This window comes from Dipteris shenzhenensis, chromosome 4 (genome assembly GCF_047967505.1).
Source record: "Dipteris shenzhenensis isolate YYH24624 ecotype China chromosome 4, Dip_SZ_1.0, whole genome shotgun sequence".
NCBI lineage: Eukaryota > Viridiplantae > Streptophyta > Polypodiopsida > Gleicheniales > Dipteridaceae > Dipteris > Dipteris shenzhenensis.
In genome coordinates, this window is record NC_141599.1 from 47,394,641 (window position 1) to 47,466,729 (window position 72,089).

The 72,089-nt window shown below is 41.6% G+C and overlaps 2 protein-coding genes across 2 annotated transcripts; both read left to right on the forward strand.

Annotated features, from left to right (window-relative positions):
- The first annotated feature begins 12,340 nt into the window (after nt 1-12,340).
- Nucleotides 12,341-26,320, forward strand: LOC147902968 (uncharacterized). Its single transcript, XM_087373634.1, has 6 exons — nt 12,341-12,530; nt 25,225-25,331; nt 25,466-25,554; nt 25,664-25,746; nt 25,881-25,989; nt 26,102-26,320. The coding sequence occupies exons 1-6, from the start codon at nt 12,486-12,488 to the stop codon at nt 26,113-26,115; spliced, it is 447 nt and encodes a 148-aa protein (XP_087229760.1). The 5' UTR covers nt 12,341-12,485; the 3' UTR covers nt 26,116-26,320.
- LOC147902969 (uncharacterized) lies at nt 26,128-26,935 on the forward strand (the record flags this gene model as incomplete). Its single annotated transcript, XM_087373976.1, has 3 exons — nt 26,128-26,166; nt 26,330-26,431; nt 26,521-26,935. Coding segments are annotated over 3 exons (303 nt in total), but the record flags the coding sequence as incomplete, so codon positions are not given.
- Between the last annotated feature and the right edge of the window lie 45,154 nt (nt 26,936-72,089).

The following is a 72,089-nucleotide window of genomic DNA, read 5'->3' on the forward strand; positions in this document are numbered from 1 at the left end:
ATCCTATGTGGCATAAAGTTCATCAGTAATACTTTTAGCTTGGAATTGAGCCACAAAGACTATTTTACTAATATATTTGGAAAAATCCCTTGATTTTGGATGAATCCAATCATTTTTTTCTACCCTCCTCTCTCTTCTATTTTGCTCCTTTGCTACCCTATTCGCTCCTCTCATCCTTTCCCTTTTTTGTCCCTCTTCCTCACTCCCATTCTTACATGGTGTCAAGATTCGTGACACCCATTCTCAAACCTTAGTTTCACGCTACATACTTTTTTGGCTATATTATCCTACCCACACCATTAAAGAAAATGATAAGTCTTAATTCTTTTTTTCTTTACGTCCTTTTGAAAATAATTAATCATATAAAAATTTAGTAATCTAAAATTTAAATGTCCACATATGTAATGAGGTGAATATTTATTTTTTTATTGTTAATTAAAATAAACTCTATATTAGTAACCTATCATGTTCACATGGTCCAAGCTTGAATCCATTTTATACAAAATATGTAGTACTCATGTAGTAAAAGCAATTAATGAAATGTTCATTAAAAAGCATAGGCTATTCAACATTCAATGTGTTTTAATAAGACTACATTGCAATGCAATCATAAAGATTCCCTTGCAAGGTAATATTTTCTTATGCTTACTCCATATCTTAGAAGGTGTTATTATTAAGGATAAGTTTTCTTACATAACCAATCCTTGTAACCTCAGCAACAGTACTATTCTTTTCATTTAGATCAAATCCCCTTATTATATCTTCACTTTCATGTACTTTATAGACATTTTATCATGATTAATTTCAAACATTTCATCCCCCATCCATATTGGAAAAATGGTTTCACTTGTTCTTACAAGAATAAAGTTACCTTCTTGCACATCAATCTCAAGGTTGAAAGCTTCCTTTTGCTTATTTCATGTTAGACCACTATGATAGTTAATGTTCTCTATGTATACATGTGTGTGTGTGTGTGTGCGCACGTGTGCATGCATGCGTGTGTGCGTGCGTGCATGCGTGTATGCATGCGTGCATGTGTGTGTGTGTGTGTGTGTGTGTGTGTGTGTGTGTGTGTGTCTGTGTTTGCTTTCTTAGAAAATGGATCACATTCTCCCACATAATTTTTAAGATAAGGAAAGGAGGTCAGTTCACTAAAAAGGTGCCAAGATGGTGGTTTATTGGTGCCTTAAGGGATTTGTATAGGTGAGCTTTTAAGAAAAGTAGGTGAGCTTTCAAGAAAAGGAAAAGACAGGGGTAAGGGGTACAACAAAAAGACGATGGGATGGGGGTATGTGGCTCTTAGATGCATATTTCAAAAGGGGATATGCAGTTGCAAGATGGGGATCATGGTGTTTTGGCCACTGGAACTCAAGTTTGAGCATTAAAACCCATGTTCAAATTCAAAGGTTGATCACTTTCAAGAGTTGTTCTCCATATGTTTGAAAATCAATTAGTATTAGTCTCTCCGCCCCACGAAGGAATCAATTCACATAAGGTACTAAAAAATTATGCGATTAGCCTATGTTAGTCCAAACATTTAAAGCCCCCCCCGCCTACCCTAGATTAATCTCCTTCTCAATCTATCTTAGTGATTACACTCGTAGAATCTCAACATTTATCATACCATGTGGGGAGATCTTGATCAATTCAAGATCTCTGATAGATAAGGAAAGCATGGATCTCACTTTCTACTAGAAAACTAGCTGCAGCAATATGAATCTTTGCTCTCATGACTCCCCTCCTAATTCATCACAATCTTGTTCCAAATTACAATATGAATTCTTCATATAACAAATTGGAGATCACATCTTAGAGCTCCAATCATGGCCTTAGCTTTTCTCGCCATGCCCCCTCCACCCATTTGAGGTGTGGGGGTTAAAGGTCACTGTGCCTTAACCCCAGTTATGTACAATACTCAAACACATATATAAATGAATGAAAAAGAAGATTAGGGTGGTTCTGCACCCACCAAAACTTGTGTGGCTCTCTGTCTCTCTCTCTCCTTCTTCCATTCTTGCTTCCGTTGAGAGCACTCTCAACTGGTATCAGAGCCCGGGTGATCTAGCTGAGCGTGCGTGAATGCTTGAAGCTCAGCAGCTCTGTGGGAGGAAGGAGAAGCTCTGTGGGAAGCTTTGTGGGTGACTTTACTTGCATCTGAGTGTGCAGAGACCTTGGAAGAACCTTTGGAAAAGTCACTCTGGCTTTGCGAAGTGGTTTTGAGAGCCTGTTAAGAGCTTTCAAAGAAAAAGTCGTTTTTTGAGCTTTTCCCTGTTCCGTTCGATGACAGAGACTCCGTATTGACTTGTGGAGGCAACTATTGCTTGCTTTTGGTGTCCACATTACTTCAGGAGCTTGGAAACACCTTCATTCTTGAATCTGGGATCATTTCAGTGGATTTCTGACTCACTGTATCAGTTCCTGCGTTTTTTGCCCGGGTGTTGGAACTCAAGTTTGGAGCAACCATTTGTAGATCTGTCAGTTCTGGTGGACTCAGGAGGTCCTAAAACTTCTATGTTGCTCATCATTCGCACTCCGGTGGAGTTTACAGATAGCTCTGTTTCCAAAAACTTTTTTCAGTCCGTGTGTTGGACCCAGTGATTGAGACCACGGTTTCCAAAACCGTCTGTCCCATTGCGTTCCGGACGCCCAAAAACCCCTACCTATCAGTTCTTGCGTGAATCGGTGGAGGATTTTTAGAGTTATAAATCTCTGTGTATTCGATTTCGTCTCTCTGTTATGCATTTTTCATGCTAAGGTTTTGAAACCTTAGATTTATGCCACATGGCAGTGGATAAGTGTTAACTCCCATTTCTCATTCATCGGTTGGGATTTTGGAGTTCTGGCAGAAGAGAGATATTTGCAGATTTTCTTACTGAGTCCGATTATGCAATGGCGCCCATGTTTTGAAGCATCTCAGGTTCTATTTTCAGTAGCGCTCATTACCGTGGGACTATGATTTCTTGAGCATACCTTATGTAGATCACTCTGGTTGCAGTTTGAGCAGTGTGCGCTCATTCGTGGTATGCATTGGGTTGCAGTGGATGATTTATAGGCCATTTGGATGCATTGCGGTCCTTATTGGATGTGCTGATAGGCCCAAATTACCTTGTGGGATGCTATTTTTTATGGACGCTTTGCACATGGATGCTATTTTAAGCTGAGGGACAGCTTTGACACATTGCAGGTAATGCACTGATAGTGCTATGCTCTCTAGGATGAGACATTATTGATGCATATGCCAGTGGACAGTGTTTATGCTTGAGTCATTTGGCACTTATTGGCATTTTCTTTTGGGCCAGATTTGCTCATATGGATGCATAGTATATGCACATGAGTCAGATGCATCTTTTGATGCTTTGAGCTTTGAATTTTGGTGATATTTCACTCTATTGTGGCATACACATTTGGGTGCACCTGGTATTTGGTGTGATTCTCTCTTGCAGGCACTAGCATTTGGGATTTTGCTTTATTTGCATCATGGCATCCTCTTCCATGCCTGAAAAGGAGTTTTTCAGCATTAAAAAGTTTGATGGGACAAACTTTTCTTTGTGGAAAGAACAGATAAGGGATGTGCTTATTCAAAAGAAGCAGATTAAACCCTTGGCAGGGATTGAAGCTAAGCCTGCAAATATGTCTGAGGATGATTGGAATGAGTTGGATGCATTAGCAAAGTCTACTATTAGACTTCATCTTGCAGAGTCAGTTTATTTCACAGTAGTAAATGAGCAGACTACGGAAGATTTGTGGAAGAAACTGTGTGCCACTTATGAGAAGGAAACTGCCTCTAATAAAGTTTACCTCATGAAGAGGTTGTTTGAGCTGCAGATGAAGGAAGGGGTCTCCATTGCTTCTCACTTGAATGAATTCAATATTATTTTCAGCCAACTTCAGGCTCAGAAAATGAATTTTGATGCGGAGACTAAGGCAATATTTCTCTTATGTTCATTGCCATCCTCATGGGATACCTTCCGTACAGCTGTCAGTAACTCTGCACCTGGTGGAGTACTGAAATTTGATGATGTTGTGGGTAGCTTGTTGGCCGAGGAGATTAGACGGAAGTCTATGGATGGCAACAAGCAGGATGCAGCCTTAAATGTGCAAAGGGGCAGATCACAGTTCAGGGGGAAGTCCCAAGAAAGAGGGAAGTCTCGTAGCAAATCCAGGGCACGGAACATTGAGTGTTACCATTGTGGCAAGAAGGGCCATATGAAAAAGGATTGCTACAAGTTGAAAAGAGAGCAAAAGGATAAGAAAAAGAATGCAAATTGGGGTGCAAATCAAAAGGAAGAGAGTCCAAGGGAGGACAAAGGAAAAGTGAAGATCGAGGAGATCAATGCAGTCACACGTGATAGTGACAATGATGTTCTCTTCATGTCTAGTTTATCTGCAGAGTTGCTTACCACTTCAGATGATGCATATTCCCAGGATTGGATTTTGGATTCTGGTGCTTCATTCCATGTTACTCCCCATAGGGAATGGTTCTCCACTTATGACAGTGGAAAGACAGGTTGTGTGCATCTTGGAAATGACTATGCATGTGACATAGTGGGAGCAGGTGACATAAAGTTTTCTTTTGCAAATGGGTCTGCATTTGTTTTGAAACATGTGAGACATGTGCCTAAGCTGACCAAGAGTCTTATTTCAGTGGGTCAGCTAGATGATGCTGGTTTTCACACCACTTTTGGCTTTCAGAGTTGGAAAATTCAAAAGGGCTCTATGCTTTTGGCCAGGGGTGCCAAGTGTGGGACTTTATATCCCTTACATGTATCAGGGGTATTTGATCATGTTGTTGCAATAACCGAGCAGCCAAGCACTTCTTTGTGGCATTGCAGGTTGGGGCACATGAGCCAGAATGGAATGAAACTCTTATGCCGTTTGGGTTATGTACCGCATTTGAGTTTCTTTGATTTTGAATTTTGTGAGCATTGTCTCTATGGGAAGCAGACTAAATCAGCCCATAAAAGAAGGGGAAAGAAAGAGTTTGAAATGCTTGATTTGGTGCATTCAGACGTATGTGGTCCCATGCCTACACGGTCATTAGGCGGGGCTGAATACTATGTGACATACATTGATGATGCAACTAGGAAAGTGTGGGCTTATGCTATAGCTCGGAAGAGTGATGTATTCCAGGTATTTCAAAAATGGCTGGCCTTGGTTGAGAATCAGTCAGGTAGAATGCTTAAATGCCTACGGACTGACAATGGTGGAGAGTATCTCTCTCATGACTTTCAGCATTTCTGTGATACACGTGGGATTAAGAGGGAGCTCACATCCCCTCGTACTCCAGAGCAAAATCCAGTTGCAGAGAAGATGAACCGTACCATTCAAGAAAGGTTGCAATGCATGCTTTCCAATGCAAGTCTTTCTGGTGGTTTTTGGGCTGAGGCAATGAAGACTGCAGTGCATGTGATCAATAGATCACCTAGTAAGAGTTTGGATGGTGGTATTCCTGAAGAGGCATGGAGTGGCAAGAAGCCCTCTTACTCTCATTTGCGTATATTTGGGTGTGAGGCATATGCACATGTGCCAAAAGAGCTTCGAAAGAAGCTAGATCCTAAGTCTAGGAAATGCATCTTTCTAGGTTATGGTGAAAGTGGAGAGATGGGCTATCGTCTCTGGGATCCAGAAGCAAAGAAGATCATACGCAGCCATGATGTGGTCTTCAATGAGAAGAAGATGCATAAGGCACCCATGAGGGATGTGGAAATGAGGAGAATCACTTTCCAGGATGTGAATCCACGTGCATATGTTGATAGACAGCAAGCTGTCCATGCACCAAATGTGCAAGAAATGGTACAACCAAGTACTCCCACAGGTATACAATCAAGGGTAGATGATGGATCATCTATTGGTGGAAATGATGAGCCAAATGTGGCTGATATGCAAGTGGGACAGCAAGCTGAAATGCCATTGAGAAGATCATCTAGAGTGTCTAGACCGCCTGATAGGTTTGTTCCAGGGGTAGACTATGCGATGCTTACTGATTGCGGGGAGCCTTCTTGCTACAGAGAGGCTATGATGCGTGAGGATCAACACAAGTGGGAGTATGCTATGCAATCAGAGATGAGTTCACTTATGAAGAATAAGACTTGGGACTTGGTTTCTTTGCCACATGGAAAGAAAGCATTGCCATGTAAATGGGTCTACAAAATGAAGGTCACAGGTGATGATGTGCCTAGGTACAAGGCCCGTTTGGTTGCTAAAGGGTTCAAGCAAGAGAAGGGTGTGGACTTTGATGAGATATTCTCTCCGGTTGTGAAGATGACCACACTTAGATGCATGCTTGGACTAGTGGCAGTAAAGGATATGGAGCTTATGCAAATGGATGTCAAGACAGCTTTCTTGCATGGGGATTTGCATGAGGACATTTACATGGTGCAGCCGGAAGGCTTTGAAGAAAAGGGCAAAGAGCATTTAGTTTGCAAGCTGAAAAAGAGTCTCTATGGTCTTAAGCAAGCACCTAGAGAATGGTATCAGAAGTTTGATGCTTTCATTCGGTCCCAGGGTTTCAGACGGAGTGAAATTGATCACTGCCTCTACACTAAAAGGGCTAAGGATAATAGCCTAATAATCCTGGCACTATATGTGGATGATATGCTATTGGCTAGCAAGAATACTTATGAGCTAGATGCATTAAAGGCCAAGTTGCATGAGGCCTTTGATATGAAGGATTTGGGACTTGCAGGTCATATTCTTGGTATGCGCATCACTCGTGATCAGAGTAGGAAACTCCTTTGGCTTTCACAAAAAGAGTATGTTACAAAAGTATTGCAGCGTTTCAATATGGAGGGGGGGAAGGCAGTGAGTACTCCATTGCCTCCATATGTGAAACTGAGTCATACAGATAGTCCCAAATCAGATGAGGAGAGGGCCATGATGGCCAAGGTTCCTTATGCATCAGCAGTTGGGAGTCTTATGTATGCTATGATAGCTACTAGACCAGACATTGCATTTGCAGTGGGAGTTGTTAGCTGGTATATGGCTAATCCAGGAAAGAGGCATTGGGAGGCAGTTAAGTGCATCATGAGGTACATGAAGGGTACCAAGGAGATGTGCATTTGCTTTGGTAAAGGAGACATGCGTGTACTTGGGTACACAGATTCAGACTATGTAGGGCATGTGGATAGTAGGAGATCCACTTCTGGTTATGTGTTCACCTTTGCAGGTGGTGCAGTGTCGTGGATGTCTCGTGCACAGAAGTGCGTGGCTTTGTCTACCACAGAGGCTGAGTATGTTGCAGCCACATAGGGTTGCAAGGAGGCTATATGGCTTGATCGGCTAGTGGGAGATTTGGGGATTCATACAGGTGTACCGACATTGCATAGTGATTCCATGAGTGCTATTCAGCTAGCACGGAATCCGGTCTTTCATGCAAAGACCAAACACATTGAGGTCAGGTACCATTTCATCAGGGAGGTACTTGAGGACAAGCGCATAGAGCTTGTCAAGGTTCATACAGATGATAACCCTGCAGATATGCTGACGAAGAGTCTACCTAGTCAGCGGTTTGAGTATTGTCGTGTATTGATGGGCATTGGATAGTATGCTCACTGGTTGTTCTCCCTTAAAGGCACATTGTCCTTTAAGTGGGAGGTTGTGGGGGTTAAAGGTCACTGTGCCTTAACCCCAGTTATGTACAATACTCAAACACATATATAAATGAATGAAAAAGAAGATTAGGGTGGTTCTGTACCCACCAAAACTTGTGTGGCTCTCTGTCTCTCTCTCTCCTTCTTCCATTCTTGCTTCCGTTGAGAGCACTCTCATGAGGTTGCATCCCTAATCCATAGCCATCAAAATCATGGCTACATACATTGCTAATCCCACAAGAATCACATTGCTAAGTCTTTTGGAGTGTAGGATGGCACCTCTATAAAAAGGAAGCACAAGAAAGTCACTGACCACATAAAATTTTATAATCTCTAAATTTGAGAGCCCTTGTTTGCACAAACATACAAAAAAACAGTGCCAGAGAAGCACAAAATACCCCACTTGTTCTACACAAATGCAGCAAAGGACACCCACAACAATTACGTCTTTGAAACATTGCAAACAACACCTGAGACATTCAATGCCGTCGACCACAAGAAAGGACATGCAGCAAAAAAATAGGGTTCCCGGAAGACACAAGAAAAACAGCGGATTTGCATTAAAAAACTCAAACTCCAGGTAGGGATGATCGTCGAAATATGCTCTAGAAACTTGGACATTGCAGATGGCATAGTCAATGGGGCAGAGGCAATATACAAAAAGTCACAGAACGACAACAACACCGAGACGTTGTGGGTGGAATTCACAAACACCAAACCAAGACAAATTGCACCAGCGCAACAACGAAGCAAATGCAATGAACATGTGCAAACACATTGGACACCTATATCTAAAATAACACGGGAGTTTCAAATAGGGAACAACAAACTAAACAACGCCACAAGGAAATAGCTCCCAATCCAGCCAGCTGCTGCAAGAACAATCCATCGATCGCAAGATTCACACTAGAATCCGTTGCAGTCGACCCTACAGGCATGCAAACACACGGCTTGCTATACACAACTTTGTCACAAGTCAGAGACCCACAACGGCTTTACTTGCTAGAAAGCATACAAGCAAATCACATAAAAATAGACAGAGTTGTTCTTCTCGAGATCAAGCGCTTGCAAACACAGCGCATGTGGCCATTTGAACCGTAGGCTATACAGGCCTAGTCACTGACACAATACAAAGTCTGAACACGAGGTCTTTTCGATCCCACGGGCAAGACATAATACAGTGCCAAGCAATCATAGGAGCAAAAATACTATGCCTCCAAGAGACACACGTAGAACAAGGGGACAACCTCAGTCTGCAGGGTTTAGTACACATCGACAACAGAAGGGACAGGCCTAGCAATGTACCACAAGCCAGGCATTAGCATCGTACACACAACAAGCATATACCGAGATGGCTGCAATTGCCTACTCACGGTTTTCCAAACACACATAGGTGCATTACAGACCCAACAACAATATACGAAAGTACTATTGACAACTTATGGAAAAGCACAATAGCACCATACAACTCACACGAAATGTACTTCACGTACTGGTCCATCGATCACTCGCTCATCTACGCCTCCATGTCATGAACACGCATTAAAGCAAACTAGGGTGCGGTAGGCTACCTAAGAGTCCATTCCCACGTATGGCCAAACTAGCAAAAATCTGGAAAATGCCAGCGCTGCTTCGTTCCCACAAAATGTCCCATAAATATAGGGGCCAAAACGCAGCGCTGCAATGCTCTGTTGGAGATGAAAATTTTCAATCTCCAAGTGAGCATTACGGGGCTTGCCATATTCTTGGCATGTCTGAGAAAGTGTAGGTCGCTCTTATTGGTGGAGAGGAACCCATGACGTCCCCAAGACATAAACCTCTGCTAGAGAGCTGTATGTTGTGTTGATTCCCATGATATGCCTACCCTGCTATGTTTGTGGCATTTCCACTAGCTTGAGCATACGTGGGAATGTGCTCTAAGGGACCGCCTAAGGGGAATAAATGAAGAGAGTAATCTATACGATGTTGATTAACAATGAAGAAAGGATGACATGCGGGTGTGTGAAAAATACCTGACTATGAACTAAGATGACAATAGCAGACCAAATGGCGTATGTGTTTAAGCATTCCTTGCTTGAGAACACCTCGGCACACAAATAGAAAAAGAAGAATTTAGAATATGTAAAAGCAACAGCAAACAATGGAAAACATATATATATATAGATATGTATATATTTTATATAACCACACATAGTGTGGGCAGGGAGGCGGCGCGCTTCCTTCCCCAAATAGTTATAATCCGAGGGAACGGGCCCTTCCCCGTGCACTGAGGTTGTAATCGCCAAGAATATTAGTGTTGACAGTGAGTATCGCAAATATGTAAGAGAATGATATATTACCTAAATCTCAATGAGTGTATCTGTAGTCCAACTCGAGCATCAGCCAAATTCTTGTCACGATTTCTTCCGTCATTTGTCGTGGAAATCATGTCTCTACCTCCGAAGCAGTTTCTCGATGTGAGTGATGTTGGAGAGAGAGGGCGGCAGAGCCAACATTAGCTAGGCGATCCAAAGAGTTGAAGTTTGTGAAATATATAGATTTAGAGGCCTTCAAATGCGCTCATGCCTTCCATCAAGAGCTTTTCATCCAAAAGCATACTTTTCATCAAGTGTCGTAGGCCTTAGATCAAAATTAAATCCAAGGCTTATATTATGACACGTGGCCCAAGGAGAGGCCAAGAAACCCAAAATTCGCCATAGGCTACCTACCGTAAAGAATCAATATGTGATAATGAGAATCCTCTTACCATTATGCATCTTTGCTAAGGCCTCATTGAACTCTTGTCTCTCCATAGCTTCCAGGCAGTACTTCAGCCAATAATATGCAATCCGAGAAACACACTTGCGTGAACTAAGTCGAGACTGAATCGAAGCTGAGTAGTTACAAATACAAATTAGATCTCTTTAATGCAAGAAGAGCTTTGTCCAATATACTAGTTCACTAATTGAGCTCTTATCGAGACTACTATAATAAGGCACTAACCAACATTGCAACATTGATGAGGCATAACAAAATAGGTGTGTAGGCGCTGTGTTGCATATAAGCGAGCAATTCTAAAGTCCCTATCACCAAATAGAAGGTTGCTGCTACACTGACCTGATTGCCGGCAAAAGAGCTATTCCAAGCCATTAATGTGCTCTTGGAGTTCTTGCAATAAGGACACGATCTCCGTTCACGTAGCCAAGGAGCCACACAATGGACATGAAAACCAGATGCTATCGATATCGACCTATCAATCAAAGCTTGATCAACGCCAGGGTACACATCGATGGTGTTTGGAAAATATTCTCTTGTAACAATCCAAAATACAAGATTTGTTGCCATTACGAGATATTGCTTTCCAATCGAAAACAAAAATTTAGAATCTTACTTTGTTGGGGACATCGAGATATACCTCAGCGACCTTTAGCTCGCCCTTTGATATAATCAAGACATTTGAGAAGCCACCCGCTTCCATTTCCTTCAACTCTCCGATAAGACCTTCACAAAGAGTCCTCCCACCTCTCTCAATCATTCAAAATTCACCTAGACACACCCTACTACCTAGCTGCAGAGTCGAACATCCTGAAAAGGAAAATCAAAGTCTTCACAGCTCTCCCGATGCTCAACGTGCTTTGTGGTTATGCTATTTCAACTGTCTTAGCCTCAAAGCACAATTCCACAGGCAACTTCAAGGGTAGCCAAGCTGGCACGCTCAATCCGTTCCTAGCACCCTACTACGTGCATTGACCATTGATATTAGCTTAACCATGATAACCATCCTCCATCATCATGTCCTTAGCAACTCCTCAAGGCTCACATTCGTTGCTATTGTTGGTAGCGACAAAAATGTGTAGGTTGAGCTTCCACTGCCAAAAGTGTGCCCATCTCACTGTGAACAGGAATCCCTCGCGAGATTTTGATTGATCGCGTCGGTATACATGATTTTGTTCTATCTCGCCCACTACCCCACTGTCCACAAAGCGCGATCACAAGATATCCCATAAAGCACAATTGGATCTAGATTTTGACTTAAAATCAAGAAAAATGCCTTAAGGCTAAAGAAATCCGTAGGAATCGTTAAAGTAGATGTCCGTCATCTCAAGAAGAATTTTGAATAGTGATTTTGTCGTGTATGGCAACCAACAGAACACAACATCCACAATGAAAAGCTGGTAGACGAGTCTCCAGTAGGGGCCATAAGCATGTGCGGGTTGGGCGCACACATAGCCGACTGTGTTGTTCATAGTCAAGCAATTGGACAATGAATCGTCGAACAAGATGCCCCAGGAGATGTCCAAACTGTAATTCCCACTCCCAAAAGCTATCGTGCCGTTGAAGTAAGTGTTGGGCTCTAGCATAGTGGAGAATTTGCAGACTCCTGGAGATTCTGTATACCTAGGTCCACTTCCTGCTAGAGTCAATTGTCTCAATCCTGGAGGAAGACTCGCCAAGTAGCAAGACAAGTCTCTCGCAATGAATCGCAAATCTGATCTCTCACAATGGAACGCTTCGTCTCTCAAGGCTCTCTCTCTCTCTCTCTCTCTCTCTCTCTCTCTCTCTTTCCTCGCACCTCTTGTCATAGTTGTGAACTACAAATAGATGAAGTTGTAAAAAAGCTAAGAGGGTGGAAAAGCATGCCTCCAATAAAAAGGATTCACACCATTAGATTTCACTAGAATCAACGTCTATAATTATGACAAGTGGCTTGATAAGGGAAGAGAAAGGGAAAACTTCCCTTTAGGCTGCCTACCGTAAATAAATCACTCCCACAAAATAAAAAGGCAGGCCACCTCAAGTACGTTCACCTTGTTGAAAATGATTAACAACTCTTTTTTATTTTTCAGCCGTAGCTCGTCATCCTAAAAATTTGTGACTGGCGTTTGATAGTATCGCCAGCTCGGCGTGTGATCATCCATGGCGGGCTTCATCTTAATCCCTCAAGGCAAGAGTCTAATTGAGGTGAGTCATTTGGTAATTGTTCTCTTCGGATGGTCTCTGCTCTTCAAATGCATTCTCCCTCTTAACCTGCACCATCACTAGTAACCTTACTTGCTTTAGCCACCTGTTTTCAGTTTTCAGCTCCGCATGATCTTGATTACGCCAGCTTCTCTGACAGCATGTTTCTAATTGAGTGTTAACATGAGAATGCAATACGTGTTTGCCAGTTCCCCTGTTTCCAGCAGAGTTCGTAATCAATAGTATAACCAATATAAACTTATATTTAAGTTTCTGGAATAATATTCTCCTTTTGCATAATTCAAATTATTCACTGATCACTTCCTCTTCGGCTCCTGAACTGCATCCTGAACTAGTCTTCCGATGAATGGTATCTTGCCCTTGTATTGAGTGGTCCACTTCAGGGGACATGAGCATGCGCCCATGCACACGCGCACAAACACATATGTATATATATACAGGTGTATGTAGAAAGAAGAAAGGGGGGGGGAGGGTTGGGGTTGTTAAGTTAGCTCTTCATTATTAGATGCGTATGAGCTCAATAAGTAGTTTTATAGTGCCAGTTTCGGTTAACACATGAACCACCTAGACTTGTCGATTGGCGTAGCCTATTTGGTGATCTGGTCGCTAAACTTGGCTTCCCTAATGGGTTGCCCTCTTGATCGCTCTACGTTGTAGATTGTCGGCTGAGAGAGAGAGAGAGATAGGGCTCGGAAAGAAAACAAGAAAAGGACCTAAGTTGGTGCAGTATTGTGGACAAGGATAAAAGGTTTCTAAAGTAGTTCCTCATCGCCTTGAGCACTCGTTGACTTTGAGCAGAAGGAAATGTCACATAAATAATCTGTATGATGACAAGGCATGCTAAACACTGCTACATAGGATACAATAGGGGATACCTCCATTTGTGAGCCCCCAATCATGGGATCTTCGAAACCAGTACATGGTCATCATGGACGTCTTCAAAGGGACAAGGCAAGCGAAGTGTTAGGCTAGGCTACTCCATCAAACAATGCATCCTCAGGATGGAAGGCATAGGGCCCTTGAGCAGCGGGGCAGCCAGCAGCCACGACAGCAAGCACAGCTATGGTGGCCAGGCAACCAGCACCAGGAATGGCCACCAGCAATCCATCTTATGCGTGCGCAGCTGGCCAACCTGCTTGTTTACAGCACGTCTCCATATGCACACATGTTTGAATGTTGTTTAAAGCTTCCCTCCATATAATCAAAAGTAGTTAAATTGGATAAGCATGTTTTAATGTGCATATAGCATGTGTGAGCGTATATTCCATATGCATGCATCTTTGGATGTTAATTTACAGGTTTCATGTGTATATTAAGAAATTAATTAATTTGATAAGCATGGTTTAAATCCCCTCATGTATGTAAATGGCATGTAAGTTCTTCAACTTGAACAAATTTCATACATCAACTAAAGTGCTGTTACATGTTATAAGATGACCCCCTTGTTCTATCTATCCGTACGAAGGTATATGTATATATATATATATATCTTTGCCAACTAATTCCTCCAAGTCACTATTTCCACATGAAGAAATGACATTGTCACATTTGGAGGTTGAGTGTATCATGCTGGAAGGCCCCTTGAGGGTCTTCTATACCTTGTAAGTCTGAAAATCCAGCTTAAATGAGATTAGTGTTAGTATTTGATGTGACATTGGCTTTGTGCTGGGAAATGTGGCTGCGCTAGTGTCGTAGTAGATAACCTAGATCCTCCTCACCTTCACTCTCTTGACTCTCTCCCCATGATGCTCCAAAAAACTTAAGATGCACCTCCTCCTCCCTCTGACCCACATCCTCCTTCTCCCTTGCATCAGCCTTTCCATTCCTCATGAGTTTTCAATCTGGCCTTCCCCTATGTCCACACGAGCTCCCATTCACACAACTTGATCTCTCTTATTTATATGTGTCTCTGCCACCTACCGCTATCCCTCCTGCTGCTGCTCTCCCCCCCCCGCCTTTCCCCTCCCTTCTACGACCCCCTAGACTTCTTCTGAGGCCCTTTCAGGGGTATTGAGCTCTTTACTTACTAGGATGGTCACTTTTTGAGGAGTTCTAGTGCCTTGCTTCCTCAAATATTCTCGAGGCTCCTATTGGTTTCCCTCACACATCAAAAATCATGCTCATCACTCTCCAGTCAGATAAGGGTGTGTTATATGTTTTAGTTGGTGTCCAATAGCACTCCCTCATGTGCTTCTCCCTTGTAATGTTGCGTCTCTTCACAAAACACATTCACTTGCTTGGTAGTTCATGTATTACATATCTTTATTTTTTGAAATTTCAAGTTTTTTAAAATTAGGATGTTTGTCAAAAGGATGCATATGCTTTCCTACTATTCAGTTAGGTACAAGTTGGCTAGGGTCTGGCATTTGAGTGTGGACCCTCATTGCAGGGGTTACGGGCATTAGTGTCCCACAAGTTGAGACGTATGTCTGTATGAGAAACACAAAGACCACACCCCATCTGAGTGCCTAAACACAGGACTATTAACTTCATCATCTGTAAGCCTAGGGAGGTTAATAAACAGTTTTTGAGCTGATCTTCGCCTTTGTATATGTTGAACTTGAACAGCTTGTCTCCAAGCTTAATATTTGGCTTGAAGGACACTTCTTCTTTTATACCTCGAAGGAGACGGGCTGCAATTTCGTTTTCTTCCTTTTGAAAGAGAGGCAGTTATTGACTTACCCTTACAGAATCTGAAATGTCTGGACGGTATCTTCCTTCGGATGGAGGCCCGAGTTCAACCTTGGTTAACTTCATGAACATGATTCTACTGGGCTATACTAGTCAGGATGTTACTCAACTCCTTGAGACTAGGAGACAGATGGGGACCATGACTAGCCATGATGGCCGGTTGACTCAATGAGAAGGAGGACTAATCTCAATAAGGGAGCAGAGAGATTTTATGATCACTATCCTAAGCTTTGATACCAATGAAACCTCTCAGTGCTTGCTTAAGGCAGAAGGGGAGAGATCATTATGTGATTTACTTACCACATCTGAAACCTAAGGAAGGTTGCCAATGTCCTGCATCAACAGATCAATGAAATGAGCCACACAATGGACGGATAATCTGTTATGACAGGTCCTCCCATATTTTTGCATGATTATCAGTTACAATTTGGACCAGATTTTGAGGTCCCACCTCCTCTGTTGAAGCCTGAATATGTTAATGAACAAAAGCCCTTGTGATAAAATACTAATGTTAAAAAAAATTGCAGCATATAGAAGCTAGAGCTGAAATTTCAGCATATACATTGTAGACTCTAGAGCCAAAATAAATTACTACATATAAACTACAGTGTTATATTCTAGATGTGTCTGAAAGGCCTAGTAAGAATACGTCTATGTTTCTCAAAATCATGGTGCTAGCACAACATGGAACTAAGATATTGATCATGTGTCGCTTATGCACTCAGCCCATCCATCCGACACAATGGCACATCCATATGTCCTCTAGGTATCTTGCAAGCCTCCAAGCTCGTCCATAATCATGTCCACTTGCCTAGACAATCGTGAAGTATGGAGTGATTTTGAAGACGTTGGCCATAGAGGACAACCATTATTGCTGCTGGTAAAACAGGGAAGGTGCTTACTAACTATGACTGTTCTAACTAACTGAGTGCGGAAGAGTGGAATGCTAGAGAGAGAGAGAGAGAGAGAGAGAGAGAATAAAGAAAGAAAGTCTATTAATGTCCACTCGAGACCAAAAAGGGCTATGGGACAGCAAGAAACCCTCCAGTACATCTGCTTTAGGGAGGGCACATGGCAGCTCCCAAGGAGTGCAAACACAACCCCCATTATTTAGAGTACCTACATAATAGTTTGAGTAAACAGCCATACATCAATTTAAGACTGAGAATCTTTTGGTTTTGATTTAAACTCTCTAATTAGGGCTACCCCTTCACGGTAAACTGCCCATTTTCCATCCTTTATGGCAGCCCTGACTTTAGCTAATGCAGCTGCCTTACTCTTGAGTTGAGCTTGTGTAAGCTCGTCTGATATCCATACTTTGGGACCCTTCAACTTGTAAGATTGTCGAAGAAGCTTGATCCGCATATCTTTTGACTTCAGTGTAAGGATTGCATGACCTTTATAGTGCATAATAGAAGCTGGCCTGGAGTCGTCATCATCCTACTCATCATCATCTACCCATTCAATGTTGGGCAAGCTTGCTCTAATCTTTGTCAATATTTCACTATATGTGTCCTCCTCTTTGTACTAATCTTCTGGGAGTCCCCCTATTCGAATATTCAGTGCATTATCACATCTAGCGTCGTGCTCTTTAATCTCTACTTGCTTTGGTGTCCACTTCCACAGTCACTTCCTTCTTAGCAGTTTGTACTTCAATGTGAACAAGATCTTTGATTGTAGGGTCTAGCTGCGGGGTGGGGGGGAAGCCTTACAAGATTGTACAGCCTCATCAATTACTGCCTGCTTACCAGGCCCTTCCAGAATGCGAAGTTGAGCCTTTACTTCTGCCAGTTCCAATCGTAGCTCTCTCATTGCCTGCTGCAGATAAAAAATCTGATCTTGTTGCCCATGGATGGGTCATTTTGAGCCTTCTTGTTGGTAATTCCGTGCATATGGAGAGGGTGTCATGGTTGCAACTGTAGAGGACCGAGTCCTGATGGAGGTTGAAGGAGTTGAACCCCCTAGCTTAACCTAACCTCGGGTTGGGTTGGGGGTAGCCCAACTCAGGGTTAAGGTTAGTGTGTTTGGGCTGCTAGCCGAGATAATTGTTGGCTGAGGCAAAGGGCTTATCGGTGGAGGGCTGCTGACGGGCTATTCGGAGAGGTACGGATGGAGGTACGGAGAGAGAGAGAGGGCCTTTGCAGCATATCTAACTGCTTATTCCATAATCTATAGTCCATGGAGCTTCCTTCCCTTAGAAGAAACATGCAATGCTGACATTATTGGGTCTATCTATTTGATAGGACCTTTTCTCCTCCCTCTAGTTGGTGGATCTTTGCGGTCGTCGTGCCTTGGTTGAACCACCACTCTTAGGTCGTGTGGCCCGAATGATAGCATATGTTGGAGTATCTTCCTGACGTACTTTCGGTGTTGGTATGTCATCAACTTTGCATTGGTACACCAAAGTTCTTTTTTGGGAGCGCCTCTTATTTCCATCTCTTTGAGAAGCTTTTCCAGCTTTCCCCTTTCTATCATTGCTATTTTCTTTTTGGCAACTAGCTTTTCTTCTTCTTCTTCATCTTCATTGTCCATGAAGACTACATTATTCTTCTTTTGGTGGGCTCATTGATGACCCCCTTGATCGCAATTGCCTTGTGCATAATTCATCGTATGTCCTTGTAACTTGTTAGATTTGTGATTTCCATGTTTCTCAACTCTACATCGTCAATGAGGCCACTCAACAACCACAAACGAATGCTGTTTTGTCTCTTGGGGGTAGTCGGTTGATTGGTTACCATCCTTATTTAGGCGGCAAAGGCATACACCGTGTCTTTGGATTTCTACTTGGTTCTTGAGGTTCAGCATCAAATCTTCCTTGCTGAACTTGTGTTGAAACCTTTCAAGGAAGGCTTTATGACTTGACATTTGGCTTTCTACAATGATTGTCAAGTATATGGGCACATGCTATGCAACCAAATATGAGGAGATGCCCACTGTGTGGCTTGTATCCATTTAATGACTCATAAGGTGTCATACCTTGAATCAGTTTGGAAAGAACATCAAGTACTTCTCCATTGTATGGAATTGCAATATTACCGTCGTTTGCAAGAAGCTTTGTAAATGGAAACGAGGATTTTCACCCTCTCATCCCATGAAATGCAATATTCACATTGGTCTTTCTTGTGGACTCTTGGTTGAATCTTCAACCTTGCAGGGCTTGCTCTGATCTCTCCCTTGCCTCTTGGAATTCAGTGAGAAATCGCTTCTTGGTCCTTAAAGCCATGAGACATCTGGTTTCTCTTTGGAGAGGAGCCTTGACACTCTTGGCCTTCTTTCGCTCCTCCCTCTTTGCTATTCTTGGCGTCATAAGTAGTGTTGCACTACTCAGGTTGCCCACTTTCTTCTTTGGCTTGGATTTCGTTGTTGTTAGCGACAAGCTTCAGCGCATTTGGTTATTCACTCTTGCCGTTTCTCTTCTCTGCTGATCAGTGGGCCCTTGCATCTCCTTGTGCATTTCTCATTCATTTTGTACTGATTTGCATTACTTGCTTTCTTAGCTTCTGTGATCTTCTTCGGCACACTTGGTACCAAGGCGTCCACTTTGTGTACTTGGCCCATAGTATATGTTATCCCTTGGCAAATGCAACAATGTCAAATCCATGAATTCATTGGGTTGCAAGTAACTTCCCTTCCATAGTTTGATATGGGCTAAGAACTTATCTTCCTAGGTGTAGAGTGTAGTGACGATAGCTTTTTTGATTGGAGAGCCACTTGGGTTACATTGCTTCGTAGATGTGCCATGTACTTATGAAACTTTCACACTAGCTTTGTTGCTTCTTGGCATCTTGGCAGTGATTCAGGATTGCACCTCTTCTGGAAGTCGTTGGTGCCTCTACCTTACTTCCTCCCATCTTGCTCTATCATGAGTACTTGGGGTTTATTTTTCATGCTTGCAGACTCCATCCCACCATCTTTCTTCATTCGCATTTTCAACGCAAATATTCCCTAGTAGATTCGCCAAAGTGTTAGTTATGGTTATGGATTGTTGCTAACATGTTGCTTTGTTCTGCTCTGATGTGCATACAGATTGCCTACGCTTTGGGCTCCGAAAGGCAAGTAGCCATTCCTATATGGCCTCATGGAAAGATGGATTTAGTGTGCTCACTGCCCCTCATGTAGAGTGTTCATTTGTTGTAAGGCAATCAATGAAGGAAAGCAAGCTCATATACAATTGCACAATGCACCAATGGCCAAACGGCTCCTTTGTCTTCTTCCATATTTACTCATGAACATACACTGATCCTACAACCGCATACTCGGCTCACTCTCTTTTGTAATCTATTATGTCACATTTACTCATGCCACCCGCTAAGTACGTTGCCAATACCTCAACAACTCGTAGCAATAGCTCTAATGGCTTTAAAGTAATCACACCTCCACAATTGACCACTCATCATCATAGTACTCTCTCTCTCTCTCTCTCTCTCTCTCTCTTTGTATTCCATGCTATGTATTTTGCCTCTGATGTAGCCCAACTGCCACTAAAATTCCTCTTTAGACTCAATGGATTCTCACTGAGACAGATGGTAGGATTCCTCTGAAATTTTTAGTTGCTCTCACGATTGTTGCGCCATTTTAGTTTCTTCTGAGGCTCTATTGTGGTTTAGTCCACATGCTTCAGACTTAATTCATGACTTGATACGGCCTTCATTCGCTTCACCTTCGACATCCCTTCATCGTTGGATCCTCTTGGGGTTTCAACATACACCCAATGGAGACTCTTGGGTGCTGCTTGAGAGAAATGTGTGGGATCCAAGAGATTGGTTTTGGCTAAGCTAGGGCGGAGAGAATATGAGGCAGTTCCCTTCTCCCACCACTTGCATTGGCAGGGCCTTGCAGCTTGCTTCCTCCCTTGGAGCCCATCACAAGAGAGGCATTGGTTGGCAGATGCCGCACAAGGTTCTTAGCAGGTTTGATCATGCTTTTGGACTAGCCTCATTGAGGAAAATCTCTATTGTTTTGGCTAGTGGCTCATGCATGGTTGGAGCAGATGAGTTGGTACTCATTACTACTATGTACCAGATTGCACAATACCCATGAACTCTCATAGCTGGCCCGAAATGTGTTTCACGCAGCCCCAAACATATGAAATGTTTCAAAACCAAAAATCATGTTTCGAAACCAAAACTCGCGTTTCGGAGCACCTTAAAAAACCCCAAATTGTGAAAACCGCCCCAAAACGTTTGGAATCCAAATTGCGCATTCTGGTGCCCCTAAAAAACTTCCAAATCGGAGTACTTAGCATCATTTCATCTTTGAAGATTGAATGGAGGCCTGCAAGCATCTTCTATATTGACGGATGAAGGACTCTGTTGGCTCTATAGTCCATCACACTAGTTGTTGGTACCTGCTTTCAAGGTACCCTAGGTAACGGGCTGGGCCTCAATGAAGTACGTAGCAGGGTAGCTAGTTTTCTTCAGCACCTTACAGATAGTTGGCATTATAGTGTTAATGTTTTTAATAGATGATCCTTTTCTCTAGGGAAAAAATTGATGTGGAAGCTCGAAAGAGAATGTCGTGCCTCTAGCCACTTGTGGATCAATGCTCGAGAGACGGGTGGAGTTGATGTGTCTCACTATCATTTTGAGCACCTCTGACTTTTTTTAAATTGAGTCCTTTTCACTCTCGCAATGTATGAATCCAGCTCTAGTATTTAGGTCGGAAGAAGCTGTCGTAAGGAGCCCTCTCCTATATTACAGAATATGGGAATGAAACACACCGAGTTGCTAGGAAGAGAATGAGAGCAAAAAAGAAAAGAGAAAGAAAGATAGAAAGAAAGAAAGAATGAAATTTTATTAGAGTCTTCGGAAGACTGATGTGTCTATGAGACTGAAAGAAAACGTGATACAAACCACAGTAATGGTGGAGCTACTAAACGAGCATCATCACCCGTGCTGAGTCCTAAGTCTTGATCATACATAGTCAAATACATCTGGGTGTTTCAATGAAAAGGAAAAAAGACTGGAGTGGAGCTGAATCCTCCGTATGTCATGTCGCCCTGGCTGGTGCGTAGCCGGTGATGGGACGCTGGTGTCTGTCAAGGGGTGTTGTGCGTCTTGGTCTCCTGGAGGAGGCTCGACTCAAGACTAGAGCCACCGTGACTCCCATGGGACGTGTCCCGGGTCTAAACAGTGTGATGAGAGGTCCCCCAGAGTGATCTGTGTGTCCCCTCGATGCCTCGTGTGTTGTGCTGCGGTCATCGAGTCGGGGTCTCTGTCATGTCTGCGGCTAGAGACTGGACGATCAATATCACTCGATGGGAAGAACTATGTGATCCTGCTCTAAGAGGTGTCTGGTGGTGTGGCCAAGCCTCGTCGCCTAAGTAAGTACTCTCTGTGTCGGACCCCCTCGTGAATGAAGGCCGCGAGGCATCTCTGATTTGGTAGGCGAGGAATCTAGAAAGGGCCCCGAAGCCGTCTCTGAAGAGACAGTGGTAGCGAACTTGGATCTCGTAGTACACTGGGCACCTGAAAATAAAATGCTCCTCCGACTCAACCTCCTGATAGTCGCACAATGTGCATATGCGATGCTTCCTAGGGATCCCCTCTGCTCTTCCACTCTCTATGCGGAGGTGGTGCGATGATATCTGAAACTGTCCAATGGACATGCGTAGTGAATGAGGCAGTGTAGCTCAATGTACCCCGGTGGTGTGATGAATCCCTCCTCCGAAATACGAAGACAGTGATCTCTGTAGAAGCTCAACTTCATTGGAAGCTCCCTCGACTCCAACCAGGTCCTAAAGGTGTGTAGCTGTAGGAGATCCTCTCGAATGACCTGGTTGGTGTGTGGCCCGATCGGGATGGTGGGTGGGAGTACCGGGGGGGCATCCAAACTGTACTGAAAAGGAGGTATCCTATCGATGTGCAACCCTAGTCTCACAAACCATCTGTGAGTCCGTGCATACGAACCTCGCTCGTCTCCCTCTATTGCCAACCTCATGGAGGAATCGAGAGCTAACCAGGGCAACCTCTGTCTCTCTGATGTGCAGTCCCCGTATGATATAACCCGGTGTAGATATGTGATGGTCTGAAAGAGCTGGAGTGGAGAAGCACCAAACTCGGCCTGAATGATATGATGTGGTACAGATGGTTCCCCTTAGATCATCCGTGAGAGCATAAGGATCTGCAGGCACTCCACCCGTGTCCACTCTATATCTGACGTGTCAGGTCTCCAACAAGGGCTGCCATACATACCGGTTGGTCGAACCAAGGAGTCAAAGAGAAGAGCCTTGGTCGAAGGGTCCTGGAAGTGGGAGTGGAAGCACTGTCTCTCTAGCCGAGCGAGTGAGGGGTATCCCCTGCTTTGTCTGGCCTACATCGCTGGTCTCATCGTGAAGATCGGGCCGGAGAAGATGACCCCCAAGTAAGTGTATGAGGATACGATCTCAACTGGTGACCCACTGAAAGTGAACTGCTCCTGGTGCATGACTGCTCGAGAGGTGTTAAAGATCATGACCTTGGTCTTGCCAAGGTTGACCTCCAAATCATGGGATAAACAAAAAGCCTGCAGTGCATCTAGGTGTCGCTGGAGCCCCTCGGGTGTGGACGACAAGAGTGCCACATCATCTGCATAAAGAAGAATCCTGATGATGATCCCGGCAAGTGAGCAACCGGTCCCTGCGAAAGCCCCCATGAAAGTCTCAAGCTCGTCGATGTAGAGGCCAAACAGGGTTGGTGATAAGGGACAACCCTGTTTGACCCCTATGGTGCTCAAGATCTCATCTGTCCAACCTGCGCCTGTCCGCTTGAGACTCTCTCATAAAGTGCCATGACTGCCCAGATGATCTCCTGGTCAAATCCCAGTGCTTGTAAGCATGTGATGAGTCGAGCTCGAGGTACTGTGTCAAAGGCTTTGCGAAAATCCACAAAGTAGCAATATACCCTCTCCTTCCGTGATTTGGCCTCCTCTATGACACTCCTGAGTGTGAGTATGTGCTCCATAGTCTCATGGTCTCGCCTGAAAAACCCTCTACTTTGAGTCCTCTCATCTTTGCGGACAAGCTGACCGACGCATCCAATACTGCTGCATAGATCTTGGACATCACATGTCCAATCATGATAGTCCTGTAGTTACTCGGGTTCATAGGATCCCCTGCCTTGTGGATGGGGGTGATGGTGTTAGAGTGTCCAAGTGTAGGGGAAGCCAAGGCAAACAACATCATTGAATAGCTTTGCTAGGATCGGGGCTAACGTGTCGATCCCATATGCGATAAACTCAATGCATAGCCCCTCGTGGTCCTTAGCTCGGCCATTGTGCAGTTTCAATGTCGCGTCCTTGACTCCCCCTCTGGTGAACAACGTGCAAGTGGTGGGGCGAGGTGTGTATGAGATCTGGTGTAGGCTGGTGTGGGACATCATAAAGATGGCGTGCATATGTGTGCCAAACTCTCGTGTCGGTGAGGGGTGATGGAGACCTATGCTCAAGGAATCTCTGCCAAAATTCCTTAGAGCTGTTGCTGTACAAGATGTTCAGCAGCTCCACCTCATTTCGACGAAGAAATGCCTGCTTCTTCCGACGTACGAGACGTCAGTACTTGCGTACCGTGTCTGGTGTGTTCGGGAGATGACACTTGGTTTCAAGTCAGAGTTGTCGGCGAGAAGCCCATCGTACCAGTTGTTATAGGGTACAGAACCAAGAGGTGGTGGTCTAATGGACCGTGTGGTGTGGGGAAAGACTTGGAGGGCAGCCTCGTGGAGTGTGTGGCTAATCAAGGCAGCACGGTCCTCTATGAGTGGTATGTGATCGATGTAGGCTAGGAGTCTATTTAGGCGTCCAGAGTAGGTAGGGGAGAGGCTGTGATCAAAGTGTATGTTGTGGTAGGTGTCATGCGTCATATGTGGTGTGTAGTGTGGCTAAGTGTGAGGTGGCGATAGTGAAGAATAGGTATGTGTGATCAGCTCCTAGAGGGAGTGGTGCTACGGTGAAGTCGGTGATACGTGAGGAAGGTAGGGGATCCCATGATGTAATCTACCATGCTAGTGCCCCCCCCCCCATGTGGGAAGCAAGTAAAACCACCTGAGGAGGGCCATAGGTCAAGCCCGTTGTAGATGATGAGATCATGCATCCTGCCTAGGTCAAGGAGCGCGTGTCCATATGGTGTAACAGGCCCGTGTCAGTCCGATGAGATCCTGGTCATACCTACTCTGTCTAGGTCCATGTCTGGTAGCATGATAGAGTCGTCTCAGAAGTCCAGGAGTGGTGCTTGATGTGTGCTCGTCCTGGCGTTGAAGTCCCCAACAAGGAGAACTTCCCCGCGAGCTGAAAGGTCTAGGATATCCGGATGTAAGGGTGCATATGGCGATGTCTCACCCTCCTCTCGTGCAACTTTGGCGAAGTGGGATGTGTCTGGCGGGAAGTAGCATACTGCTATGAAAAGGTCACGAGTGGCCTTGCGTCGGATCCGGATCCACGGATCCGGATCCACATGAATCGGGAATGTGCGTCCTTCCTCTCAACGGAGATGGCTCCAGTGAGAGAAGACCTGTACAATACTGCGACGCCGCTTGATCCTCGAACTCCTCCTGTATCCCTCGTCTCATCCCTGAAGGTTGACTCGTAGGGAATGAAGTGCATAGGGGAAGCAAATGGAAAGAAAAGAATAAAAACATGAGGATTCGTGGAAGTGACGAATTGTGTTTTCATAGTAGATCAAAAAGATTGTGTTGCTTGTTGTGCTTAGCTCATATATTGGGAAAATCTCTTAGGGAATGCATGTAAGGGTTCGAACTTTCCAAGGAATAGAAGCTTTTCCAACTTCAACTTTGTCACTATGCGATGTGAATATCCAATATTCTGGATGCATGGTCTAAGATAACTATGGCCATGTGATAAGAGTGGTTTAAAGTGTGAAATGTTTCTACATTCAACTGATGCGCTTGTCTTGAAATAGGAATTTACGATAGCTCTTGTGCAAAGTGTTGACTCCTGAGAAAGACGTTTGAGCAGATTGCCATACTAATATTCTTTCTTCATTCACTGGTTCAAGACGTCACCAACCTCTTGCAGGCTGCCACAATCTGTCTCTTTGCAACAGAAATGGAAGATTTTAGCCATCTCAGATTTTTGGAATGGGTTCAAATGGCCAGCATTAAGGTAACGGCTTTTTGGCAGTTTGTTCTCTTAAAAACATAGTTCATGCGTAGTTTTTGCTGCAACATAAAACACTTAGCTCAGATATAGCTATCTGAAATTTTATGGTACTGAATTGGAATACTTATTTATTAAAGTTTTCCTAGCAGAGCTTCAACGTATTTCCCGAATAGTACAGTATCTGGAAAGCGCAGTGAGATTGGTATTGTATTTGCTGCATCATCAGGTCAATCTAATTCCTTTTTAGTTTTTTGTCTCTGAGTGTGCTGTGTAATGTCACATTTTCATTAGGATAAAACAACAGTTCGCTCAATTATTATTTCTTTGTGTCCCAGGCCAGGCTGATCCTGTTGCTTCAATTCAATTTGATGATGAGGCTAATGTCACAGCAGTGCCATTTGACGAGAATAAGTTGAAAGTGAGAACAAATGCAGCAATTACAGTGATGGCCATGGAAATTGCTTTTTACCTATCAGCAGTTTTAATACTTATAACTGCTCATTGCTTCTGATGGTTTTTGCCCAGCAGTTCTTATTTGATTATTAATTGCAGGTGACAGTCAGCGTGTCTTCAAAGGGTACAGAGAAAGCATTGAATACTGTGCTAAAGAGCTTGAGCCAGTCAGCACCACCCGTAAATGGCTTCCGCAAAGCAAAGGGAGGTCAGTCATAACGAAATGTTACAAATTGACTGGTGTTCTAGATAAAGACTATTTTCATTCACCATGAATCTTGGATAAAGAACTGCTTTACACAACTTAAGATTTTTTACAGATTCAGCTAATTAGTTTTTGCCCACATCTGTTTATTCTGGTGGAGAACTTGCAGGAAAGTCACGTGTAAGTAGCCTTATTAACTTGTGATTTACTCATATCTAGCAAAGCTTGCATATGTGAATTTCCTCTTCTATTGGCATATTATTCCTGGCTCTTGCTCATGAATTTGAGGTGTGCATCTTCTCTTTAGTGTCCGGACAGTTGATATTTCATTTCTGTATTGCAGATTCCCAGGGATCTGCTTTACCAAATGCTTGGGCCAAGCAAGATTGATAGATTTGTAATTGAAGAAACAATTTCTTCAACCATTCTTGATTACGTACAGAAGGTTTGTGTACTTGGATCCTTTTGTCTGGCCATCATTTGTACAGTCAGGAACATTTCAAAGCTGACTGGGATTTTGTGTTGGACTCACAGGAAGATATCAAAGTTAAGAAAGAATTCAAAACAATTCAGTCGAATGATGAGCTGGCAGCAGCATTCAAGGCTGGGCAGGAATTTGGCTTTGATGCAATCCTGGAATTGGAGGAGATGACAGAACCTGCCTTAACCCCTGTTTTAGACAGTGTAGATCAATAATTTGCAAAATGGTTGACCTTTGTAAAAAAAAATTTCAAGCCTGCCCAAATTTTTCATGTTATTGAGGGTAAAGTGCAGGGAGCACGAAGTCAAATTGTGTATTTATCTTCATTCATTGTTACCAGCCTCAATTTGAGTAACAATGACCTTTAATCTAGCCAAGTGACTCTTTTGTAGCTAGGATGTGGGTGGAAGAAAACAATCGCATATGATTTGGTCTTTTTTGTACTTGCTTTAAATATAAACAAACAGTTCCTATCGCTTGAAAATCACTGGACCTTTTTAAAATAGAGGGCTTATCGTCCAACCGAGCATGCTAAAGCCGATATCATAAAGGACAACCCTTGTCCTAGCCAGCCACAGAGAAGCCAAACACAAATGCCCATAAGTTGTTTTCTAGTCAAGTCATATTGTGGTACTCCCAAGGCCACCCTAGAGAAGGTCGTTACCGAGCTGTATCTCACTAACCCATTAGATGGTGATCATGTGTTGGAAGAGATGCAAAAGTTGTTAGATGCAAGAGTCATGTATGAGATAGAGCACTTGTGGTATTCATGATAGTGGTGGTCTCAAAGAAGAACAAGAAGCTCAAGATATGTGTAAACTTGAAGAACCTTAATACTACAACTATACAAATATACTGCAACTATACAAATTATTTCCACTTGGCCCTATGCAAACAAAGTTAGTAAGGGAAAGAGGGGTAAAGACATACAATAAAGTGTAGCTTGCCCCACAAGGCGAAGTAAGAAGACCATTTGCAATAGAATGGTAGGTTTATGCATATTTATTATTGAGTACACCCATTTGGATCAGATAATGTACCTCAACATTTCCAAGGGTAAGAGCAATTCTTTAAATCAAGTGTTTCTTTGGGAAGTTTGATTTCATGGCTCTCGTTTGCTTAACAAACACAATTTGTTTTATTTGATTTCTTTTTTCACGTAGAATCATGTCTTAAAAGTCAAAAGAGTATGCTACTTGAAGGGTTTTAAATCTCTATGTATGATCATGGGTCTCTCACTACTAGTGGTTTTGACTAATAGATAATATATTGATGGATGGTAGGTAAAATGGTTAAGTTGGATCATACATGCTATAATATTGTAGCAGTAGTGATGAGCTCATTGTCAAGACATCAAGGAAGTGAATACACCATCTTATGAGTGTTAGGATCATACTAATAGGAGGGTTTGGTGATGATACAAGTCTCAAAAGCTTGAGTGGCATACAAGTAGGCATGGATGCACTACGTGCACTCCCAAGTGCATAGGGTTCATAGATTTTAAGGGTGGTGACTCATCCTAAGGAGTTAAAGGGTCAAAAATAATTGCAAGGGATAGAAATCTATGGGTGGAATTTTTGTCCAAGTGGTGATTGGCTATTCAACTATATTGAATTATTTTATGCGGGTGCAAAAGCCTCATATTTGAACTTTAGAACAACAAAATCTAAATTTGTATGATTTTATAATTTTGGTATTGCAAAGGTATATTTTTCTATCACCTTAGTAGACGTGTGAATTCTTTGAATTTTCGTCCAAGTGGTGATCAGTTCTTCAATTGTATCGAATTATTTTATGAGGGTGCAAAAGCCCCAATGGCACATCTTGTTTAGCCATTGTATATGTATATGTGTGTCTATCTTACAAGAAAATCTGTGATACTGTAAAGTGTACGTGTTGCAAGGAAATTTTGAGACCTCAGAAAGAAAACATTGATCCTAATTTCATTTTTATCAAACAAATGAAGGGTTTAGTTTCCATTGTTGTTGCAAAGAACATGATGGAGGAAAAGAAGTTTAAGAAGGTAAAACGTGAAGTTCTTGAAGACTTTGTATCGGAAAGTAAAGATGATGTCACAAAAATTCAAGAGGCTCTTGATGTGAGCAGAGTGAGAAGAAAGGGATATGCTTCAATATTTAGAGTTGTGTCATCAACATTAAAAGATCAACGGATAAAACGTGTGTTGTTACTAGTTCACCAGCACAAGTGTGGAAGGAACGAGGTCATCTCAACTAGGAAATTAATAATTGCATTGGATAATACTTTCAAATCGCAAGTGTATATGAAAGTGAAAAGGGAAGAACTACATATAATGCTTGGAATAATATTTTTGTAGATCTTGAACAATTGCAGAGACTAATGGTTGAGTTCTACAATATCACATTTGAAGAATGTAAAGCAGTTTTGAAGTTTGTTGTGAAGCTCGATGAGTGTGAAATTGTCAAGGAAAAACAAAAGAGAGTTTCTATCACTTTGATGAATCGAGCACTTGATCAATCAATCACAAAGTCTAGCTCAAAGTACTTCAGTGTCCAGTCGGAAAAGCACATATGGTGGTTGGGCTCATTTGAGGTATGTAAACTATCACCTTCCAAATTAGTCTTCTCTCAAAATGTTATAAATTTATCTCATATATCTTGCAAACCTGTGGTTTTAAATTACAAAAGAAGACTGAGGACCATGCAATACTTTATCGGGTATTTCATCAAGTAGATATACCGTCAATTATAAAGAGTCAAGTCCAAGGACACCACCTTTATGTTCTAGGGAATGGTGATTTTCAAATTCAATGGCATATGGCAGGTGACCTGAAGACACTGAAGTGTATGTTCAATATAAGCAAAGGGGGTAACTCAAAGTCTTCTTGCTTGTATTGCAATGAACTAGCGCATGTCTTAGATTCTAAATGGTGGAAAAGAGCTCCCAACAGAGATAAAGTAGATAAAATTTTCAAAGCAGTTCTTGAGATCCCATTATGCAATGTTCGCATTTGTACATTGCAATGCATTATGTAGGATCATTGAGAAACTAGTTTTCCTATATATTGGATTTGCATGGAAACTTCACCCCGAGAGCAGAAGAAAAGAGGCACTACAATGATTAAAAGCAGTGCTATTAGAAATCGGTTTCCATGGAGGAGATGTACATATTACAAAGAATGTTTAAAAATCTACAAATGGAAAAGATGTTTCTATCAAGCCATCTATTGGTGGAGTAAAGGCTAGAAGATTTTTGTCTCATCTAGAGAAAAGAAAAATAAATGACAGTAAAACAACATACGTATCAAGGATAAAGTATAACTTGTGGAGAAAAGTACACAATGCTGTCAAAGATCATCAGGCAGACGGATTGGCAAGAGATGTCAAGGCAGAAGTGTGGAAATGCTTAGATAAGCTTTTTGTTTTTTGTGACCAAGCTACCTTTAGCAAAAATGATCAACATGCATTTGAAAAAGTGGTAAAGAGTTTTGGAAAGGCAATGAAAGAGGCTTGGACAACATGTAACATCACTCATTACATAGTAAGTGTTGGGGTAAGTATGATCAAGGGGTTGCTCTATGGTGCATATGTGCATCTAGGGGAGTCACATGTGTGTTTTTGTGTGTTGTAAAGGCACATCAAGTGCTATGATGTGTCTAGTGTGTGACCTAAGTGATGATGTAAGACAAAGGGAATCCCACTGATGTAGGGATTGATTCCCACTGATGTAGGGACTGATTGCCACTATGTAGGGAAGGTATTACCTTCTCCCCCTTTCTATAAAAGAGAGTCTTCTCTCTCACAATCAAAAAAGAGATCTACCATATTGCTTTCATTGTGCTCTCACACCTCTTGCAAGATGCATTTATTCTATCCTATGGGATCCTACAAATGGTATCAGAGCTTTAGGTTCTAGATCTAGCCTAGCCTAGCATTAGATGCTATCTCTAGCATAAACTACAAGTTTCTTCATCTTCTCCATTTTCCTCCTTCTTCCCAAAATCTTTGAGAGCTTTGTTCTCTGCCTACAAAAAATCATTGCCCAAACCCTCTGAGCTGCAAACTCCTCTTGTATCGGCAAACTTCCAGCTGCAAGCTTTTGGTGAAATTTCGATTGTATGTGAAATGCTAACACTCACACTCCCTGACGCCTTTTCTTGCAATGCGACTTGCTAGAGTAGCCATTCCAAAATTCCTCTGAGCCAAGCTTGCACAACAATATGAGCTAGCTCCTGTCTAGATTTGAAGGGAAATGGTCCATTAGGGAGGCAGAAACAACAAAAATACCGGTCGACTTTCAAGCTACTGGCTATGGCGACATGACACGGCATTTTGCCTCTCCTCCTCAGTGGCTCTTCTTTGGTATACTAGCTTTGTTTCTATCTAGAAAGCCCTCTTTTCTTTGCTCTGAAGAGTGAGATACAAGCCCTCCAAGTTCACGCCTCTGTTTTGGACAGTTTTGACAAGGTTGTGAGTTTGATGCTACATTAGATGCTACTTTAGCATTTCTGATGTTTTAAAGTGTTGAATAGCTTCAGTACAACTATGTCTATAGCTTTGCTTTAAGTTGCTACACCTGGATTTGCTTGGAATACTTTCATTTAGCCACCTCTATGAAGCATGCAAGTGAAAGCATCATTTTGTAGTATGGAATTTGGTTACAAGTCTTTGCTACACTAAATGCTTGTATTTTGAAGCTCTTCAACTCTTTCTAGCCTTGTAAGAGAGTAGACACTGCCCATTTTGGGTTAGACCCTCTCATGGCTACCATCTTGAATATGGATAAGTTCAATGGTAGAGGCTTTCACACATGGCAGATGAAGATTAAGTTTGCATTGATGAGGGAAAACCTCTGGGGGCTTGTCAAACCTGCTTCAACTACTTCTTCAACAGCCTCTAATGGTGGAGAATCCTTAGCTCTGACACATCCGGCAAGAGATCCTGCTAGAGAGGAGAAAGCCTATGGCATCATTGCTCTTGGCTTAGGAGATGACTATATTCATCACATTTCTGATTTAGAATCTCCTTCTAAAGCTTGGCAGAAGCTTGACATTATTTTTGGTGCCAGCTCTCACATCTCAAAATTGTCACTTAAGATTGCTTTCTTTGAATTGAAGATGGCTAGTGGCACTCCTTTGGCTGCCCATGTCAATTATATGCGGAGTCTCATGACTCAAGTTGCTTCTATCAACTCTCCAATCACTATAGATGATGCAATGGCAGTATTGCTCAAAAGTATGCCTGAAGATTATGATCATGTTGTTACCACTCTAAAAAATCTCTTCCTAATCCTACTCTTGAAGGTCTTATTACTGCTCTTCAAGAAGAAGAAAGGCACATGGAACTCCGGAGAGGCAATGACACAGTCTACCAGAGAGGCAATGACACAGCCTATGCCATAAAAATTTAAAAGGGCAAGTTTTCACCTTGCAAACATTGTGGGAAGACTAATCACCTTTCAAAAGATTGCTTCAAGATCAATCCATGCAAACATTGTGGCAAAAACAATCACCATGAAAAGTATTGTAGAGCCAAAAAGGAAGAAGCTACAAAGTCAGAAACTGCAAATCTACTTTCATTTGATGAGTCTCCACATGATGAAGACTATGCTTTTTAGGCACTTTGTCCTTTTTTTTTTTATCATCACTTGGTCAAAATTTTGAGGTTCTCTGCTTGGAGTAGTACTCCAAAAAGAATATGTTATGTAAATCACCTCTGGTCACCATATGATGTAGACCATGTGATATGTGTTTTGACTATCCCATTTCTGTAAAACTCACACCCTTGGGAACCCTTGCTAGCATGAGATCCTAGCCATAGATTAATCCTTGACCACCATGAGATGGCATGAGAAACTATGAGACTAGATGAATCCTTGACATTACAAGAGGCAATCCCTTGAGGGGGGTTTGTTGGGGTAAGTATGATCAAGGGCTTGCTCTATGGTGCATATGTGCATCTAGGGGAGTCACATGTGTGTTTTTATGTGTTGTAAAGGCACATCAAGTGCTATGATGTGTCTAGTGTGTGACCTAAGTGATGATGTAAGACAAAGGGAATCCCATTGATGTAGGGATTGATTCCCACTGATGTAGGGACTGATTGCCACTATGTAGGGAAGGTATTACCTTCTCCCCCTTTCTATAAAAGAGAGTCTTCTCTCTCACAATCAAAAAAGAGATCTACCATATTGCTTTCATTGTACTCTCACACCTCTTGCAAGATGCATCTATTCTATCCTACGGGATCCTATAGTAAGAACAATATCCAGTTTTTGTGCATGTTTTTTATTAAAAAATACAATATTAGTTTTATATATTCTAATGCCCACTTGCCTATGTATCAAAACAACATATAATCTACAATCACCTTCCTTTGTTTGTAAAAAAATACGGATGCCCTGCAATTTGGTCCACACAAGGAATGGAGAAATGACACTACATGGCACAGATCGCATTCTTTAGACATACACAACATTTTGGAGGAAAACAGAAAGCCAATAGTTTAAAAGAAGTCTTCTAGTGGTTCTATTGAGGAATACTACAAAGGCTTCAAGCCAAGAAGAAAGTTAATACATTGCAGGCTAAGCTAGCTTTCAGATTGGCTGAAAAGGAAAGAAGGAAGAAGATTTTGGAGAACTCAAATGCAACACAAAGACATGCTCAATGGAGACACTCAAAGATATTTGTAAACCACAAATGGGTAGATAGAAGCTAAGTGCTAAACCTTGTTCATCAATAGGTGTCATTAAATGTAATAATTTTTTTTTTGCAAATAATGAACAAGACTTGGATCTTTCATTCATAAAAAGTCATTGTATGCAACCATTGAAATATTTGAAATGTACTACATATATTTCTATTTCAAAATGTACATTGTTTTTTTCACAACTACACATAAACATAACTAAGACATTCTAAAATGACAATGTTCTCACAATTCAACTCTACTTCTATCTTGTAAAATATACAATGCCATACAAGCTATCCTTCCAATGGTTTGCCAACTTTTCTTGGAATCCTTCTTGTGACTTTGATTGGAGACCCTTTTTTCTTATGCTGAGGAGTAACTGAACTCTTCTCATCTTTTGCAAGAGTTCTTGTGGTTGCAGTTTGCTCTTCATCTATTTTGTCGAGAAGGGCCACCAAAGAAGGCTCTCGATTCATTATGAGCTTATGCTTTCCATAAGCTTCCAAGGAGAGGGGATCCTTTACACCACAAGCTAGTGCCCAGGAAGTATATGTCAAAAATTAACCAGCTCTTGAGCCTTGCTTTCCAGCATAACACCCAAAAATAATTAAAGTAGACCACTTCTCTATCAAAATGATCTTATCTGTTTGCCACGATATAGGATGACAACCCAAAACTTTTGACAAACACTTGAAAAAATAAGTAAGAGCAACTCCATCATTGCTAAGTAATTTGCTAAAAATCAATATCTTTGCAGTAGATAGGTCTTTAATATAATAAGAAAGGCTTGATAGTTTACCAAGCCCAAGAATTCTACTTCCAGTTTCCCTCAGGAGGAATGTGTCATCTTCAACGAACAATTGCCATATGCGAAACACACTTAGATTTAAAACAGACCATCAAATTGCATATCTAAACTCCAAATTAAAAAAATATAGGTGCCTTACCTTAATATTCTCATCTTTCTCTAGTATATCATTGTTAAACAAGGAGATACCCATCTCCTCCTTCCCCTCAGAGCTCTAAGTGATATCTAAGCCTGCTGTGAGGTTCATTCGTGCTTGGGTTTCTTGGAAGATTGTCTCATCTATTAGATATCAATGCTCCACTCTCGTGTAACTATGCAAGAACCAGATAACTCTACTTGTAAGCCCTCCATATGAGGAGAAGGCATTTGAGTAGCTCAGTTATCCGGTAGGTCCTAGTTTGGACACCAAATGGGGGCCATGTGTGGCCTGATGGCTGGATGGCGTCAGATAGAGTTGGCACACTGCCAACTAGGCTACATGCAAGTGTGGGAAGGCATTCCATGACTGACCGCATTGAGGGTAGACGGAGCATTTCTCGGGACAGCCCACTCTCGGGTTGCGAGGCTCGTCGTTTGGAGCCCCAGATGATCCCAGATGACTCTGGGCCGAATGGCAACCATAGGTTAGTTGCTCTATTTTGCACCACGGTTCTATAGTGTGGTCGGTGGAACACAGTATTAGATAAAGTGAGACGAAAGTTGCATTTTGGGAATTTCAAAATTGGGTGGATTTCATTAAAATTGGGAAAGGCTTCATTAAATTTGGGAAAATTTCCATTGATTGTGGGAATTTTACCAATATTGAATAAGCTAATATTTGGAATTCCAATGATTATGAAAAACTTCATTGGTTGTGAAACAGTTCATTGCGTATAAAAACTGGAACAAAGCATTTGTGGCAGAGTTTGAAAATCATGTATTTGGTGGTGTTAATAAACATCGTCTGGGGACAACATGTATATTTACTTGAGGTGTTAATAAACACCAGTTGGTGGTGTTAACAAACACCATGCATAGTGAGTTCCACTAGAAACAAAGCAGTTGGTGGTGAAGGTCAGCTTCTGAAAATTGTCATATTAATAATATGCAAATACCCATTGACAAGATAACAACAATTTAGAAACATCACATGAGAACACACCTTACAATGGAAGTTTGGGAGATTAAGAGGGAGAAATTCGACACCATTTTCTATGCTCTGATACCAAGCAAGCTCTCCTCTGCTTTGATACATACGCTCTGTGGAATCTTGATCTTCTTGGGTCTATTTATGGATTTTGATGTCCATGACTAGACAATTGCATCAATACACTCCCATACCTGTGGATCCAACCTATTATCTGCCCAATACTTGTTCCAGCAATCAACATAGGCATCTGCATCACTGAGCCCCTTTCTCTTAACTGATGGTGCCCAATACTGAATTAATAATTTCTTGAAATTAGGAGAAGCAGCATCCATCTTGGCACTTGATATGGCAACCCCAAGCCATATGGGGTATATAGGATCTGATGGCCTCACCAAGACGAAGTCACCTTGCTTAACATCCACCATTGGTCTAAACTCTTCCCTCGGCTTACCTTTTAGAGGCCCACAATAGTGATCATTCCATTCCTCATAGCCTTGGAAATCATTAATGCAAGCATCTATATCATCCTCCTCATTAGGAGATTGTGTTCTTGGCCAAAACTCTCTGTACACTCCTATCTCTGAGATGTTTTCCTGTTCGAGCTCACTGATCATGGTTTTCCAATAGTCTATCACTGGCCTAATGTAGGACTCATAGGATGCATTCTTTCCACTTGCACATTTCTCCCAAAACTTAATGTAATCCTTTATCCCTGATATTACTTGCAAGTGATCTCTCACAAATGCAGCCATTGGCAGTATATCCGGACAACCTGTTGGCAACAATGATCGACCCTCACTATCTTTCTTCCATAGCTCAATTCCCCCTTCAATGGGCATCCAATTCGGGGATTTTGGATGCACCTTGTACTGCATCATTGGTATGTCATCTTGCATGTAAAATCGAAATTGTAATGGCTTTGCATGTCCAACTAGCATTTCTTGCCCATCACATAGGTAGCCATCTACATAATCCTTGAAGTTAGGAACCCGTGTAATGGAGGCTCTCTTTGTTTAGGCACCTTGTTAATGAAAGTGTACCTTCTTTTCTTTGATGTTGGATCATCCCTTTTCAACATTTGATCATTGACCAACTCATCTATACCAGCAACGTGGTCCATGGGCACATATTGTTGCAATGGGCTTCCTTCAAGTAAGGTAATCTGCTTGATGGGCCACTTTACTAGGCTGAGAGAGCCGACATCTTGCATAGAAGACCCTGAGTCACTTCCTCTAATTTGTTCTTTCTTTTCAATACCCACACCAATGCAATCGTTACCCAATAGGTCAAAGTTTATAGAGTCTCCTGGGAAAACATATAAGATCACACCTTCCCCCACGGTCTTTGTTTTGCTCTCATCCCATAAGACAACCTTTTTCTCTTTCCAAGATTCACGAATGAAATTGTCAGTTTCCAATGAAGAAACTGGCATTGCCTCAACATAAGGTCGCTCAGGCTCACTTGGTGCAGCTTCTTCAGTTACCGCATCATCTAAAGAATCACCAACATGTTTTAGAGAGCCCTTAGGCCACTTGACAATGCTCCAAATTGCCTCACCAACAAGCACTGCATCCATAGTGGGAAATCGCAAGAGCATTTCACTATTGATAGACTTCTCCACTATCACCGATACATTTTTTGTCCCAATCTTCACACCACTATAGTAGGCCTCCGGAACTATTGCACACACTCCACCAATTCCAACCACTTCATTCCCCACCATCATCATGACCTTCTCCCCGCTTCTGATAGCCATCCCCTGTCATTACGATTACGGAGAATTAATTATGAACAAATTACAACCAAAGAATTTCATAAGACCATCAAACATGTCCTAGAGGGGAAGAATGGCATTGGTGCAAATCTCTATAAAGCATGAATGAGTCTATACAAAATTTTCATGAAAGCATGAATTATTTCCCTAAAAATTTTAGCAATTTGATAAAACTTTTTCTAAAGCATGAATTATTTTCACCATCGTCATGACCTGATTCATGCATCTGATAGTAGCCATCCCCTCTCATTACGATGACAAGAAATTGATTATGAACAAACTACAACAAAGAATTTCATAAGACCAACAAAGTTGTCCTTGTAGCGGGGGGAGAATGGCACCAGTGCCATTCTCCATGTGAATTTGGCTAACCTATGGAGAATTGCATATATCCCATCTTTGAAAAGGGGAATGGCACCAGTGCCATTCTCCCCATGCATTGACTTGTGAAAAACATTTGTCTTCATAAGAGGAGAATAGACTAGTGCCATTCTTCATTTGGATGACAAAATTTTGACTTGGGACTTTGACTTGGGAGAATGCCAATGGTGCCATGCTCCCTTTGCAAAGCCAAAATTTTATATTAGGAAATTGCAATGGGAGAATGGAACTGGAGAATAGGAAAATGGAGAATGGCACTAGTGCCATTGTCCCAATGGAAAATGGAGAATGGAGAATGGCACTAGTGCCATTCTCCCAATGGAATGTCCCAATGGAGTGTCCTAATTTTTTGGCTTTGTAATAGGAAAATGGAGAATGGCACTAGGAATAGGAAAATGGAGAATGGCACTAGTGCCATTCTCCCATTGGAAAATGGAGAATGGCACTAGTGCCATTCTCCCAATGGAATTTCCTAATTTTTTGGCTTTGTAATAGGAAAATGGAGAATGGCACTAGTGCCATTCTCCCATTGGAAAATGGAGAATGGCACTAGTGCCATTCTCCCAATGGAATGTCCTAATTCAAAATTTTGGCTTCACAAAGGTAGAAGGGCACTAATGCCATTCTCCCATTGGAATTAGTGGTATGTCAATCTATAGGTTTAGTGCCATTCTCCATTGTAATAGGAAAATGGAGAATGGCACTAGGAATAGGAAAATGGAGAATGGCACTAGTGCCATTCTCCCAATGGAATGTCCTAATTTTTTGGCTTTGTAATAGGAAAATGGAGAATGGCACTAGGAATAGGAAAATGGAGAATGGCACTAGTGCCATTCTTCCAATGGAATGTCCTAATTTTTTGGCTTTGTAATAGGAAAATGAAGAATGGCACTAGTGCCATTCTCCCAATGGAATGTCCTAATTCAAAATTTTGGCTTCACAAAGGTAAAAGGGCACCAATGCCATTCTCCCATTGGAATTAGTGGAATGTCAATCTATAGGTTTAGTGCCATTCTCCATTGTAATAGGAAAATGGAGAAAGGCACTAGGAATAGGAAAATGGAGAACTAATGAACTTCACAAGTGGTCATGCTTGCATTTCATTTAGTAGAAATAATTATAAAGTTTTCATAACATGTATCTTTTTGGGAGGCCTATTACAAGAGGCTTCTAGAGCCTTGTGTGGTTTATGGAGCCCAAGTGTATACTTGAAGCTCAATGACACATCTCTAACTTCGTATAATATCTCGCCGTCCTTGCTTATTTCTCTAGAAGGATTTTAACGTCCCTCTTGTTCTCTGATCATAAGCCAATTTTAATATCCCTTGAGAAGGGTGTAGTTATTGAACTTATTTCAAGCTAAGTAGTTATTGAACTTATGATCCTAGTTTAATGAAATGCAAAAGGTAGGATATATTAAACGTGTTAAATTTCTTCCAAAACTGCCATTCTGGGAATTGGGTTTTTCCCGAATTATCTAGTACAGTCTTGAGTGTGCAATTCCTTTGAAGGCTGTAGCATGGAAGTTCTACAACAAGCTTGATCCTCTTTGTTCACAATCTCCCTTGTTTGCTATTTGACTAGGCCCTAGATTGAACTGACTAAAAACATCTAGGACAACCTAGATCTTGGGGTGACTCTGTTGGATAAGCAACCTAACAAGTTCTCAAGACTAACAATATTTGACCTAATATTCACTTTAGATGTCTAACCCTTAGGTAACCATATGCAGGCTTTTAAGTCGGTCATACATATGTATATGCTTGCTCCTTATAAACCTCTTGTCCATGCCTTGAGGCCTCTATGGTTGTCAATCTTTTTAGCCATATGATAGCCATAAATGCTACTCCATAGCCAAGCATGTGGGTACCTAGGATGCAAAATGAGATACCAAGGTGTGAAATTATCTCATTGCTCTCCTAGTTTGGAGACTTACAACTATGAATTGATCTTTTCCTTTTGCCATATGTAGGTTAACAAGAGTGCATTTCTTAACACATCGTAGCATGCTAAAAGGAAAAAAATGTAGAGATGATAGTAACCTTGAGAAAGGCACATTACATAAAGAATAATTTGTTTTTAACGAAATGCAAAAGATATCGATTTGTTTTTAATGAAATGCAAAAGAAATGCAAAAGTTAAACTTACGAAGTAAAAAAATGGAAAACCCTAGATCGTTCTAATCATTACGCTCGTTGCCCTAAGTGGATCGCATCGCATGCCGTGCTGGTCTCCTCACCGTAGCTTTTTGTAACTTTTCGTCAATTGTGGATGCCTAGCTTTTTCTCATCATGCGTATCTTTTTCGTAAAGCTTCTCCTTATCTCGTCATTCGTATCGTCTTCGTCAAGCTTCTCCTCATGCATATCTTCGTTCAAGCTTCTCCTTTCCTCGTCATGCAGCCCTTTTTCGTCAAGCTTCTCCTTTCCTCGTCATGCAGCCCTTTTTCGTCAAGCTTCTCGTCATGCAGCCCTTTTTCGTCAAGCTTCTCGACGCCTTCGTTCCAATCGACGCCTCCTTTCAGAACTCGAAGACCAAGATGACCAGATGCCTTCGTTCCAATTGACTCCTTTGTTCCAATCGACGCCTCCATTCAGAACTCGAAGACCAAGAGAAGTCAAGAATCTCTTCCTTATAAAATTCGAACGATTTGTTTTGTAAAAGTAGCGATGGGAGGCTCATTCTCCATAGGTGGTTTGGAAATTCCGTAGTGGCAATTCGGGGTTCCTTGCGAGCAAGTATTTGATCTAATTAATCGAGCAGTCTGAGTTCCAAGCGTGAAATAGAGAATTACCTTCGTTCCAATCGACGCCTCCGTTCCAATCGAGTAGTCTAAGTCCGTCATGAGTATATCTCTCCTCTCTTTCTTTCAACCCTCTTGTTATCTTGTTGCGTAGATGGTGGAGGAGCTTTCCTCTCTTTCTTTCAACCCTGCTGTTGGAGGATGAAGCCAAATTGCAAGAAAGAAAGCAAAAAATCCGAAAATTGAAGAGAAGCTACCGAACTGATTGAGCTTCAATTGTCAATTGTGTTGTTTCCTTCCAGCTCCATCAACTTCAGGCTGTCGAGCCATTGGTTGTCTTCTTGCCTCAAGACTCTCTGTGCGAGCTGTGGTGAGTAAAACTCTGAGACTGTGAGACTCCTCTCCAATTTGTTTGGAATGAATAGAAAGTGAAGGAGGGAAAGGCATCAATTGAAATGAAAGAAAAGGTCTTGATTTGTCTGAAATGTAGATTTGAAAGTTGAAAGTGATAGTTTGAAACTACTAAATAATTAAAATTTTGAAATATAGGTCTTCCCGCCATTGTGCCCTTTTGAATTTTGGATATACAGAGTGGCACTTATGCCATTCTCTCCAAATTTAAATTCAAATTCAAATTCATATTGATAATTTTAATTTCAATTTGTATTTCAAATTGAAATTATGCTTTTGAAATTGTATTTCAAAACCTAAATTCTAGTTTTCAAATTTTGCTTTCAAGTTAAACTTCAATCTCAATTTTGATTTTCATGATTGAATGGCAAATTTAGAGATTGAATTTCTAATTTTAAATGGAGAATGGCACCAGTGCTATTCTCCAAGACCTCATAAGAAGTCCGTGAGAGTGGCACCAGTGCTCTTCCCGCCATTGTTCCCTTTTGAATTTGGATATTTAGAGTGGCAAGTATGCCATTCTCTCCAATATTAAATTTAAATTCAAATTCAAATTATTCTGTTTGAAATTGTATTTCCAAAACGAAATTTATATTAGGACATTGCAATGGGAGAATGGCACTGGAGAATAGGAAAATGGAGAATGGCACTAGTGCCATTCTCCCAATGGAATGTCCCAATGGAATGTCCTATTTTTTGGCTTTGTAATAGGAAAATGGAGAATGGCACTAGGAATAGGAAAATGGAGAATGGCACTAGTGCCATTCTCCCATTGGAAAATGGAGAAGTGCCATTCTCCCAATGGAATGTCCCAATGGAATGTCCTAATTTTTTGGCTTTGTAATAGGAAAATGGAGATTGGCACTAGTGCCATTCTCCCATTGGAAAATGGAGAATGGCACTAGTGCCATTCTCCCAATGGAATGTCGTAATTCAAAATTTTGGCTTCACAAAGGTAGAAGGGCACCAATGCCATTCTCCCGTTGGAATTAGTGGAGTGTCAATCTATAGGTTTAATGCCATTCTCCATTGTAATAGGAAAATGGAGAATGGCACTAGGAATAGGAAAATGGAGAATGGCACTAGTGCCATTCTCCCAATGGAATGTCCTAATTTTTTGGCTTTGTAATAGGAAAATGGAGACTGGCACTAGTGCCATTCTCCCATTGGAAAATGGAGAATGGCACTAGTGCCATTCTCGCAATGGAATGTCCTAATTCAAAATTTTGGCTTCACAAAGGTAGAAGGGCACCAATGCCATTCTCCCATTGGAATTAGTGGAGTGTCAATCTATATGTTTAGTTTGTCTAGATTACCACTAGCGGAGAATGGGAGTGATGCCAATCTAATGCTGGCAACTACATAATGACACTGAAATCAACAAACTCACATGTGGAATGGAATCGAACACCACTCTCCTATGATCACAATCTCTGCTCTGTAGAGTTCATATGGATTTGTGTCAATCTCTATGGAGAATGATAGTGGTGCCAATCTCATACCATGACCTGATAACATGCACAGGAATCCTAAACTCACAAGTGCATTGGCACTTTTGCCATTATAGTACTGCAACCAATAAAATTAGTGGAATGTCAATCTATAGGTTCAGTTTGCCTAGAAAACCACTAGCGGAGAATGGCAGTGATGCCAATCTCATGCTGGCAACTACATAATGACACTCAGATCATCAAACTCACATGTGGAATGGAATAGGACACCACTCTCCTATGACCACTGTCTCCGATGTGTAGAGATCATATGGAATTGTGTCAATCTCTGTGGAGAATGCCACCAGTGGAGAATGGCAGTGGTGCCAATCTCATACCATGACCTGAAAACACGCACAAGGAATCCTAAACTCACATGTGCATTGGCACTTTTGCCATTATCCTACTGTAGCCAATAAAATTAGTGGAATGTCAATCTATAGGTTAAGTTTGTCTAGACTACTACTAGCGGAGAATGGCAGTGGTGCCAATCTCATGCTTGCAACTACATAATGACACTGAGATCATCAAACTCACATGTGGAATGGAATAGGACACCACTCTCCTATGATCACTGGAATGCCCCTCCTAGAATAGTAGGCTAAGCATTTGTACAAGTGGAGAATGGCAGTGGTGCCAATCTCTTATTAGGCCCTAAGAAATGGCATTGACAAGCCTAAACTCACATGTGCAGAGATCATAGGAATTGTGCCAATCTCTGTGGAGAATGCCACCAGTGGAGAATGGCACTGGTGCCAATCTCATACCATGACCTAAAAACATGCACAAGGAATCCTAAACTCACATGTGCATTCTTCTATGTAGTGGTGCCAATCTCATACCATGACCTGAAAACATGCATAAGGAATCCTAAACTCACATGTGCATTGGCACTTTTGCCATTATCCTAGTACCATTGTCCACTAGTGGTAATGTGCATTCTTCTATGTAGTGATCACTGTCTCCACTATGTAGGGATCATATGGAATTGTGTCAATCTCTGTGGAGAATGCCACCAGTGGAGAATGATAGTGGTGCCAATCTCATAACATGACCTGCAAACATGCACAAGGAATCCTAAACTCACATGTGCATTCTTCTATGTAGTGATCACTGTCTCCGTTGTGTAGAGATCATATGGAATTGTGTCAATCTCTTATTAGGCCTTGGAATGTCAATCTATAGGTTTAGTTTGTCTAGACAACCACTAGTGGAGAATGGCAGTGATGCCAAACTCATGGTGGCACCTACATAATGATGCTGAGATCATCAGACTCACATGTGGATTGGAATCGGACACCACTCTCCTATGATCATTGGAATACCCCTCCTAGAATAGTAGGGTAAAGATTTGTACAAGTGAAGAATGGCAGTGGTGCCAATCTCTTATTAGGCCCTAAGAAATGTCATTGAGAAGCCTAAACTCACATGTGTAGAGATCATATGGAATTGTGCCAATCTCTGTGGAGAATGCCACCAGTCGAGAATGGTAGTGGTGCCAATCTCATACCATGACCTAAAAACATGCACAAGGATTCCTAAACTCACATGTGCATTGGCACTTTTGCCATTATCCTATTGCCATTCTCTGCTAGTTGTAATGTGCATTCTTCTATGTAGTGATCACTCTCTCCGCTGTGTAGGGATCATATGGATTTGTGTCAATCTCTGTGGAGGATGCCACCAAAGGAGAATGGCAGTGGTGCCAATCTCATACCATGACCTAAAAACATGCACAAGGAATCCTAAACTCACATGTGCATTGGCACTTTTGCCATTATCCTACTGCCATTCTCCGCTAGTGGTAATGCGCATTCTTCAATGTAGTGGAATGTCAATCTATAGGTTTAGTTTGTCTAGATTACCACTAGCGGAGAATGGCAGTGATGACAATCTCATGCTTGCAACTACACTTGTGGAATGGAATAGGACACCACTCTCCTATGATCACTGGAATACCCCTTCTAGAATAGTAGGGTAAACATTTGTTCAAGTGGAGAATGGCAGTGGTGCCAATCTCTTATTAGGCCCTAAGAAATGGCATTGAGAAGCCTAAACTCACATGTGCATTCTTCTATATAGTGATCACTGTCTCCGCTGTGTAGAGATCATATGTGGAATGGAAGGTAATAGGACACCACTCTCCTTCTATGTAGTGATCACCGTCTCCGCTGTGCAGAGATCATATGGAGAATGGAAGGTAATGTGCATTCTTCTATGTAGTGATCACTGCCTCCGCTGTGCAGGGATCATGTGCAGGGATCATATGTGGATCATCAAACTCACATGTGGAATGGAATAGGACACCACTCTCCTATGATCACTAGAATACCCCTCCTAGAATAGTAGGGTAAACAGTTGTACAAGTGGAGAATGGAAGTGGTGCCAATCTCTTATTAGGCCCTAAGAAATGGCATTGAGAAGCCTAAATTCACATGTGCAGAGATCAGATGGAATTGTGTCAATCTTTGTGGAGAATGCCACCAGTGGAGAATGGCAGTGGTGCCAATCTCACATGTGCATTGGCACTTTTGCCATTATCCTACCGCCATTCTCCGCTAGTGGTAATGTGCATTCTTCTATGTAGTGGAATGTCAATCTATAGGTTTAGTTTGCGTAGACAACCACTAGTGGAAAATGGCAGTGATGCCAAACTCATGGTGGCACCTACATAATGACACTGAGATCATCAGACTCACATGTGGATTGGAATCGGACACCACTCTCCTATGATGATTGGAATACCCCTCCTAGAATAGTAGGGTAAACATTTGTGCAAGTGGAGAATGGCAGTGGTGCCAATCTCTTATTGGGGCCTAAGAAATGGCATTGAGAAGCCTAAAATCACATGTGCATCCTTCTATGTAGTCATCACTGTCTCTGCTGTGTAGAGATAATATGGAATTGTGTCAATCTCTTTGGAGAATGCCACCAGTTGAGAATGGCAGTGGTGCCAATCTCATAGCATGACTTGAAAACATGCACAAGGAATTCTAAACTCACATGTGCATTGGCACTTTTGCCATTATCCTAATGCAACCAATAAAATTAGTGGAATGTCAATCTATAGGTTCAGTCTGTCTAGACTACTACTAGCGGAGAATGGTAGTGGTGCCAATCTCATGCTTGCAACTAGATAATGACACTGAGATCATCAAACTCACATGTGGAATGGAATAGGACACCACTCTCCTATGATCACTAGAAAACCCCTCCTAGAATAGTAGGCTAAACTTTTGTACAAGTGGAGAATGGCAGTGGTGCCAATCTTTTATTAGGCCCTGAGAAATGGCATTGAGAAGCCTAAACTCACATGTGCAGAGATCATATGGAATTGTGTCAATCTCTATGGAGAATGCCAATAGTGGAGAATGGCAGTGGTGCCAATCTCATACCATGACCTGAAAACATATAAACGAATCCTAAACTCACATATGCATTCTTCTATGTAGTGATCACTGTCTCCGCTGTGTAGAGATCATATGGAATTGTGTCAATCTCTGAGATCATCAGACTCACATGTGGAATGGAATAGGACACCACTCTCCTATGATCACTGGGATACCCCTCCTAGAGTAGTAGGGTAAACATTTGTACAAGTGGAGAATGGCAGTGGTGCCAATCTCTTGTTAGGCCCTAAGAAATGGCATTGAGAAGCCTAAACTCACATGTGCATTCTTCTATGTAGTGATCACTGTCTCCGTTGTGCAGAGATCATATGGAATTGTGTCAATCTCTTATTAGGCCTTGGAATGTCAATCTATAGGTTTAGTTTGTCTAGACAACCACTAGTGGAGAATGGCAGTGATGCCAAACTCATGGTGGCACCTACATAATGATGCTAAGATCATCAGACTCACATGTGGATTGGAATCGGACACCACTCTCCTATGATCACTGGAATACCCCTCATAGAATAGTACGGTAAACATTTGTACAAGTGAAGAATGGCAGTGGTGCCAATCTCTTATTAGGCCCTAAGAAATCTCATTGAGAAGCCTAAACTCACATGTGCAAAGATCATATGGAATTGTGCCAATCTCTGTGGAGAATGCCACCAGTGAAGAATGGTAGTGGTGCCAATCTCATACCATGACCTGAAAACATGCACAAGGAATCCTAAACTCACATGTGCATTGGCACTTTTGCCATTATCCTACTGCCATTCTCTGCTAGTTGTAATGTGCATTCTTCTATGTAGTGATCACTCCATCCGCTGTGTAGGGATCATATGGATTTGTGTCAATCTCTGTGGAGGATGCCACCAAAGGAGAATGGCAGTGGTGCCAATCTCATACCATGACCTGAAAACATGCACAAGGAATCCTAAACTCACATGTGCATTGGCACTTTTTCCATTATCCTACTGCCATTCTCCGCTAGTGGTAATGTGCATTCTTCAATGTAGTGGAATGTTAATCTATAGGTTCATTTTGTCTAGATTACCACTAGCAGAGAATGGCAGTGATGCCAACCTCATGCTTGCAACTACACTTGTGGAATAGAATAGGACACCACTCTCCTATGATCACTGGAATACCCCTCCTAGAAGGGTAAACATTTGTACAAGTGGAGAATGGCATTGGTGCCAATCTCTTATTAGGCTCTAAGAAATGGCATTGAGACGCCTAAACTCCAATGTGCATTCTTCTATGTAGTGATCACTGTCTCCGCTGTCTAGAGATCATATGGAATTGTGTCAATATCTGTGGAGAATGCCACCAGTGGAGAATGGCAGTGGTGCTAATCTCATACCATGACTTGAAAACATGCACAAGGAATCCTATACTCACATGTGCATTCTTCTATGGAGTGATCATTGTCTCCGCTGTGTAAAGATCATATGGAATTGTGTCAATCTTTGAGATCATCAAACTCACATGTGGATTGGAATCGGACACCACTCTCCTATGATCACTGGAATACCCCTCCTAGAAGGGTAAACATTTGTACAAGTGGAGAATGGCATTGGTGCCAATCTCTTATTAGGCTCTTATTAGGCCCTAAGAAATGGCATTGAGATGCCTAAACTCCAATGTGCATTCTTCTATGTAGTGATCACTGTCTCCACTGTCTAGAGATCATATGGAATTGTGTCAATATCTGTGGAGAATGCCACCGGTGGAGAATGGCAGTGGTGCTAATCGCATACCATGACCTAAAAACATGTACAAGGAATCCTATACTCACATGTGCATTCTTCTATGGAGTGATCACTGTCTCCGCTATGTAGAGATCATATGGAATTGTGTCAATCTCTGAGATCATCAAACTCACATGTGGAATGGAATAGGACACCACTCTCCTATGATCACTGGAATACCCCTCCTAGAGTAGTAGGGTAAAAATTTGTACAAGTGGAGAATGGCAGTGGTGCCAATCTCTTATTAGGCCCTAAGAAATGGCATTGAGAAGCCTAAACTCACATGTGCATTCTTCTATGTAGTGATCACTATCTCCGTTGTGCAGAGATCATATGGAATTGTGTCAATCTCTTATTAGGCCTTGGAATGTCAATCTATAGGTTTAGTTTGTCTAGACAACCACTAGTGGAGAATGGCAGTGAAGCGAAACTCATGGTGGCACCTACATAATGATACTGAGATCATCAGACTCACATGTGGATTAGAATTGGACACCACTCTCCTATGATCATTGGAATACCCCTCCTAGAATAGTAGGGTAAACATTTGTAGAAGAGAATGGTAGTGGTGCCAATCTCCTATTAGGGCCTAAGAAATGGCATTGAGAAGCCTAAACTCACATGTGCATTCTTCTATGTAGTGATCACTGTCTCTATTGTGTAGAGATCATATGGAATTGTGTCAATCTCTGTGGAGAATGCCACTAGTGGAGAATGGCAGTGATACCAATCTCATACCATGACCTCAAAACATGCACAAGGAATCCTAAACTCACATGGGCATTCTTCTATGCAGTGATCACTGTCTCGGCTGTGTAGAGATCATATGGAATTGTGTCAGTCTCTGAGATCATCATCACTCACATGTGGAATGGAATAGGACACCACTCTCCTATGATCACTGGAATACCCCTCCTAGAATAGTAGGGTAAACATTTGTACAAGTGGAGAATGGCATTGGTGCCAATCTCTTATTAGGCCCTAAGAAATGGCATTGAGAAGCCTAAACTCACATGTGCATTCTTCTATGTAGTGATCACTGTCTCCGGTGTTATGAGATCATATGGGATTGTGTCAATATCTGTGGAGAATGCCACTAGTGGAGAATGGCAGTAGTGCTAATCTCATACCATGACCTGAAAACATGCACAAGGAATCCTATACTCACATGTGCATTCTTCTATGGAGTGATCACTTTCTCCGCTGTGTAGAGATCATATGGAATTGTGTCAATCTTTGAGATCATCAAACTCACATGTGGATTGGAATCGGACACCACTCTCCTATGATCACTGGAATACCCCTCCTAAAATAGTAGGGTATACATTTGTACAAGTGGAGAATGGAAGTGGTGCTAATCTCATACCATGACCCGAAAACATGCAGAAGGAATCCTATATTCACATGTGCATTCTTCTATGGAGTGATCACTGTCTCCGCTATGTAGAGATCATATCGAATTGTGTCAATCTCTGAGATCATCAAACTCACATGTGGATTGGAATCGGACACCACTCTCCTATGATCACTGGAATACCCCTCCTAAAATAGTAGGGTAAACATTTGTGCAAGTGGAGAATGGCAGTGGTGCCAATCTCTTATTAGGCCCTAATAAATGGCATTGAGAAGCCTAAACTCACATGCTCATTCTTCTATGTAGTGATCACTGTCTCCGCTGTGTAGAGATCATATGGAATTGTGTCAATCTCTTATTAGGCTTTGGAATGTCAATCTATAGGTTTAGTTTGTCTAGACAACCAGTAGTGGAGAATGGCAGTGAAGCCAAACTCATTGTGGCACCTACATAATGATACTGAGATCGTCAGACTCACATGTGGATTATAATTGGACACCACTCTCCTATGATCATTGGAATACCCCTCCTAGAATAGTAGGGTAAACATTTGTACAAGAGAATGGTAGTGGTGCCAATCTCTTATTAGGCCCTAAGAAATGGCATTGAGAAGCCTAAACTCACATGTGCATTCTTCTATGTAGTGGTCACTGTCTCCGCTGTGTAGAGATCATATGGAATTTTGTTAATCTTTGTGGAGAATGCCAACAGTGGAGAATGGTAGTGGTGCCCATCTCATACCATGACCTGAAAACATGGACAAGGAATCATAAACTCACATGTGGATTCTTTTATGTAGTGATCACTGTCTCCGCTGTGTGTAGATATCATATGGAATTGTGTCAATCTCTGAGATCATCAGACTCACATGTGGATTAGAATTGGACACCACTCTCCTATGATCATTGGAATACCCCTCCTAGAATAGTAGCGTAAACATTTGTACAAGTGAAGAATGGCAATGGTGCCAGTCTCTTAATAGGCCCTAAGAAATGGCATTGAGAAGCCTAAATTCACATGTGCAGAGATCACATGGAATTGTGTCAATCTATGTGGAGAATGCCACCATTGGAGAAAAGAAGTGGTGCCAATCTTACATGTGCATTGGCACTTTTTCCATTATCCTACTGCCATTCTCCGCTAGTGGTAATGTGCATTCTTCTATGTAGTGGAATGTCAATCTATAGGTTTAGTTTGTCTAGACAACCACTAGTGGAAAATGGCAGTGATGCCAAACTCATGGTGGCACCTACATAATGACACTGAGATCATCAGACTCACATGTGGGTTGGAATCAGACACCACTCTCCTATGATGATTTGAATACCCCTTCTAGAATAGTAGGGTAAACATTTGTGCAAGTGGAGAATGGCAGTGGTGCCAATCTCTTATTAGGGCCTAAGAAATGGCATTGAGAAGCCTAAAATCACATGTGCATCCTTCTATGTAGTCATCACTGTCTCTGCTAGATCATATGGAATTGTGTCAATCTCTTTGGAGAATGCCACTCGTTGAGAATGGCAGTGGTGTCAATCTCATACCATGACCTGAAAACATGCACAAGGGATCTTGAACTCACATGTGCATTGGCACTTTTGCCATTATCCTACTACAGCCAATAAAACTAGTGGAATGTCAATCTATAGGTTCAGTCTATCTAGACTACTACTAGCAGAGAATGGAAGTGGTGCCAATCTCATGCTTGCAACTACATGATGACATTGAGATCATCAAACTCACATGTGGAATGGAATAGGACACCACTCTCCTATGATCACTAAAATACCCCTCCTAGAATAGTAGGCTAAACTTTTGTACAAGTGGAGAATGGTAGTGGTGCCAATCTCTTATTAGGCCCTAAGAAATGGCATTGAGAAGCCTAAACTCACATGTGCAGAGATCGTATGGAATTGTGTCAATCTCTATGGAGAATGCCACCAGTGGAGAATGACAGTGGTGCCAATCTCATACCACGACTTGAAAACATATAAAGGAATCCTAAACTCACATATGCATTCTTCTATGTAGTGATCACTGTCTCCGCTGTGTAGAGATCATATGGAAGTGTGTCAATCTCTGAGATCATCAGACTCACATGTGGAATGGAATAGGACACCACTCTCCTATGATCACTGGAATACCCCTCCTAGAATAGTAGGGTGACCATTTGTACAAGTGGAGAATGGCAGTGGTGCCAATCTGTTATTAGGCCCTAAGAAATGGCATTGAGAAGCCTAAACTCACATGTGCATTCTTCTATGTAGTGATCACTGTCTCTACTGTGCAGAGATCATATGGAATTGTGTCAATCTCTATGGAGAATGCCACCAGTGGAGAATGGCAGTGGTGCCAATCTCATACCATGACCTGAAAACATGCACAAGGAATCCTAAACTCACATGTGGATTCTTTTATGTAGTGATCACTGTCTCCACTGTGTAGAGATCATATGGAATTGTGTCAATCTCTGATATCATCAAACTCACATGTGGATTGGAATCGGACACCACTCTCCTATGATCACTGGAATACCCCTCCTAGTATAGTAGGGTAAACATTTGTACAAGTGAAGAATGGCAATGCTGCCAATCTCTTATTAGGCCCTAAGAAATGGCATTGAGAAGCCTAAACTCACATGTGCAGAGATCATATGGAATTGTGCCAATCTCTGTGGAGAATGCCACCAGTGGAGAATGGCAGTGGTGCCAATCTCATACCATGACTTGAAAACATGCACAAGGAATCCTAAACTCACATGTGCATTGGCACTTTTGCCATTATCCTACTGCCATCCTCCGCTAGTGGTAATGTGCATTATTCTATGTAGTGATCACTCTCTCTGCTGTGTAGAGATCATATGGATTTGTGCCGATCTCTGTGGAGAATGCCACCAGTGGAGAATGGCAGTGGTGCCAATCTTATACCATGACCTGAAAACATGCACAAGGAATCCTAAACTCACATGTGCATTGGCACTTTTGCCATTATCCTCTTGCCATTCTCCGCCGGTGGTAATGTGCATCCTTCAATGTAGTGGAATGTCAATCTATAGGTTCAGTTTGTCTAGATTACCACTAGCGGAGAATGGCAGTGATGCCAATCTCATGCTTGCAACTACACTTTGCCACTGAGATCATCAAACTCACATGTGGAATGGAATAGGACACCACTCTCCTATGATCACTGGAATACCCCTCCTAGAATAGTAGGGTAAACATTTGTTCAAGTGGAGAATGGCAGTGGTGCCAGTCTCTTATTAGGCCCTAAGAAATGGCATTGAGAAGCCTAAATTCACATGTGCAGAGATCACATGGAATTGTGTCAATCTATGTGGAGAATGCCACCAGTGGAGAATGGCAGTGGTGCCAATCTCACATGTGCATTGGCACTTTTGCCATTATCCTACTGCCATTCTCCGCTCGTGGTACTGTGCATTCTTCTCTGCAGTGGAATGTCAATCTATAGGTTTAGTTTGTCTAGACAACCACTAGTGGAAAATGGCAGTGATGCCAAACTCATGGTGGCACCTACATAATGACACTGAGATCATCAGACTCACATGTGGGTTGGAATCAGACACCACTCTTCTATGATGATTAGAATACCCTACCTAGAATAGTAGGGTAAACATTTGTGCAAGTGGAGGATGGCAGTGGTGCCAATCTCTTACTAGGGCCTAAGAAATAGCATTGAGAAGCCTAAAATCACATGTGCATCCTTTTATGTAGTCATCACTATCTCTGCTGTGTAGTGAGTAGTGATCATATGCAATTGAGTCAATCTCTTTGGAGAATGCCACCAGTTGAGAATGGCAGTGGTGCCAATCTCATACCATGACCTGAAAACATGCACAAGAATCCTAAACTCACATGTGCATTGGCACTTTTGCCATTATCCTACTGCAACCAATAAAATTAGTGGAATGTCAATCTATAGGTTCAGTTTGTCTAGATTACTACTAGCGGAGAATGGCAGTGGTGCCAATCTCATGCTTGCAACTACATGATGACACTGAGATCATCAAACTCACATGTGGAATGGAATAGGACACCACTCTCCTATGATCACTAGAATACCCCTCCTAGAATAGTAGGCTAAACTTTTGTACAAGTGGAGAATGGCAGTGGTGCCAATCTCTTATTAGGCCCTAAGAAATGTCATTGAGAAGTTTAAACTCACATGTGCAGAGATCATATGGAATTGTGTCAATCTCTGTGGAGAATGCCACCAGTGTAGAATGACAGTGGTGCCAATCTCATACCATGACCTGAAAACATATAAAGGAGTCCTAAACTCACATGTGCATTCTTCTATGTAGTGATCACTGTCTCCGCTGTGTAGAGATCATATGGAATTGTGTCAATCTCTGAGATCATTGGTGCTAATCTCATATCATGACCTGAAAACATGCAAAAGGAATCCTATACTCAAATGTGCATTCGTCTATGGAGTCATCACTGTCTCCGCTGTGTAGAGATCATATGGAATTGTGTCAATCTCTGAGATCATCAAACTCACATGTGGATTGGAATCGGACACCACTCTCCTATGATCACTGGAATACCCCTCCTAGAATAGTACGGTAGACATTTGTACAAGTGGAGAATGGCAGTGGTGCCAATCTCTTATTAGGCCCTAATAAATGGCATTGAGAAGCCTAAACTCACATGTGCATTCTTCTATGTAGTGATCACTGTCTCCGCTGTGTAGAGATCATATGGAATTTTTTCAATCTCTTATTAGGCCTTGGAATGTCAATCTATAGGTTTAGTTTGTCTAGACAACCACTAGTGGAGAATGGCAGTGATGCCAAACTCATGGTGGCACCTACATAATGATACTGAGATCATCAAACTCACATGTGGATTGGAATCGGACACCACTCTGCTATGATCATTGGAATACCCCTCCTAGAATAGTAGGGTAAACATTTGTACAAGAGAATGGTAGTGGTGCCAATCTCTTATTAGGCCCTAAGAAATGGCATTGAGAAGCCTAAACTCACATGTGCATTCTTCTATGTAGTGGTCACTGTCTCCGCTGTGTAGAGATCATATGGAATTGTGTTAATCTCTGTGGAGAATGCCAACAGTGGAGAATGGTAGTGGTGCCAATCTTATACCATGACCTGAAAACATGCACAAGGAATCATAAACTCACATGTGCATTCTTTTGTGTAGTGATCACTGTCTCCACTATGTAGAGATCATATGGAATTGTGTCAATCTCTGATATCATCAAACTCACATGTGGATTGGAATCGGACACCACTCTCCTATGATCACTGGAATACCCCTCCTAGTATAGTAGGGTAAACATTTGTACAAGTGAAGAATGGCAGTGGTGCCAATCTCTTATTAGGCCCTAAGAAATGTCATTGAAAAGCCTAAAGTCACATGTGCAGAGATCATATGGAATTGTGCCAATCTCTGTGGAGAATGCCACCAGTGGAGAATGGTAGTGGTGCCAATCTCATACCATGACCTAAAAACATGCACAAGGAATCCTACTGCCATTCTCTACTAGTGGTAATGTGCATTCTTCTATGTAGTGATCACTCTCTCCGCTGTGTAGGGATCATATGGATTTGTGCCAATCTCTGTGGAGGATGCCACCAAAGGAGAATGGCAGTGGTTCCAATCTCATACCATGACCTGAAAACATGCACAAGGAATCCTAAATTTACATGTGCATCGGCACTTTTGTGCATTCTTCTATGTAGTGTTCACTGTCTGCGCTGTGTAGAGATCATATGGAATTGTGTCAATCTATGTGGAGATTGATATTGTGTATATTTGCTTGCTGTGTTGGTGTAGTTTTTCATAATGCATATATAAGTTGCTTCGCCTTGGTTATTTTGTTAATAGAAGTTGCATTGTGGTTGTAATATTTCCTACTACAGTTATGATTTTCTATTATACATTTCATTGTGTCCTTGGTTCTTTTGTTAACAGAACATTGCAAGAATGGCTAGCAAGGGAAAGAGAAAGGTTCAAGAGGTGTCATTTTATGATGGAGTTAGTTCTGGAAGAGGATGGTTTTTGGATATATACAATAATGAACTCCAAAAACTCCATAAAGTGCATTGTTTTGTGAACATCCAAGGAAAAACTTTTGAAGATGTTGGACAAGTTCAAGAGATGGAGGATACCGAGAAAGACAACGTTCCTTGTCTCAAAATTCATACATTGGGAGGCAATGTGTATCAATTGGATCCTGCTTGTTTTGATCATGCGAGGATGAATGCTACTGGGGAGGACACGATGATATCTAGGGGTTGGATTAATGAGCCAGAAAATTATACCAACCAACAGATATTAGAAAGCTTTGATTTGGTAACAAAAGGGATAAAGCAAGATCTAAAAAAGAGTAGAAAAGTTTCGAAAAGGACCAAGAAAAGTGATGTTGAGGGATCAAGCTCTCAAGTGTCTCAAAACACATTGAAAGAGAAGGCTAGAGAGACCGGTGAGGAGGAAACAACAGGTGAGAAGGAAATAAGGTCCGATGGAAAAACAAGCATTGGGGATAAACTGGAGGCTAAAGACAAAGAGACAACTTTAGGAGGAAAACAGGGAGGTATGGGAATAGTCACTGATGGAACTGGAAGTGGAGGTGATGCAATGGGGAGTGGTGAGACACATATAACAGGACATGGTGAGAAATCATCTGAAGCAACTATCATCCTGTATAAGAAAATCCAGCCAGATGTTGACTTTAAGGCACTACAAAAGAAATTGGAAAGGAAGGACACAAGTCTGATAGGCTTGATGGAGTATGTAGAGTACTTCCCATTTGGTTTGGAGTTTGAGGTGTTGATCCCAGTGATGAATTGCTTTAGAGCACCAAGCCAATATGTGTACAGGACATTGACCCTCAGCTATGTCAGTGACTTGGTCAAGAGTTTTGCAATGAATGCACGACCTCCTGCAACATGTGCATATCTTATGCCTTACCACATAGGCACAAATACTCCGATGTGCAAGGAAGAGATAAAGGTGGAAAAGTTAAAGGAGTATAATTATTGGATTCTCGCAGGGCAGCATTCGATTTATGCTGCAAGGATATTTATAACTAAAGCACATGGAGAAGCCTTCAATCAACAAAAAGGTTTCTATACACAAAGGAAGGCGAGTATTGTTGTCAATGCACCAGTTGAAGCAAGTTGTAAGATATCATCAATGGCCAACATGGAGGCACAGACCGTTTTGAAAAATTAACCATATATCGATATCTTACAACACCTAAGGGCATAGTGGATTGCATTCGGACGACCAAAGAAACCAGCCCAAGGCCTTGTCAAAGGGCATAAAGATCGACAAAGTTGGGATGTGAGTAATAAACTTTGTTTTGTATGCATTTTTTATTTCAAGAATGTTTATGGCTTTGTAAAAGAAATGATAGTAGTGTCAATTCCCTGATGTGAGAATGGCACTAGTGCCATTCTTCTAGTTACCAAGTCATGCTTTTGACATGGTAATGGGAGAATCGCACTAGTGTCATTATTATCTCTATTACATAATTTGGATTAGAAGAATGTCTAAGATGATTTTGATTTTTTTATATAGAATTTTGTAGGAGTTGCAAGCGTATCGATGGGCGCAAACTTTGCTACCAAGGACACACACATGGTCACATATGATGATGACATCTACGAATAATGGATTAGGATTTTGACATTGGTGAAGCAGGGTGATCTTGAGGGTCAAAATCCCACAATAACATATATGAGGTGTCTGCTAGGATTGGAAGACGAAGATGTACGTGCACTTCAAGCAGAGATTGAGTCTAAAGAAATAGTCTTGGTCAAGTCAAGCAAAGACAAGAACTCCATTGAAATGTCTCAACGGGCAATGGAGATTAAGCATGATAGAGCCCTGAAAGAAGCACTCATCAAGGAGTTCAACTCACATCACCCTTCGCCCCAACATCAAACATGGGATGCCCTTGCAACTTACTTCAAAATTGATTCGATTGTTTATCAGAGCTTCAAGGGTTCATGTGAGTCATGGGTCAAAGAGAAGCTGCAAGTTGGCAAGTCCACCTGATTTCCCAAAAGCCGCGTCAATCTATGTTGATTGGGTGATTAGTTCAATAGAGTGTAACAAGTCTACATCGCAGTCTTGTTTTCCTTGGACAATTATTCAAGTGAACATGGAGATGGAGGGGGAGAGCTTTCTAACACGTCACTCCAAGGGACAACTTCCAATCAGCTTGTGTGTGCTTAACACCTCAGAGGGATCTACCAAAGGCATGTGTTGGGATAAGGCTGCCTTCAAGAAGTTGCTCTGTGGCTTGATGGAGACCGTTGCCACTCCGTCACAGTATGTATTGCTATGATTTATGACAATGACAGAGATGGTAAATCTCAAGGAAGCAATGATAGAGGCTCGATTTTGGCATAGAAGGTTTGTGGGTGTTATCCATGAATCGGATAGTGCACAAAAGAGTTTGTCTGAGACCTTCTGTTTTTTGTCATTTGTCAGCTCACATGATGGGTTTGATGGATTTGAGCACATGTTAGAAATCACAAGGCCATACACAATAATTGAGGACAGTATTCTTTATTCTGATGAGGGCGATGAGTATGGAAAAGAGGCGGTTGTGAAGCATGGCATGATCAAGGAGTGCATCAGGTGCTATTGTAGTAGGGAACATGAAGTTGTTGTTGATGTCTTTACTAATGGATGTGTGGCATTACAAGCATTGTCAAGCAAAAGAAAAGTGATCTCGTTGGTGAAGACATCCCAACAGGCAACAGAGGTCGAGGCTATGTGTGTGGCACATGCATCAAATAATCCCCATATTAAGATTTGGTCTAGCATTGAGAGGCCTCTTGAGACACATAGAGCTGATTCACCTATCGATGAAGGAATTAAAGAGGGTGAGCATCACATTGAAGACTTGCGACCTTTAACTGAAGCAGATCTTGAAGCTATCCCAAAGATTACATTGGAAGATTTGGAGCAAGGTCTTTAGCTACTCATTTATGCCTTGTGTATTCAGTTTCAAAATAATATGACTTTTATGTATTTTCTCGATTGCACATACTCTCATCATATTAAAGATATTAAACATTAGGTATGATAAAATTGTGTGACATAATGACATGGGGAATGGTACTAGTGTCATTCTCCCTATGTCGGGTTATACGTAAGAGGTACTATTAACATTTTATGCGACCTCATATGGAGAATGGCACTAGTGCCATTCTCTCTTTGTGGTTATGTAGAAATGGTAATACTATTATGTTCCTTTCTTGAATCTATGTTAGTTGAAAGCATTACAGAGATTAAAAATTGTATAATATTAACTATGCTACCAAAGTTTTGATTTGGGTGCTTTCTACAAATCTATTGGACCAAAGTAATATAGTATCTATGCTTTCAGATCATGCATTGTACATTTCTTTTGGGACATGGGGGGAGGCACTAGTAGTATTCTCTCCTCCCAATGAGGGTATAGAGAAAGGCACTAGTGGCATTCTCCATAACCTTATATGTAAAATGGCACTAGCACCACCCCAAGAGAAGAATGGCACTATTGCCATTCTCTCTATGAGTTCAGAGAGAAAGGTTGCACTATTTGCATTCTCAATTGACCTTTAGAGAGATTGGCACTTTTGCTATTCCCCAAAAATACAATGGAATCAGTGAACGATGATGGATAATGTTCATACTTTATTGTTATTTATTAGTTTCATATGCTTTTGTGCTTCGACATTGTTGAATACACTCTAAAGAATCAAAATATTTCTATATTCCTCAACTTCCACGGGGACCAATGATGCATGGAAGGATGTGGAGACATCAAATGTAGAGGACAACATACCACCCAAAATGGGGACTATCAATTACGCGATGGATATAGGAGGTATAGAAGAAAACATAACCCCAAAAATGGAGAAAATTGCAAGGAATATCACGAATCCTATACTTTTAGAAGAGAACATGGATGACCGTACTATCTCAACATTGGGGACAAAACTAGATAATCTTATTGTTGTTGCAAACATGTATGAAATCATAGCACCTGACAATTTGGATGAGTCAGAAGCCAGCAACTTCAAGGAGAATTTGGATCTATATCCACATACAATTTCTTTGGATATGCCACGATTAACAATCATATTAGACTTGAATGGCCTGTTATTAAGTTGCTACCTATTCAAGTCTCCAATACATCCGTCTATTATGCATGGCAAAAATAGTTATACGGTTGTTCGTCCTGGGTGCATAGAATTTCTTAAAATCTTGCTACAAATATTTAATGTAGGTATCTGCTCAACTGCGATGGAGCATAACGTACTTGATATGGTAGGAAAGCTGCAAAATTATGCAAATGAGAGCCTCCCTTTCTTTGTTATATGGTCTCAGCAAGGATGCTACACTTACAGTAAGATGAGGATAAATAGGCCTGACAAGGTTGGTGTTGAGGCAATGTTCAAACCCTTAGCAAAAATCTCAAAGGCATTTGGATGTGATGCTAGAAGGACAATCCTTGTTGATGACTCCCCATACAAGGCTTGCATTAGCCCTCCATCAAATTGCATATTTCCTTCAACGTTTGATGTACAAGACAAGGATGATAATATTCTACTGAGAGAGTTGATGCCGCACTTACTACAACTCGATGAGACTAAAGATGTGTGTAGCATGATTGAGACAAATCGGTATGGACAATTACCTGTGATGGAGGGGCATAAGGATTTCAACCTTGTCCAGAAAGTAATTGATGAATGGAGGGAGGAAAATCATGCATGGTCCAGAATGGAATATAAAACAAGAAATCTTCCTCTTGCAGATCAACTAAGAGAGAGGGATATAGGTGGTAGGGCAACCCATGGTGGTGATGGCCAGGTGCCTAAACTCAATGCATCCCAAATAAGACTTTTAAGGAATGCTCCACAACTCTCTAGCATGAATGCGATGCAAGTTTCTCAATTGGCTATATACCTAGGGTACAAAGGTCGCTATATCAAGAAATACATTGCTAAGGGCTACATAAACCGACTACAGAATGCATATTTTTCATGAAGGTACATATGTTAAAGTGTTTTTTGATTTTATCTCAATATATGTAACTGTTGTAGTAGCTAATTGAATGTGTCTTTTGTGATGTAGATAGATATACGTTCAAATCAAGCTTGAGTAGGTACGTACCAGAACGAGATTCATTTGGACCACCAAAGTTACCTGTCCCTATCAACGAAGTGTTTTGGATAAAAAATGTGGCTTTCGAGGTGCATGAGTCAACCATTACAGGTGCTAGCTTGGGCTTGTTTGTGCATGGCTCCATCAAGAGAGGGACTACTATTCTCCATTATGGAGGTGACAAGTACTCCTACAGAGACTGGAAGGAATTATGTAGAGTTCATCCAAGGCTAAAGAAGTACTCTATCCAAGAGGACCCTACTGTCCCTATGAAGGATATGGTGCATATTGTTGGTGATGTTCAATATGGCAATGTGGCAGGATTTATTAATAGCAATAGAAATACCAATGTAAAGCCAAATGTTTGTTATGTATTTTCCCCTGATGTTCCACCTTGGTATGACCCCATGATGAACATAGATATTGCAGAATATGGTCACATTTGTATTGAATCCATAGATGATATACATGCAGGAGAGGAGCTATTTGCAGACTATGAGTTTTGAATAACAACATTGTATTTCTTTATACAATCATTACTTATGGGAATTACTACTTTCTTGCCAACTATGTAAATCGGTGCGTAATTGTTGTGTGTGAATAATATGCAAACATGTTCATAACTACATTCATAATGTATTTAGAAGGAGTGTCTCTTGTGCCATTCTTTCCGGTGCCATTCTCTTTGGGACTAGAAATTGAGAGTTTCTTTGGAATCATGATTTATTTCAGGGATTTCAATGGTGTATCAACAAGTTGTTATGTTTTCATCCTAAAGTGTACTTTTTTACTTTGCAATGAGCAATCAACATGACATGTAAAGTTATCGTTTTACAATAATGCTAGTCAGTCCAAACATTGAAAGTGCACAATAAATGATTGTCATTGCCACCTAAATTACATCAAATGCTTGTCATTGCCCATTGATATTCCATCAACTACATATCTTGCATTCATTCTCCTCAACTACATATCTTGATTTTCCATCAACTACATATCTTACTAAGTTAAAGAGCCTGTGCATTTTCATTGCAATACTCATGGTACACTCTACATTTTTTAAATGGTGTTTTGGAGATTTTCAAATGAGAATGCTCACAACAAAAGCGAGTCTCAATATCAATGGAAATTCCAGAGACTCGCTATTATGAAGGTGTTTTTGAACATCACTATGGCTCACGAGATGAATCTAACTCAAATGGGTTTCAAAGTTTATTATTTTTTTGATGATAACATAGTTTAGACACTGATATTCTATTTATTATTTGAGAATGTAGTTGATATTTCACGCTTCATGAATGGCTATCTAGTCTATTTTCACATATTTCTCCTGTTTTTTCATTGAGGGGAGCTACAATTTCTTCCAAAACTACCATTCTGGGAATTGGGTTTTTCCCGAATTATCTAACACGGTCTTGTGGCATATTTCGGGACCGACCTCCACTCGGCCATTTTGGGCAGACTGGGTCGGTCACCCATTTGGGTCTAACCGACTATGCCTGGTGGCTATATAAGAGCAAGCCTGTGAAGCCCATCATCATCACTGGCTACAGCAACCCTGATTCCTTAGCATCCAGCCTCCGTCCTCTACTGTTTCCAGCATGCCATCGAAGCTTCTCTCACAGGAGCGAACGGCTGGGAGGCAGCGCCATCTATTGTATCAGTTCTACAGTAATCAAATTTTTGATTCTCCATACTATCTGCTTTTCTCTCTTGCATACGAGATCCTGTTATCTGTTGAGCATAGACGTTGTATTGTTTTCTTACATCATCCACCTCTTCATACATTTTGGCTTGCTAAAAAAATATGGACAATGATTCCGAAGGATTGAATTTGTCATTCAGCTCTAACAAATAATCGTCATCAATCCTTACTTCCTTGTCAACCTTGCAAGATTGTACAATAAGGGCAATTGCATAATCTTCTCTCAAATTAAACAAGAACTGTATGTCATACAACAAGACATACTCTCTTCCCTCAATATTGAATGAGGGACGAATGGGCCATTAGGGGAGAATCGGGGTCTCCAAAGGGCCCCCAATTAGTGTTTCCTAATTTCAAGGGATTAGTGAGGTATTTGAGGTGTACCAATGGGAGTACTCCTTTTTGTGGGGCAATGCCATGTTGAGGTGGACCTGCAAATAGCCCCTATTGCTAATCCTCTTACACGGGCGACCACTAAAACCATCCCCCCTCCCCCTCAACCCATGCTTGACCCTTCTCCCATATGCACCTCCCCCAAACAAGCCTACAAGTCATTCAAGAGGTGGTGGGCCTTTCTGGGCAAATTTCCCCCCCTCTTAGCTTGTTACAGGCCTACCCCCTCCTTTTCTCTGTTCCAACTCGATTCTCCCTCCATTTTTCAAATGTGGGAACTCATTTGGCATCTTCTCTGCTCCCTCCTGCTCTGGTCCACTGTGTTTCTCCCTCTCTAGCACTTCCTGTAGTAGCTGCTCATTCTCTCTCCATTCCTAGCTACAACACCTCCTACAGCAACAGCCGCTCATCTCCCTCTGCTCTTTCTCCCTCCATTCCTAGCTACATTACCTCCTGTAGTGGCTGCTCATCCCCCTTTGCTCTTTCTCCCTCCATTCCTAGCTACAACACCTCCTAGAGCAGCTGCTCATCCCCCTCTGCTCTTTCTCTCTCCATTCCTAGCTACAGCACCTCTTGGAGCTTCTCTCAACCTTCAGTTGCACCCTCTATACCTTCTCCCTCTCTCTCCCTCTATCGGAGCTGCTCTCTCCCTCCAAGCTGCACTTTCTAGTCCACTATTGCTATTGTGACCTCTGTACAAGCATGGTGAGGAGACCATACATGTACTCTGTGTCCCACAGGAGCAAAAATGCACTGGGTTAATGGGGGGTGCCTTGCACCTACAGCTTGAATGATTGGATAGTCATGAGAGGATGTGCCAAGGGTCCACATAAGCTTCCCAAGAGCAAAAGAGATGATCTTTTGCATGAATGGAAGGGCCGCATCATGAAGTTCAAGCTTGGGAAGAAAGGATGGCTTGCAAGGGTGCAACACATCTACATGGGGAAGGACATGCGCCTTCCTCCTGTAAGAAAACAATACAACGTCTGTACTCAACAGATAACAGGATCTCGTATGCAAGAGAGAACAGATAGTATTGAGAATCAAAAATTTGATTACTATAAAACTGATACAATAGATGGCGCTACCTCCCCACCGTGTGCTCCTGTGTGAGAAGCTTCGATGGCATGCTGGAAACAGTAGAGGACGGAGGTTGGATGCTAAGGAATCAGGGTTGCTATAGCCAGTGATGATTATGGGCTTTACGGGCTTGCTCTTATATGGCCACCAGTCATAGTTGGTTAGACTCAATTGGGAGACCGACCCAGTCAGCCCAAAACGGCCAACTGAAGGTCGACGAAATAGGCCACCGACCACACGTTAGAACCGTGGCACAGAATAGAGCAACCGGGATCACATCTGAGGCTCCAAATGGGCCCCGTAGCTCGAGAGTGGGCTGCCCCAAGAAATGCTCCATCTACCCTCAGTGCGGTCGGGGTCATGGGATGCCTTCCCACACTTGCATGTAGCCTAGTTGGCAGTGTGCCAACTCTATCTGAAGCCGTCCAACCATTAGGCCACACATGGCCCCCATCTGGTGTCCAAACTAGGACCTACTGGATAACCTAGCTACTCAAATGCCTTCTCCTCATATGGGGGGCTTATAAGTAGAGTTAGATTGTTCCCGTGTAGTTACATGAGAGTGGAGCATTGATATCTAACACCTCCATCAAGCAATCAATCAACAATACCATCGCATTGTAAGTCTGCATTTTGTGTAAGATTTTGAAGTGTAATGAGTCACTTTGAAATTGTATTTTGAAATAGAACTCTCCATGTTTGATGCAGTCTGTCCATTGATGGGCTCCATCCTATTCAAGGTCCATGGACTTGCATCAGATAAATTAGTGCACTTATCCCATGTTTCATCCATGCAGAATGAACAAAAGCATGACAAATGTCTAAACAAGGCTTGTGTGGGATCTTTCTTACTAAAACCCAATATGTAGTGTGTTGAATGACGTCCTTTGATGGTTTGGCAGTTCCATGCTTTAGACTTGTCAACATCACCAACCTTTACTTCTACAAAGAGCCTTTGTTTAGAATCATCTCCCATCTTCCATGCCAACCATTCCACATCATCATGTGCATTTTGTAGCTTTGCACCATTTACATCCAATTGCTCAGCACACTTTATGACTACACTAGCCCCATCATGTTCTCCCTTGCCATGACCACTTCCAAAAAAGTTCCACATCAATTGAATGCCAGTCAAAGAGCAATACCTAGCATAACAAACAACATATATATTGCATTTTAAAATATGCAACATCTTTAGCATGATGTACAAAATAAGTGGGCAGTATCCAATGTCTTACCTTGCAAAACAAAGTAAAATGGGCGAGTGGCCTTGAACTGAGATGCTGCCCCATCTGACCAAACCCAGTGTCTTTTAAACTTCAAGCCTTTAGACACCAACCATTGATGGTGGAGCATAAAGCAATGTTGCACAAATAGTGTGTCATGTTCTTTGTCATCTGAAATGTAAAAGATGGATTGCTTTTTTATCTCACTCGTCTCCTTCCAATAGCAAATATGAACCAAGATGGTCACTTGGTCATTATTCCAATGCATTGATTGAACCTCATTTTGCACTTTGAATGTATAGTTCTCTGCAAAGTCAACAACTGAAAGCACCACATCATCTCATGAAAACTTGTGGTGCACTCTTTGAATTGAGAGTGTTGCCAGTAACTCCGAAGTTGTGAGTGATAAACACATTTAAGTGTTGCACAAGTATTCAAAGATGATCATGGATGGAGGAGTTTCCTTGTATAAGAATTTTATTCTTTTCTTCGCATCACCTTTTCCCGTATCCTCGATGACATATTCATACGTATTCCATCTTATCAATGCACCATTTGCATCATCCAAATCACATGGGCAAAACAACGGTTGTGGGCACTTGTCACATTTGCGTAATAAGCATTCAAGCTTGTGCCATTCAGCATCCTCTTCCTTTGGACATATTGCTGAACGCCACATTTTAGACATAGAAGAACAACTGTTGGTGTGGGCAACACACATGTCCTCCCCTTGGGGCCTACAAACCTTGCATAAGCAATCACACATATCTCCATGCAACAATGTGCTATTCTGCCTCATGGAATTCACTCCTAGTTGGAACAAGTATATTCTTGTATGGTAAATACAACAACAAGTATTCCTTTCCTTTTGTTTTTTAATGAAATAGGGCTTTAGATTCTAAAAAGAACAGAATCCAATATCTATGGAAGGATGCTCCTCCTTGAAATTAAGGAAGAATTATGCCTGGAAAATCAATCATCAATAATCAGTATTATTCAAACCTAGACAGCAAATAAAAAAACTATAAGTTATTTAAAACTTAGAGTACCATCATTATTTTTCTAAGTTATATCACTCAATTACTAAGTCTTAACTGCTGCTAGTAGTACCAAATATCAGTAAGTGCTAGATACTACTAAATGCTAAATAGTACTAGGTGCTAAGTATTATTGTAAATTATAGATAGTACTAAATAGTAAATGGTAGATAGTACTAAATATGTTTACATAGTACTAAGTGCTAAATATTTTACTAAGTGCTAGATAGTACTAAGTGCGAATATTACTAACTGCTAGTTTAGTACTATTAGTAAGTGCTAATATTACTAAGTGCTATATAGTACTAAGTGCTAATATTAGTAAGTGCTAATATTACTAAGTGCTAGATAGTACTATTAGTACTAAATATTAAGTGGTAATACTAGTAAGTGCTAATATTACCAATGCTGGATAAACAATAAGTGCTAGATAGTACTAAATAGGAAGTGTTAATATTAGTAAGTGATGGATAGCAAGTGCTAATATTACTAAATAGTAAATGCTTGATATGTAGTACTATTAGTACTAAATAGCAAGTACTAGATGGTAAGTGTGATATTACTAGGTGCTATATAGTACTATTAGTATTGAATAGTAAGTGCTAATATTACTACGTGCTAAGAATTATTGAGTCATAAATAGTACTCAGTAAATAGTACTTATCAGTGCTAAATGTTACTAAGTGCTACATAGTACTAAATAGTGCTAAAATACTGCAAAATAATACTAAATAGAACTAATAGTAGTAATAGTAGAGTTAAGGCAAGGAAGAGAAAAATATCTAAACAGTACTATATAGTACTAGTAGCAGGGTTAGTGCAAGGGATAGTACTAGATAGTACTAAATAGAACTAGTAGCAAGGTTAGTGCAAGGAGAGAATGATTACGCTCGAAGTCCTTCCCTAATACAAACAATTTCAAACATCACACACTACTAATTAACACTATAGTAGTACTATTTAGTCATAACGAGTATTCTATTTAGTCATAATAACTGAATTGAAAGAGCAAACAATACTATTTTGTCCTATCTTTATTCCTAGGACTAATTTCTAAAATATGGTCTATACTATAAACGTATTAAGTCCCCGATGTAGTATTTAGTACTATGATTCTATGATTTAATGCTAAATTCACTTCATATAGAGTCTATTACAGTGTTAGATGTTAGCTTTAACATCTAAACAATACTAATATTATCCCTAACAGTACTAAATAGTTGTAAAGAGTACCAAATAATAGTATGTAACTTGGGCTTCATTGAAAGAAGGAAGGTGCACCTCTGTGAGCTCCAAGAAATGGGTGGGATGTATTGCGTACTTTTTTGGGCCAAGCTTATGCCTGCACACATCCTTCTTGTTTAGGGAAACCCTAGTGTTGTCTTTCCAGAATTGGACAACACACTAAACAACCTCACAATTTAAGGAATCCTGTCTACGCTTTCGACCTCCATCTGCCCATTTGAAGGAAGCTTGTTTTATGCCCACGCAATGTTTCTTCAGATTCCATGCTTGAATTCCAAGGGCTTTAGCTACTTTGCTATCACTATATTTTTTAAATGCTAGTGTTAGCAATCATGTGGAGAGCTGCTCTCTTCACAACTAACTTATCAGCACTTTCTACTCTTTTCACAAGACTCAATGATGCCTTTAGATTATCCACTATTGCCATTGATATGAATTGGCTTTGAAAATTTGTCTCATCGACAACCTCTTGCATATCTGGATGTTTTATAACCTTAGACAAAATGTCAGCCTTCGTTCTCAAGTCCAAGTTCTTTGTGGTATGCTTGAAATGTTACACAACTATTAATGTCAAGTGTCTCATGTTCCTTTTGGAGCAATGTTGTGGCAGTGCATTGAGCGAGTTCCCTTCATGGTATGGCACTTCTAGTGTAGAGTTCTCCAAGCGACACAAGACAATACGTCAAAACATGCATGCTCAATCTTACTGTACAAGAAAGTCATCCTAAGAGAGAGAGAAAGAGAGAGAGAGAGAGCTGTAGAATCACTCAAACAAAACTATTTTTTGCACGAGAGAGAACATATGGTCCAAAGTGCAAGGGCTTCAATGAGAGAGAAGGGAGAGAGAAGGGAAGAGCCAATTTTCACAGAAAATGAAGAGAGTCGAGGAGAGAGAGAGCAATGGATCTCTAGTGAAGATGAGCAGAGATAATTGCAGGGATAGAGACAAGACTCCACGAGAGAGAAGAGAGTCGACTATCAATGGTTTCAAACATGTGCGAGTGATTCCACGAGAGAGAAGAGAGTCAATTGAGAGTAGGTTGCAGATCGTGGCTTCCTCGATGTGTGGGGGAATCATCCTCGATTGAGAGTGGATTGCAGATCGTGGACTCCTCGATATGTGAAAATCTAATCCAAGTGTCAGCGCCTTCTAGTACACAATTTAGTACTATATCTATGCTAGAACCTTTGCCAAAAAGTGTTGAGATATCGAGCTCCACTCGAGATATGCCAGGGTGACTGTTGTGTACTTATGTCACCGACTTGTTAGCTGGAGATGCGGTTGGTACACCGCCCACGAATAATAGCTGGATGACAGCTATCCTTATCTACACTAGTTCATGGCTCAGTTAGTATGCCACCTTAGTTATTTGAGTTTGGTTTGAGACCCACATATAGGGTTCTTCTATTTCTTTGTACTTGAGTTCTTTTGGCTTTCACAACTAAGAAGAGGAAAACTGTTTTCAGCCTCCACCTTTGTGTGTATTCCCCCAATTGTTTATGTGAGAAAGCCACAATTGAGATTCCTTCCCTCTCTCCCACTATCTTCACATGGTATCAGAGCCTTGTTCGTGGTAAGGAGCTCAAGAAAGCAAGCCAAGTTCGTGGTGTCCTGGTAAGAGGACCAGTGTTGCTTTCCTATTTCGAGTTTGGGAGCAAATCTCTGCAGGTAGCACAGCCAGAAGTGCAGGAGTGCACTATTTCAGATTGAGACGCCCTTCGCGGTGTGGCGAGAGCACAGTATATGCTGCAGGAGTTCTTCTGATTTAAGGCCATTTCGGGGCCCGTTTTGAAGGCGGAAGTTCTTCGTAGGCACTCAGAAAAAGGCCCTGTTTTTTGCTGTGTGACCACTGCACGGCTAGTCGGTGGAAAGGTGCCGCAGAAATTGCATCGTATGCCTGTGTGCAGAGATATTGGGAGTTGCAGATTCATGCGTGTTGCCTGTTGATGCAAAATCGTCACTAGGAAGTGACTGTGTGGTGAAATACCACTTTCGTCAGTTTTGCAGATCTGCCCGTGTGAGGCAAAAACTGTGTTTTTTGCAGTGACAGAATATTTTGCAGTGTTCTGTAATGGCATCTAATTCTCTTTCACAGATTGTCACTGAAAAGCTTGACAAGAACAACTTCCAGGCATGGAAGTTTAGAATGATGAATTTCTTGATGGGAAAAGGCTATTGGGAATTCATTACAGGAAATGAAGAAGAACCTGTTCTTCCTAATCTTCCCAGTCAACAGGAAATGCAGGCATTCAAAGGATGGCATGAGAGAGCCAGGAAAGTTATGTACTGGCTGTCTATCAGTATTTCAGACTCCATGATTGTGCATATTCAGGATGCAAGTACGCCAAAGGAGGCATGGGATACTTTGGCAAAAATGTACAGCACAAATACGCAAGCCAGGAAAATGCAACTCAAACAGGAGTTGCACAATGTGCAGAGAGAAAATTTGAGCATTAATGACTACCACATGAAAGTGAAGAAAATTGCAGATGCACTTGCTTCCATTGGGTCGCCAGTGGATGATGATGATTTGGTTTCTGTGACCTTGAATGGTCTAGGAAAGGATTATGCACAGTTCCGGACATCCATTGCCGGCTGTGAAAAATTTCCTGATTTTGAGGAGCTGATTGCTCTTCTAATTTCTGAAGAGCAGAGAAATGGTGGTGCATCTTCTTGAGCAGGAACTTCAAAAGAAACTGTCTTCTACTCAAATGCTGGCAGAGGTAGAGGCAGAGGTAGAGGAGGCCGATCTGCAGGCCGTGGTAGAAATCAGAATATGTAGCAAACGCAAGAAAACCAGTCCTATGTAGGAGGACGTGGTAACTCTAGAGGCAGGGGGAGCCAAAGAGGCCGTGGTGGATGGTAGAGAAGCCAAAATGCAAACAGCAATGTTGAATGCTACTATTGTGGCAAAATGGGTCATATGGCTAAGGACTGCTACAAAAAGCAGAATGACATTATGAATGGAAAATTGCAGCAAGGCAATTATGCATCTTCTAGCAGGCAGGGTGATGACAGAAATGAGCATCTATTTATGGTGCAGCATATGACCAATTGTGTGACAAGTGCAGAAGAACAAAATGATGTGTGGTATGTTGACTCAGGTGCGTCAAACCACATGACAGGTCATGCAGAATGGATGCAAGATGCAAGGAAAATGGAAAAGCCAGGATTTGTGGAGACTGGTGATGATACTGCACATCCTATTGTGTGCAGATTGGCAAAATTCCTTTGTCTATGCAGGATGGGAAAAAGAAATACTTGTCTGATGTATTTCATGTCCCGAACATCACCAAGAACCTGGTTTCTATTGGTCAGATGGTTGAGCAGGGCTTGCAGGTCAGATTTAATCCTCATGGATGCTTTGTTGAGGATATGAAAAATAATGGTCGCTTGATAGCAAAAGGAAAGAAGAAGGGCAGGATGTTTACGTTGGATGTAGACATGCGTGAATTGAGTGCAGCAATGTTTGCACATGGGACCGGTGTAGTTGCAGATATTGATATCTGGCACAAACGCATTGGTCATGTTAATATACAACGACTTAAATCAATGCAAGCCCAAAATATTGTTGCAAGATTGCCTAAATTCAAGGTTGCAGAAATGCACAAGGTTTGTGAAGCCTGTCAATTTGGGAAACAGGCAAGGAAACCTTTTCCTAGGCATGTTCAAGAGAGTAAAAAACCATTGGAATTAATCCACTCTGATGTGTGGACTACAAAAGCTGCATCTATTGGAGGCTGTCACTATTTTGTTACATTTATTGATGACTTCAGCAGAAAACTGTGGGTGTATTTTATGAAAAAGAAAAGTGAAGTGTTTGGGCACTTCAAAGCTTTCAAAGCTATGGTTGAAAAAGAAACAGGCCTGCAAATAAAATTCCTAAGGTCAGATGGAGGGGAAGAGTACCTCTCAAATGAGTTTGCAAGGTTCTTGCAAGAGCATGGTATAAAGCAGCAATATTCATGCAGTCATACCCCACAGCAAAATGGAATTGCAGAAAGAAAAAACAGGCATATTGGAGAGGTATCTCGGGCTATGCTAAATGAAAAAGATCTACCAGATTATTATTGGGCTGAAGCAGTTGCTACTGCAGTCTATATAATGAACAGGACTCCCACTGCAGCAATACATGGCATGACACCAGAGGAGATGTATACTGGTAGGAAACCAGATATTTCTCATTTGAAGATTTTTGGTTGCATTGCCTATGTCCATGTGCCAGATGAGTTGAGGTCCAAGTTGGATCCAAAAGCTGAGAAGTGCGTCTTTATTGGTTATTCTTTGCAGCAGAAAGGGTATAGATGCTATAACCCTTCTACACGTAAGTTCACAGTGAGCAGAGATGTTGTTTTTGATGAGATGAGTAGTTGGTATAAACCAGTAAATATGATGATTGATGTAGATGCACAAAATGGTAATGCTGCACAGAATGCACAGCAGCAATCACAAAATATCAGTGGACCTGGAGTGTCCTCTACCAGTGGTTCACATACTTCACCATGGACAGGCAGATTGAGATCAGGAGAATCCCCTCAAAGCAATGCAGAGAGTGGTACGCAGGTATCACAAAAAGGAAAAGAGAAGGTAGATCAGCCCATGTTTGATGTGAATGCAGGTCACTCTTGTGTGGATGGTGAATCCAGTGGCTCAGAACAGAGCATTGATGATGAGTTGGGTATTCCTTCTGTTGTTACACCTCGAGTAAGGAAGACCAGGGATGTTTTGAGAGCACCTGGAAGTGAGCCTATTTTGTGCAGGTCTACCAGGGTTAGGTATCCTGTGGATAGGCTGAAATATGATGGATTTACAGCCATTCACTATGCCTATATGGTCAAAGTGATACAGGAACTAGAACCCACTTCTTTTGAGCAAGCCATGGGAAATGAAAAATGGGAGAAAGCCATGGATGAAGAAATGGATGCCTTGGATGCTAATGCTACATGGGAATTGGTGCCTTTGCCTAAAGGCAAGAATGCAATTGGTTGTAAGTGGGTTTATAAGATCAAGCACAATGCAGATGGTTCTGTGAATAGATACAAGGCAAGATTAGTTGTCAAGGGGTATGCACAGACATATGGCATTGATTATGAAGAAACTTTCAGCTCGGTTGCAAGGATGGCAACCATAAGAGCAGCCATTGCTATGGTTGCATCAAAGGGATGGTCTTTACATCAGATGGATGTAAAGAATGCCTTCTTGCATGGTGATTTGCAAGAAGAGGTCTTTATGGAGCAGCCAGCAGGTTATGTTCATGCTATTCATCGTGAGTTTGTTTGCAGGTTGAAGAAAGCCTTGTATGGCTTGAAGCAAGCACCTAGAGCATGGTTTGACAAGATAGGATAGTATCTTGTCACTATTGGCTTTCAGATTTCCAAGGCAGATTTCTCACTCTATGTGAGAAAAACAGAGAAAGGGATTATGCTGCTGGTCATTTATGTTGATGATTTGATCATCACAGGTGATAGTGATGAAGATATCCTTCATGTGAAAATGCTATTGAGGCAGAAGTTTGAGATGAATGATTTGGGAGAGCTACGTTATTTCTTGGGCATTGAGGTGATTAGATCACCAAGTGGGATACAGCTCTTGCAGAGGCAGTATGGATTGGACATGTTGTCCAAATATGGGATGACAGGCTGTAAGCCTATTTCAGTTCCTTTGGAGCAGAATGTGAAGCTGAGCGCAGATGCAGGTGAGCTTCTGGAGGACCCTACTATGTACAGACGCATAGTAGGAAGTTTGATTTACATGACTATTACCAGGCCAGATTTGAGCTATGCTGTTGGGTTGGTAAGTCAATTTATGTAGGCTCCAAGGAAATCGCATTTGGATGCGGCTAGACGCATACTCAGGTATGTGAAGTCCACATTGCAGTATGGACT

Excerpts from the sequence above, each read along its gene's own strand:
- LOC147902968 (XM_087373634.1), top strand. The coding sequence starts at position 12,486 with ATGGCGGGCTTCATCTTAATCCCTCAAGGCAAGAGTCTAATTGAG. Across the intron at positions 12,531-25,224 it reads AAGGCAAGAGTCTAATTGAG|ACGTCACCAACCTCTTGCAG; the intron begins GTGAGTCATTTG and ends CACTGGTTCAAG. Across the intron at positions 25,747-25,880 it reads TTGACGAGAATAAGTTGAAA|GTGACAGTCAGCGTGTCTTC; the intron begins GTGAGAACAAAT and ends TATTAATTGCAG.